The sequence below is a fragment of the Oncorhynchus mykiss genome, chromosome 28 (genome assembly GCF_057628025.1).
Source record: "Oncorhynchus mykiss isolate SJ-2025 chromosome 28, ASM5762802v1, whole genome shotgun sequence".
Classification (NCBI taxonomy): Eukaryota; Metazoa; Chordata; class Actinopteri; order Salmoniformes; family Salmonidae; genus Oncorhynchus; species Oncorhynchus mykiss.
In genome coordinates this window covers 11,434,512-11,502,315 of record NC_143049.1, presented here as the reverse complement: position 1 = coordinate 11,502,315, position 67,804 = coordinate 11,434,512, and the positions used below count along the sequence as shown (strand labels likewise).

The following is a 67,804-nucleotide window of genomic DNA, read 5'->3' as shown; positions in this document are numbered from 1 at the left end:
ATGCTATTGGTTGAAGAAATGTTCCAACCAGAAGCAAATGAATGAAACAATAACTAGGAAATAGGAAGTTCCGACGATCACGTGAACGAGGCATGAGTTGTGAATCAGTTCACTTACCATTGTCCTGTGATTCCCTTACTAATGTAGCCCAGGGATGGGCAACTTTCATGGGGGTGGGGGCCACCCAAAAATCTGAACTCATCATAAGTGGCAGCAGAGACATTAGGTCTCCCATAATCTCCAGTAGTAAATTGGCAGACGCTTCAGTGTTGGTTCAAATACAAAGTATCAGGTACCGTGACCAATTAAAAGGCACAAATACCATAACTACTCTCCGGGTAAGTCACTACCTTGGAATTGAAAATTGGCATATATCAAAGCCGTGAGTGAGGAAATCTAAACACTCTGGACACCGTGGGGAGAGCGGCACAGAAACAGAGCCATTTAAATGTCATCCGTTGTTTCTGACACTCCCGTAAAAGTAGGAATATAAGAGGGAAACTATAGCAAAGCCATAGAGGCACTAAAATAAGCGCAAGTGCATTCTATCAATTTGGCACGAATTTGAAAAAAGTATATATTTATGGATGAAGTGTCTTAACTCTTATTACTTATTTATTTAATAAGAAAGACTCTGAATACAAGAAATTGAACTGGAGCTTCACATTTACTGAAACGAGTTAGTACCAGAATAACATAGAACAACACTGCGCATAACCAAGAGTGCTCCATCCTTAAAGGGGACATCAGTAATTAACAGAACATAACAATGGATAAAATTGGGCAGCAATTCCCTGCTTACGGAAAATTCCAATCTAATAAAGAATACAGAGATGCTATTGTGACTTGGCATAATGATATAAAAGAAAAATCAAAGCTCAATACACCAGCGTTTTGATGTTAGCTTTCTATCAACAGAAAAGCGAAACCGAAAAAAACAAAATTAGTAGATGTACTCAGCATAACCGCACTAACTGTACTATTTGTGACGTGAATTGAGTATTTCGTGTGCTTATTGGTCACAGATACAAATTCATTGCTTTAAATAATGACTTTTCAAATGAGTTACGTTATATGTTATGTTGGCTGTGCCAGAGCGCAGAATAACTTGAATTTACCAACGCTTCTCATTTTTTCCCTTCTTTTTTTCCGTTGTTTGTAAGTTGTTTTGTACATAATGTTGCTGCTACCGTCTCCTATGACTGAAATTAGCTTGTAAACATCAGAACTGGGATTGCTTACCTCAAACTGGATGAAGAGTTTTTCTTCAATGAGTCAGACGCAACAGATATACTGTTGACACCTGACCAGGCCCTGATCCCCGTGATTCGCTGGTGAAGGAAACGGTGATTCCGAGGCAAAGGATCAGGGTGCCTTGTGAGGACCAGGCGACAAGTGGCTAATCTGCCCTTGCCCTCTGTTCTACTAGCTAACGTTCAATCGCTAGAAAATAAATGGGACGTACTGAAAGCATGTATATCTTATCAACGGGACATTAAAAACGGTAACATTTTATGCTTCACCGAGAGTCGTGGATGAACGATGACATTAAGAACATAGAGTTGGCGGGTTATACACTCTATAGGCAAGACCGAACAACAGCCTCTGGTAAGACACGGGGCGGGGGCCTACTGTATGCATTTATTTAAACAACAGTTGGTGCACGATATCAAAGGAAGTCTCAAAGTTTTGCTCGCCTGACGTGGAGTATCTTATGATAAGCTGCAGACCTCACTATTTACCAAGTTAGTTTTCATCCGTTGTTTTCGTAGCCATCTATATACCACCACAGAGCGAGGTTGGAACTAAAACCGCACTAAATGAGCTGTATTCCGCCATAAGCAAACACGAAAACGCTCATCCAGAGGCGGCGTTCCAAGTGACCGTTGACTTTAATGCAGAGAAACTTAAATCAGTTTTACTGAATTTCTATCAACATGTTAAATGTGCAACCAGAGGTAAAAAATTCTAGACCACCTCGACTCCACACAACAGAGACGCGTACAAAGGTTTACAAAGCCTTGCCCTCCATTTGGCAAATCTGACCATAACTCTATCCTCCTGATTTCTGCTTACAAGCAAAAATTAAAGCAGGAAGCACCAGTGACTCGGTCTATAAAAAAGTGGTCAGAAGAAGCAGATGCTAAACTACAGGACTGTTTTGCTAGCACAGACTGGTATATATTCCGGGATTCTTCCAATGGCATTGAGGAGTACACTACATCAGTCATTGGCTTTATCAATAAGTGCATTGAGGACGTCGTCCCCACAGTGACTGTACGTACATACCCCAACCAGAAGCCATGGATTACAGGCAACATTCGCACTGAGCTAAAGAGTAGAGCTGCCGCTTTCAAGGAGCGGCACTCTAACCCGGAAGTCTATAAGAAATCCCGCTATACCCTCAGACGAACCATCAAACAGACATAGCATCAATACAGGACTAAGATCGAATATTACTACACTGGCTCTGACGCTCGTCAGATGTGGCAGGACTTGTAAACTATTACAGACTACAAAGGCAAGCAGAGCCGAGAGCTGCCCAGTGACATGAGCCAACCAGATTAACTAAATCACTTCTATGCTCGCTTCGAGGCAAGTAACACTGAAACATGCATGAGAGCATCAACTGTTCCAGACGACTGTGTGATCACGCTCTCCTTAGCCGATGTGAGTAAGACATTTAAACAGGTCAACATTCACAAGGCCGCTGGGCCAGACAGATTACCAGGACGTGTACTTTGAGCGTGCGCTGACCAACTGGCAAGTGTCTTCACTGACATTTTCAACCTCTCCCTGTCTGAGTTTGTAATACCAATATGTTTCAAGCAGACCACCATAGTCCCTGTGCCCAAGAACACTAAGGTAATCTGCCTAAATGACTACCGACCTGTAGCACTCACGTCTGTAGCCATGAAATGCTTTAAAAGGCTGATCATGGCTCACATCAACACCATTATCCCAGAAACCCTAGACGCACTCCAATTTGCATACCGCACCAACAGATCCACAGAGGATGCAATCTCTATTGCACCACACTGCCCTTTCCCACCTGGACAAAAGGAACATCTATGTGAGAATGGTGTTCATTGACTACAGCTTAGCGTTGAAAACTCATTATCACTAAGCTAAGCTAACAGCTCCCTCTGCAACTGGATCCTACATTTCCTGATGGGGCGCCCCCAGGTGGTAAGGATAGGTAACAACACATCTGCCATGCTGATACTCAACACGGGGGCCCCTCCGGGGTGCGTGCTCAATCCCCTCCTATAGTCCCTGTTCACTCATGACTGCACGGCCAGGCACAACTCCAACACCATCATTAAGTTTGCTGATGACACAACAGTGTCTGATGACTGACAACGATGAGACAGCCTATAGGGAGGAGGTCAGTGACCTGACCATGTGGTTCAAGGACAACAACCTTTCCCTCAACATGATCAAGATCAAAGGAGATGATTGTGGACTACAGGAAAAAGAGGACTGAGCACGCCCCATTCTCATCGACGGGGCTGTAGTGGAGCAGGTTGAGAGCTTCAAGTTCCTTGGCGTCCACATCAACAACAAACTAACATGGTCCAAGCACACTAATACAGTCGTGAAGAGGGCACGACAAAACCTATTCCCCCTCATGAGACTGAAAAGATTTGGCATGGGTCCTCAGATCCTCTCGACAGCTGCACCATCGAAAGCATCCTGACGGGTTGCATCACTGCCTGGTATGGCAACTGTTCGGCCTCCAACCGCAAGGCACTACAGAGGGTAGTGCGTACGGCCCAGTATATCACCGGGGCCAAGCTTCCTGCCATCCAGGACCTCTATACCAGGCGGTGTCAGAGGAAGGCCCTAAAAATCGTCAAAGACTCCACCCACCCTTGTCATAGACTGTTCTCTCTGCTACCCCCTGTATATAGCCCCGCTACTGTTCTTAATTTTTATTTTTTTGGTATTTTCTTAAAATTGTGTCGTTGGTTAAGGGCTTGTAAGTAAGCATTTCACTCTAAGGGAATACCTGTTGTATTCAGCGCATGTGACACATTTTATACTGTGGCTGTAGATACTTTTGTACCTGTTTCCTCCAGCATCTTCACAATGTCCTTTGCTTTTGTTCTGGGATTTATTGGCACTTTTCGCACCAAAATACGTTCATCTCTAGGAGACAGAACGCGTCTCCTTCCTGAGCGGTATGACGACTGTGTGATCCCATGTGTTTATACTTGAGTACTATTGTTTGTACAGATGAACGTGGTTCCTTCAGGCGCTTGGAAATTGCTCCCAAGGATGAACCAGACTTGTGGAGGTCTACAAATTTTTTCTGGGGTCTTCTTTTGATTTTCCCATGATGTCAAGCAAAGAGTCACTGAGTTTGAAGGTAGGCCTTGAAATACATCCACAGGTCCACCTCCAATTGACTCAAATGATGTCAATTAGCCTATCAGAAGCTTCTAAAGCCATGACATAATTTTTTGGAATTATCCAAGCTGTTTAAAGTCACAGTCAAGTTAGTGTATGTAAACTTCTGACCCACTGGAATTGTGATACAGTGAATTATAAATGAAATAATCTGTCTGTAAACAATTCTAGGAAAAATTACTTGTGTCATGCACAAAGAAGATGTCGTAACCGACTTGCCAAAACTATAGTTTGTTAACAAGAAATTTGTGGAGTGGTTGAAAAATGAGTTTTAATGACTCCAACTGATAATTTATTCTGGTGTTGCTCCTATGCAGCTTGTTTCTGGTCACAGGTTCAGAAAGGGTTAAAAAAAATCACGTCATTCCCTTAAAATCAAGCAAAAGTCAATCAATCAAAAATATAATAATGCGCGTTGGAAAGGTTTTCATCTTTACCTCACAATCTGTGGATACTATGCAATTAGAAAAGTTCAAAATGTATGTAAAACATCACAGCACATTTGAAAAATATATGGCACATGGAAACCAAGGGTGGTCTATGGTGATAGGTGGGATGGGCTGAGAGTGACTGAGGGGTGGGATTAAATACTTTATGTTCGGTATTGTATTGTTGTTATGTGATTGCTTCATATAAAAGTACCATGTATGTGACATTTGTATTAAAAAGTTTGTATATGTAGCTGAAAAGCTGTAAAAACAAATCAAACAAAAAAATATGTGTCCTCCGAAGAGGGGGATTAGTGGATGGGGTAATAAAAAAATATTTATAAAAAGAATAGAATACACCAGGTGCAATTTCAAAATTTGATTGTGAATTTGTCTCTTGTTACATTGCCTTCAGAAAGTATTCACACTCCTTGTTTTTTTCATTGTTTTGTTGTCTTACAGCCTGCATTTAAAATGGATTAAATTGAGCGTTTTTGTCAATGGCCTACACACAATACCCCATGATGTCAAAATGGATTTATTTTTATTTTTACAAATTCATTAAAACTGAAAAGCTGAAATGTCTTGAGTCAATAAGTATTCAACCCTTTGTTATGGCAAGCTTAGATAAGTTAATGAGTAAAAGTATACTTAACAAGAACCGTAATAAGTTGCATGGACTCACTCTGTGCAATAATAGTGTTTAATTTTTTAATGACTATCTCATCTCTCCACCCCAGACATGCAATTATCTGTAAAGTCCCTCAGTCGAGTAGTGAATTTCAAACGCAGATTCAACCACAAAGACCAGGGAGATTTTCCAATGCCTCTACATATTGGTAGATAAAAAAATTAAAAAGCAGACATTGAATACCCCTTTGAGTATGGTGAAATTAATAATTACACTTGAATGTTGTATCAAAACACTCAGTCACTATAAAGATACAGACATCCTTCCTAACTCAGTTGCCGGAGAGGAAGGTAACTGTAATATTCATATGTGTAAACATATTGAATTATAATTGGATGCATTTTACCGCCGTATCATACTGTGCTAAGATTGGTTAAGACCACCCAGATGGTTAGGTCATGGCAGTTGATCATGGTTGGAGATACTGAACATACAAGTTATAGCTAGCTAATAAAGACCTACGTTAAGAAATATCCTATAGTACTGCATTTTATTATTTTCTACAAAGCGTGCAAAACAAGACATGGTGTCAGAGTAAAAGGTCTTAAAAGATGAATTTTTCTGGAGTTCCTTCACCTCGAATGGACTGGGAGTCTACAAACTTACCCGATGCATGGCGTAAGTACAAACAGCATGTGAAGCTAATGTTCATGGGTCCTCTGAAGGACAGAGGAGAAGAGGTAAAGTGCAGCTACCTGCTCCTCAGGATCGGTGAAAAAGGGAGAGATACAGTGCCTTGCGAAAGTATTCGGCCCCCTTGAACTTTGCGACCTTTTGCCACATTTCAGGCTTCAAACATAAAGATATAAAACTGTATTTTTTTGTGAAGAATCAACAACAAGTGGGACACAATCATGAAGTGGAACGACATTTATTGGATATTTCAAACTTTTTTAACAAATCAAAAACTGAAACATTGGGCCTGCAAAATTATTCAGCCCCTTTACTTTCAGTGCAGCAAACTCTCTCCAGAAGTTCAGTGAGGATCTCTGAATGATCCAATGTTGACCTAAATGACTAATGATGATAAATACAATCCACCTGTGTGTAATCAAGTCTCCGTATAAATGCACCTGCACTGTGATAGTCTCAGAGGTCCGTCAAAAGCGCAGAGAGCATCATGAAGAACAAGGAACACACCAGGCAGGTCCGAGATACTGTTGTGAAGAAGTTTAAAGCCGGATTTGGATACAAAAAGATTTCCCAAGCTTTAAACATCCCAAGGAGCACTGTGCAAGCGATAATATTGAAATGGAAGGAGTATCAGACCACTGCAAATCTACCAAGACCTGGCCGTCCCTCTAAACTTTCAGCTCATACAAGGAGAAGACTGATCAGAGATGCAGCCAAGAGGCCCATGATCACTCTGGATGAACTGCAGAGATCTACAGCTGAGGTGGGAGACTCTGTCCATAGGACAACAATCAGTCGTATATTGCACAAATCTGGCCTTTATGGAAGAGTGGCAAGAAGAAAGCCATTTCTTAAAGATATCCATAAAAAGTGTTGTTTAAAGTTTGCCACAAGCCACCTGGGAGACACACCAAACATGTGGAAGAAGGTGCTCTGGTCAGATGAAACCAAAATTGAACTTTTTGGCAACAATGCAAAACGTTATGTTTGGCGTAAAAGCAACACAGCTCATCACCCTGAACACACCATCCCCACTGTCAAACATGGTGGTGGCAGCATCATGGTTTGGGCCTGCTTTTCTTCAGCAGGGACAGGGAAGATGGTTAAAATTGATGGGAAGATGGATGGAGCCAAATACAGGACCATTCTGGAAGAAAACCTGATGGAGTCTGCAAAAGACCTGAGACTGGGACGGAGATTTGTCTTCCAACAAGACAATGATCCAAAACATAAAGCAAAATCTACAATGGAATGGTTCAAAAATAAACATATCCAGGTGTTAGAATGGCCAAGTCAAAGTCCAGACCTGAATCCAATCGAGAATCTGTGGAAAGAACTGAAAACTGCTGTTCACAAATGCTCTCCATCCAACCTCACTGAGCTCGAGCTGTTTTGCAAGGAGGAATGGGAAAAAATGTCAGTCTCTCGATGTGCAAAACTGATAGAGACATACCCCAAGCGACTTACAGCTGTAATCGCAGCAAAAGGTGGCGCTACAAAGTATTAACTTAAGGGGGGCTGAATCATTTTGCATGCCCAATTTTTCAGTTTTTGATTTGTTAAAAAAGTTTGAAATATCCAATAAATGTCGTTCCACTTCATGATTGTGTCCCACTTGTTGTTGATTCTTCACAAAAAAATACAGTTTTATATCTTTATGTTTGAAACCTGAAATGTGGCAAAAGGTCACAAAGTTCAAGGGGGCCGAATACTTTCGCAAGGCACTGTATATACAACACATGGACACTTACCGTGGTGTGAGGATTGAAAATATGCTTGGCCTACCATGAGGGTGTCTGTGTATGTTAAAAGCAACATTTTGCAACATATGGTGTGACTAGCGGAAAGGCTGTGGCTGGCCTTGGGTGTAGGCAGCTATCATGAATTGTTGGGGGCACATACAGAACGTAGGGTAGGGAACAAACGGTATTTTGTTAGATAACAGGAGCCAGGTGTGTGATAACTGTATCGAGTGCATGAGCGCATAGGTATTCTACACAACTACAACGACTGAACGCTGAAGCGCCTAAGGGGCTGGGACCAGCTCGTGTGCCAACAATCAACGATAGGCTGGGTGAGTTTAAACCACGCCCAGTCTCTACTCTGTGACAAGCCGGCTCGGAAGCAGGAACTACTTCTGTCAGAGTATATTATAATATCTTTGCCAGGAACAAGTCAGTTCTCTGTTCTATTCTGTGTGGTGTTACAGCGAACCCATATATACGAAAATTGCATTTACCACTTATTGCTTAGCTAATAAAAAATACATAGTATACAATCGGTGACTCAATGTCATATTTATCCTGATACCAGATTCGATTGACGCAACCCTTAACAGTGGCTGAATCAAAGGTACTGAAAACATACTACGATCGTTTTGAAGCATATGTTGTGCCGAAGACCAATACGATATTCGCTAGGTACAAATTCCATGAGAAAGTACAGGGAGCTAGCGAGTCTTTTGAACAGTTTGTGACAGAACTGCGTCTGCTTGTGAAAGACTGTCATTATGCAAACAAGGATGAGATGGTCAGGGACCGTATTGCATTTGGAATACACTCACCGCGAGTGAGAGAGAACCTTTTGAATGTTGGGTCTGAGCTAACGCTGGACAAAGCTATCGACGTGGTCAGATCTCACGAGCTAGCACCTGGGCATGGAAAAGTGCAAACAGAGAGCACGGGACATTTTGTTTTGACCCGGAATGTGCAAACAAATACAGGACATTGTTGGTAAATGCGCCATATGTCTTGAACGACGCCCCTCAAACACGAAAGAGCCAATGTTACCTCACTGTATCCCAGACCGACCCTGGCAGGTCATGGCAACTGATCTGTTCACCTGGAACAAAGAGGACTACATCGTAACAGTGGACTACTACAGCAGATACTTCGAACTCGACAAGCTTCACAGCACCACATCTGCAGTTGTGATGCACAAGCTGAAAGCAGCCTTTGCCAGGCATGGCATTGTAGAGACTTTAAATATCTGACAATGGGCCCTGTTACAAATCAAATGAGTTTGAATCCTTCACAAAAGCATGGGAGTTTACACATGTCACCACAAGCCCACATTACTCTCAAAGTAATGGACTTGCTGAAAAATCTGTGCAGATTGATAAATCATTCATGGACAAAGCAAAAGCAGACAAGAGACCCCTACCTGTCTCCTTGAATACCGCAACACTCCAGTTGACAACTTCAAATCACCAGCCCAGCTGTTGATGAGCCGTGGACTTCGCTCAATCCTTCCCAGCATCAACCACAAGGAAATGCATGAAAAACGTGCACAAAGACAACAACAAAAGCGATACTACGACAGGTCAGCTGCCACCACTGATCGACGGAGAGTCAGTTAGAATCCAGGAGCATGGCCTCTGGAAGCCAGCAGTCGTCATCCAGCCAGCTGACACTGAATGTTCATATCACGTCCGCACCGCAGAAGGAGCGGTGTACCGCCGCAATCGTCATCACCTACTGAACACAAAAGAACAACAGACTGATGAGATGAACTGTTCCCCTGAAAGAGAACGTGATGGACTAAACACACACACACAGCACAACATAGACCATACTTACCTGCAACACCACAAGAGCTGTTGACTGACACAGAAGCATGCTCAGCATCATATAGCACAAGGTCAGGAAGAGAGGTCAAGCCCAGAGCTGTCCTAGGCCTGTGAAATGTCAAAGGGTGTAGGCGGACCGCTGCCCTAAAAGAGTTCCAGACTGTAAACTTGTTATTGAAAGTTCCTTGAAATACTTTGGTATTGTATTTGTTTGAAATGTTAAGATGCAATTTCTACTGTGAAAGCTGAGTTGCTGAGAATGCCTTGTTTGAAAAGTAACAGTATGTTGGATCATTGTTCAGAGTCTATGTTGATTCAGTTGGTGTAGTATGCAATATAAATGGTTACCTACCTTGAGTTCAAACTGCAGAGCATGTTTTCAAAAGAAACCCTTAGAATATGTCAACATTTTATTTGTTTTAAAAGAAGGGGATGTCATTTTCATATGTGGAAACATACTGAATTATAATTGGATGCATTTTACTGCCGTATCATACTGTGCTATGATTGGTTAAGACCACCCAGATGGTTAAGTCATGGCAGTTGATCATGGTTGGAGATACGTGAACATGCAAGTTATAGCTAGCTAATAAAGACCTACGTTAAGAAATATCCTGTAGTACTTCATTTAATTATTTTGTACAAAGTGCAAAACAAGACAGTAACCACTCAGGGATTTCACCATGAGGACAATACTGACCGTAAAACAGTTACAGAGTTTAATGGCTGTGATAGGAGAAAACAGGATGGATCAACAACATATCATTAACACGGCATAAGTCATTACAAAATGTGTAGAATTACAGGAAAATGTTTCTCCACCCCATGGCAAAATGGGTGGAATAAAAAGGAAATTAGCTGTAAAACAAATTAGCTGTAAAACTGCACAGATGTACTCTACTTTCTATCTACAGCCCAAAATGTTTTTGGTGTTTCAAATACAGTGTATTGCATTGTGGCAAATGGAATGGGTGGAGTGGAAAGTGCTGCTGGGTATTTAGACCACGGCCCCCTATGAAATAACACCATAAATTGATTCTACAGACCATACGGAGTATTCCCAACCCCTCCAACTTCAGCACATAGAATAGTTTTTTCCTCTATAAGCCAATATGTAATTCATATAGTATACTGCATTGCAGTAAATTAAACCAGTTGGTCAGCACAAGAGACTATTAAGTTTTGCAGACTCTTGAGTAATTCCAATTACATATTTGTATTTTATTGAAAATGTATTTCTTTCCATTAAGCCTAGACCATAACTTACAGATACTGCTATACAATAAAAGTAAAATCATGTCAAATGATCTATTCACTTTTTTTTTAAGGTGGTTGCAATGCTGTGAAAAACAGTTGTACTGCAGTAGACCTAAAAAAAAGAGAGTTATTCCTGAAGTTGTATTTGCAGGGGACTCCTATTTTGAAAAACAGTTTAAAAATCCATGCTCGTGCTGCCAGCATAATACCCTGCTGCAAGGAGAACAGTAATCCTCAACTGTAGCTAGGGTTGCAAAATTCCAAGAAACTTTCAATAAATTCCTTGGTTTTCCTGAATTCCTGGTTGGTGGATTCTTGCAACTAGAAGGGAATAAGCAGGAAATCCAGAAAACTCCAACCAGGAATTCTGTAAAACCAAGGAATTTATTGAAAAGTTCCCAGAATTTTGCAATAACTGTAACCCCCCCCCCCCCCCCCCCCTATTCTTGTGGAACCTCAAGGCTGATGTAGTAGCCTATTGTAGGCCCCCTATGTAGAACTACTACTCAGAAGAGGAAGAAAAACCATACCAAGCCATGTACTACACCACATGCCTGGAAATAGTAGAGAAGCAACACGAGAGGATTGGAAAAGCCATGTTTATTTAGTTATCAAGGCAATAATCACATTTATTCCCCAAGTGGTCAGAGATCACCTTCACTTACAAACACACCCCGTATCATTTGACATTTCCATCAATACATAAAAAAACCTCTGGGCATGATCCTGCAAATTATTAATAGATTTAAAATAACAAAGTAGATTTTTATAGACTGCAAACAAAATAAAATACCATTTTGATATACACATTTTAATGCATATCAGGATGTGTTCAGACACTCAATTATGATATTTTCTTCACTAATTGGTCTTTTGACCAATGAGATCAGCTCTGAAAAAGTTCTGACGTGAAAAGATCTGATGTAAATATAAGAATTGGGCTGCCTGTGTGAACACAGCTGTAGTGGAAATGACAGATCAGTATACTACAGACAGAGAACAGAAAGGTACTGCACATACTACAACCGCATCCTCAACATATACACTTGCAAGCACTCACTCACCTCCCACTTACACACACTGCACGCACGCAAGCAAGCACACACATTCAAACAAAGCTTAACGCCTACTTCCATGATACAGTAAACAAAACATTATTTGACTGAACAAAAAAAATGAATATGAACATCTTTAACACTGGCATAGACCAGTGCAATCTGACCCTGATGAGTCCGGATGCATCCGGGCCAGTCAATTCCTGTTGTGTTAAACCTCACCTGTGTAAGTCCATCAGGCTCACACAGATAAAACAATCTATTCTGCTTAACTTTTTTGCCTGTCTGCCTATCGTGTGGAAAAAAAAAAAGAAAAATGCTGTTTGTTCCTGCTTGGTTGGGAGAGTAGTGGTCACTGGTCACAGGTTAAAACGCCTGGAGGTAATCAATAGGCGGCGCTAGCGGGTTCCCTCGTGGAGCTGAAGAGGACATCTGCCTTGGTGCTGATGAAGTATGTCACCAGTAGGGATGTGAACAACACAGCCACTCCCACACCTAAGGTCAGCATCTACGAGAGACAAATTAAGAGGAAGAAAGAGGTGAATACTGTAGGAGAAAAAACATGATTGTACTCGTCAATGAAGTTGACACTATTTCCCTACCTAAACATGATAATTGGTTCAAACAGAAATCACTTGAACCTAAGCAACACAACTGTAATTGATTAAACAGATGTGGATCCTGGAAGGTAAGAAGACTGCAGTTTTACCTCCAAGTCCCGGCTCGCTACTAGGAAAATTCGAGCTTTGATGAACTTCCACCGTGATTCTGTCCACGTGGAATAGTCTTTGGAAGCATACTCTCCCAGCTCGAAGGCAGGGGACACTGCTTTGGTCAGGCGTACCGATGCACGTACGCAGAAAGAATCCCTCTCGGTGCTGTTGGGTGGGACAATGCCCTGAACCCAGAGATAGGAGTACATCTGCGAGAGAAACAGTGAATGAGAATGTGGTGGGATTCCAGCACCATAGTGTACAAATAAACACTATTTTTTTTAATCTCCGATGTAAACAGTGATACGCTGTACATCTATCCATCTGCACACAGACAGACAGATCCAGCGGCACACCTACCTGTCTGCTCTCGTTTGGCAGCTCATCTGGCTTCTGGCACTGACTCTGGGTGAGGTTGGTGGCTGCTCCAGTTAAATTGGCCAGGAGGTACTGGACCAGACGAGTTGGAGTGGAAGACATGGCAACACCAACATAGTACTCTGGTGGGCTGGGCTCTAGGAGACAGAAAAATACAAAGCAATGAAGGCCCAAGTACCCCAATACCTTCTTTATGGATGCAAGTGTGTCTGACTAGTAAACATGTACACACGCTCCATATCTGCCTGTGTGTTTATGACATTGGTAGAAGCAGACTGCCTTTGTAGGGTCAAAGGGTGTTTCCTAGTGTGACTCACTGAGAATGTTCTTTAGTTCTGGGGCCATCACTGCCTGAAACCAACTGTTGTTGGAACTAACCAGAAACCCATAGAGCATCTGTGTAACCTGAGAGAGAGATTGAGTGTTAGGTCAAATAATTCTGCTTACTGTTCCAAAAAAATTGCAGAGAATGAACAAGTGACTTATGTTAACAGAAATATTGACAGTCATAGAAAATAACAGACTATAACAGTATGACTGATCAGTTTGACATGTACAACAGCTGAACAGGTAATCATTCGTCGGGTCTCACTATTTTGGGGTCTGCTTTGATGTTGTTGACTAGGGACTCGTTTCCCCCGGCCTGCTTGTAGAGAGCACGTGCAACCACCGTAGCCACATCAGTAAGGGACTGAAAGAGGGAGGGAGTGAGAATACATTATTGTAACAATGGATCACAATGTAAAGGCAACTGTACCTACTGCAATGGATGGATCAATGGGATTGCTCTGGTAAGAATACCTTTGCAGTATCAGTCACAAACTCCAGCTGTTCCTCTGGACTCAAGTCAGATGGATAAGTCAGGTTCAGGTTAGCAGCGTTGTCGTAAAAACTCTCATAGTACCTGTGCATGGGCAAACAGGACAGAACACGCCTCACTACTAATGAAGAAATCAGGCAAGCTTAATATTGCCGTAATAAAAATGAACAGCAACGACAGACCACAGTCAAACGCTGACTCACCTGTTGTTGAAAGCGGATTCGTGGTCTGCAAGCACAATCCCTGGGATTGGCTGAGCTCGCAGGAAACGCTGGAGGGAGGAGGGCGGGAGTGGCTGAGAGACATTAGGCTCAACCAAAAGGAAGCTGAGCCCAGCCGTGGAGGACTGTAAATTGTTCACAAGATTCTTAACCTGAAACAGAGTAAGAGGTTGGGAAAAGTGGGTTGAGAGAAAGGATAATAAAGAGTATAGGGGAAAAAAACAGCCGGCCCAGGTAAGAGGCACAAAGAAAGAAGAAAATAATTCCTCCCTCACCTCGTCATTGACAGTGTTGTTCCTCCTGGACACGGGGTCTGAGTGGAGAAAGAGGTTGGTGCCACTATGCACGGCCACCTTACAAATTACATAAAAGATCCATCGCTCAGTATCGGTTGATTGTATACCCATGTGTTTTGCAAAAAGATGCCTGCGTGTGTTTGAGTATTCAATGAGACTGTATACGCATGTCCTTACCTGACCAATCTCTAGTACTGAGTGAATATTGTCCAAGTCTATCACAAACTTGCCGTTCTCCATGTCGTAAACCATCCGAGAGCTGCCAATGTAGTCAAAGGTTTCCTGAAAGAGAGGAATAAGCGATCAACATCCTCACTCATATAGTACAACACTAAACAATACTGCTATATGATAGTGACCACATGGGACTCATGTAACTAATCGAAACATACTAGACCAACTTGCTTAGGGAGACAGAAGGAACTCACCCCTTGGAAGAAGGCAAAGAGGATATTCCGTGTGGGAGGGGCCTCGTGAGTGACTTCACGCAGTGCCTGGGCAGCAGCAAGCAGAGTGACAAACCCTGAGACACTTCCCTCTGCTCCAGTTGAAACCTCCCAGAAAAATGCCCTGCTGTCCAGCTACAAAAACGGAGAGTGCAAGGTGTCCAGTCAATTGCTCATGAACTCCAAACAAGAAAAAAAACAATGTAAGGATTGCATAGGAAGGAAAATGGTACTGAGCAGATTACCAAAGCAGTTAACCTCCTTAAATCACAATGTGTATACCACACACAAGAATGTGGCTCATCTTTCATACCGTTTTGCATAAATTCCAAACGGCTTATGCTGCGTTCATAACCAAGTGGGAAGGTGGTATTTATCACATACGACTGGGAAGAATCCACTTGAACACCCCTACAACTCGTAATTACTAGTGGGAAACTCGTCTGTCATCTCTGAGCTCCGACTTCTTCCACATGCTGACCTCTGACTTCACCTACTAAGGAAAGGGCCACGATAACAGAATTTTCAGCAGTTAAATGTAACAAAACAATATTTCTAAAAAGCAATCTATTAACATGGGGTTTGAACACCATTTTTTTTTACAAGCATGATAGCTGTACTTTTAGTTTATTGTTGATGTAGCTTGTTGGCCATTAGCCAAATTGGGTTTCTCAATGAGCTCAAAGCATCCAACTGGTATTTACAACTGGTAATTACCACCTTTCCACTTGGTTATGAACACAGCATTAAAACATCTGTGAACATGTGACAAGATGTGTAAGAGTGAGGCAGGCCTTTGTGTCACTCACCCTGGCTGCTGCTATAACAACGCTCTCGTTCTCCTTGTGGCCGAAGACGGTGTCGTTATAGGGCCGGATGGAACCCCAAACATTATAGTCACCCAGAGGGTCACACACCATCTCTGTGAGAGGTAGATATGTGGGTGAGATATACACTGAGTGTACAACACATTAGGAACACCTTCCTAATATTAAGATATACCCGTTTTTCCCTCAGAAGAGACTCAATTCGTCGGGGCATGAACTCTAAAAGGTGTCGAAAGCGTTCCACAGGGATGCTGGCCCATGTTGACTCCAATGCTTCCCACAGTTGTGTCAAGTTGATTGGATGTCCTTTGGGTGATGGACCATTCTTGATACACACGGGAAACTGTGAAAAACCCAGCAGCGTTGCAGTTCTTGACACACCCCGTTCAAAGGCACTTAAATCTTTTGTCTTGCCCATTCACCCTCATACACAATCCATGTCTCAATGCTTAAAAATCCTTCTTTAACATGTCTCCTCCCCTTCATCTACACTGATTGGAGTGGATTTAACTGGTGACATCAATAAGGGATCATAGCTTTCACCTGGTGAATCATAGTTTTTCACTCAGTGTGCATGACGGAATGTGTATACTAACTATTCACATATACACAATCATTTTATACTTGCCTTTTACCATTATTTCCAGCATTATCTACTAGGTTTGCAGCAGGCTTTGTGTAATTAAGATCTACAGATATATACGCCTTCCACATTTACACACATTAATTGAATTGAGACAAGCCGTCTCCAATCAACTGTAGCTCTGCGAATCTTAAATCGCACAAATCCAATTATTTGGCAATGAATACTATTTGTAGTGATTCTTCACCTCACAATTCAACTTCCATGGCTTAAGACGTCTGCATGCTTCCCAGCCGATACAGTTCAGAAGAGGTATATGTTGTGACGACTTTGTAAGCTTTGAACTTTGGTAAGGCTTTTTTTCAGCAGTTTGGGCACACATTTCTTTGTTGTTGAGGCAATCAGAAATTGGTATCCAAAGCCCCTTTGTCTGATCACTGAAGAATCCCCACTCTTGATCAAAGTCTGTTGTCATTCAACGAGAGACGACTCGTTTCCAAGCAAATTGTTTTAATTGAAAATTCTGCACCAAACAATGCTGACCACACCGCTCACACACAATAGATTTACACACATGCTATTCAATCATTGTATCCAAACAGCTCCCGTGCGTTAACGAGAGTCTGCGTAGCCAGGTGCTAAAATAGAACTTGGTTCTATTTTTGATGTGGTGCAAGTCCCGCCTCTCCCATCTCGTTAGGAGCATATATGACAAACGGAGGTACACACTCCAGTCCAGTTTGTGGTGGTAATGCACCTTAAAGTTGCCAACCGCCATATAAAGTCCAAAGAAGAAGACTGAAGGAGGAGAGATTACTAGAAACTAACTAGATTCTTATTTTACAATGGCGGCCTACCCCGGCCAAACCCTCCCCTAACCCGGACGACGCTGGGCTAATTATGCGCCGCCCACCAATCCGATCCCCTCTCCCATTAGGCAAGATTAGGCCGCATCTTGGCGCATCTTGACAATTGGCTGCCGGACTCCGGTGCCCCCGATCGGCTACCACACTGCCCGCGACACCCCAGCCACCAGCTCATAGTGTTGCTGCAGTTCCCGCCCCCACTCCATTTCCGCTTCTCTTGGAGTTCGCTCCCACTATCCCTGGTAGCTAATTGGGATGTGTGTGTTTATATGGGATTATCCAATTGTGAAACATCAATAAAAATAGACAAAATAAATCTGCCAATTAAACAACTCTCTTTTATGTTTGTATGTGATGAAGACGATTAGTGATTAAGGCAGTAGCCTAACCTAGCCTGTCCACTACTAGCGGATATAATTTTAGCTATAGAGATTTAAACAATTTACTACCAAGTCTAAGAGACAAAAACTATCAGGAAGCGAATATTTTTTTTAAACTATGAGAAAATAGGCACAAAATAAATTTGCTGGTGAAATGTATCAGTGTGCAGCAATGTCCATCAGCCGGAGTGGAGAATGCAAGCCTACGAGGACAGGCCACTCATTCCCCGAGAACGACGAGCCCCCGTTCGCTGATTCTAGCAGCGAATAGGACAACCCGGGGGAGTCTGAGCCATGCACTTCCACCGATGATGAAAGCTCGCTGGCTGAACAAGAACAGGTGGTCGCACCAGGCCTAGCCACACCTCCAAACATCGCCAGCGAAGACCCTACTATCTTGGACCCAGACTTAGATTAGTCGCTCCCCATCCCTGATGACAGTGGTGGTGCTGCTGCTAAATATGACTCCCAGACAAAAAAACATAAAAGATCCTGGTGAGTGACCAAAATATATGAATGGATCTTTACGGGATATGTTAGAGCAGGCTGGGCCACATCAGGATAAGGAGGGGAATTTAACAAGAAATGAGGGGCAACGAAGGTTTTCGGTGGCCCACTAAAATAGGAGAATGGCAAACAGGGAGAGAGTGGAGAGACCAAGGCTTGTCTATTCCAAGCAAAACGATGGAGCCTTCGGTTTTTGCTAGAAACTTTTCACACGTGTGCAAATCTGCGCTGGTAAGGGATGGAACCAGGGACTGGAAGAATCTGTGCCCCCTCAGCTGACATCAGAAGTCGCATGACCACCTAGATAGTTTCCAGAGGTGGAAGGAGCTGGAGATCAGGCTGGTGTCTAAGCAAACTCAGATGATTTGATTTCAGGACCATGGACAGCTACCGAGAGAAAACATCGCTGACTGCAATGCAGCACCACTGCAGAGGAAAGAGGCCACTCTAGGTGGAGACTAAATAAATAAATGATTGAAACTGGACAATCAAATTCCATTCGTAAATAAACAAAATTCGTTAAGGCTGGGCCATAAGCATAAAGCTTATTTTACACTGCTCCAGTGAAACGAGGCCCGCCATGCATTTATGAAAGCACTCCTTTCCAAAGCTCAAATTATCTTACTCTGTTTTACAGTTCTACAGAAATATTAAAATGTTAAAGATAAGTGTTATTTTTATTGTAACAATTATGGGGTCGTGCCATGTGTGATAACAGTTGGGATATTATTCATAAGAAACTTGTTTTCCTACTATAGGTAGTAGGTTACACAGTGATAGCAACATTATAACTCTCTGACGCAAGGGGTTAAATATAACTGGAGCTTATTTCTTCATCTTCCAAAAAATATGTGGTAAGCCTACCTGTTTGACAGACAATTATCCTATCCGTAGATGTCGGTACAGCCAAGTAGGTATTTAATCAGTGCATGGCTCAGTGTCTGGAAAGGGCTTGGTGTTTGACTAAAACCAGGGCTTGAATTGAGTGAGGGTATCACATATCCTTTTTGCCATTTCCTTTAAAAAAGGGTATCTGTTGTTTCCTTTATATTTTGAAATGAATACATAAAACGAATCCAGATTATATCAAGCATTCTAAACTCAGCAAAAAAAGAAACGCCCCTTTTTCAGGACCCTGTCTTTCAAAGATCACCCACAAAAATCCAAATAACTTCACAGATCTTCACTGTAAAGGGTTTAAACACGGTTTCCCATGCTTGTTCAATGAACCATAAACATTTTTATGAACATGCACCTTTGGAACAGTCATTAAGACACTAACAGCTTACAGACGGTAGGCAATTAAGGCCACAGTTAGGACATTAGAGGGGCCTTTCTACTGACTCTGAAAAACACCAAAAGAAAGATGCCCAGGGTCCCTGCTCATCTGCGTGAACGTGCCATTGGCATGCTGCAAGGAGGCATGAGGACTGCAGATATTACCAGGGCAATAAATTGCAATGTCTGTACTGTGAGACGCCTAAGACAGCGCTTCAGGGAGACAGGACGAACAGCTGATCGTCCTCGCAGTAGCAGACCACGTGTAACACCTGCACAGGATCACACCTGCGGAACAGGTACAGGATGGTAACAACAACTGCCTGAGTTACACCAGGAATGCAGAATCCCACCATCAGTGCTCAGACTGTCCTAAATAGGCTGAGAGAGGTTGGACTGAGGGCTTGCAGGCATGTTGTAAGGCAGGTCCTTACCAGTCATCACCGGGAACAACGTCGAGATGGTGGGCACAAACCCACCGTCGTGGACCAGACAGGACTGGCAAAAAGTGCTCTTCACTGACGAGTCGCGGTTTTGTCTCACCAGGGGAGATGGTCGGATTTGCATTTATTGTCGAAGGAATGAGCGTTACACCGAGGCCTGTACTCTGAAGCGGGATCGATTTGGAGGTGGAGGGTCCGTTATGATCTGGGGCGGTGTGTCACAGCATCATGGGACTGAGCTTGTTGTCATTGCAGGCAATCTCAACGCTGTGCGTTACAGGGAAGACATCCTCCTCCCTCATGTGGAACCCTTCCTGCAGGCTCATCCTGACATGACCCTCCAGCATGACAATGCCACCAGCCATACTGCTCGTTCTGTGCGTGATTTCCTGCAAGACAGGAATGTCAGTGTTCTGCCATGGCCAGCAAAGAGCCCGGATCTCAATCCTATTGAGCACGTCTGGGATCTGTTGGATCGGAGGGTGAGGGCTAGGGCCATTCCTCCCAGAAATGTCCGGGACCTTGCAGGTGCCTTGGTGGAAGAGTGCGGTAACATCTCACAGCAAGAACTGGCAAATATGGTGCAGCCCACGAGGAAGAGATGCACTGCAGTACTTAATGCAACTGGTGGCCACACCAGATACTGACTGTTACCTCCCCTTTGTTCAGGGACAAATTATTCAATTTCTGTTAGTCACTTCTCTGGAACTTGTTCAGTTTATGTCTCAGTTGTTGAATCTTGTTATGTTCATACAAATATCTACACATGTTAAGTCTGCTGAAAATAAACAGTTGACAGTGAGAGGACGTTTCTTTTTTTGCTGAGTTTATAACAATGCTTAACTCGGTGATGCCTTATGGTAGAAACACGCTCTAAAAATGCCTGCAAAAGAAATGACTCTGATGCATATGGGGATATATTGATTCCTCTCGATGACAATCTGAAGCTAAACTGCGCCTATAATATTCGAGGAGATCAAAAAAAATTGGACTTTGCTATTCTGTCCCTATTGAGCTTTTCTCTTCTGAAAAGAGATGTTTGTTTAAACCCAGGCAGCTTTTAGGGAAGCACTTCTGTTGTTGGGTTATACAACGAACGAGTAGCCAGCAGTTAAGGGTTACAGTTTTCTGCATCAGTAGAGCCTCTGTCTGGGTGCAAAGGTCACTTTTGAAAGTGCCATGCTTCATAAGGTTGTCTAATTATTTTTGTCTCGCCTAGGGTGGCAGAAGGTCCAGGGCATTGGTGATTTTATAAATGTAATCAGATTGAAAATATTAGGCTGTTATTGACATTGAACAGATTATATAGCCTACTAACCAGATGTGTTAAAAATTGTGTTTAATTTGTAGCATAGGCCTATGAGGGGGGAGCGTCAGATTTTGTCTCGGCTAGGGCGGCAGAAAGTCCAGGACCGGCCCTGCCCCCACCAAACACAGAAGCACAACCAGAGATTCCTTGATTGATTGGAGACAATTAAAGAACGTTTCCTGGGATTTTCTACCTGCAGCAAACCTAGCGGATAAAACTGGAAATACTGGTAAAAGCAAAGTGCCTAAAAAGCATGGCTCTAACAATAATGTATCTCTGCTAACGACAGTGGCTTTTTGTGTACCTGGGTTGATGCTAAAGTTTATGTCGTTGCGTCTCATGCAGGTTGGAGTATTGGTGACTGCGTGCATGTGGGAGAAGAGCTGCATGGCACACAGAGGGTACTGCGGGGCACTGCCGTTCACTGCACGATTATGGTCCAAGTAGCACTGCAAGTAGAGTGGATACATTTATCAGAATGAAGGGTACAGTTTCAACACACAGAACTACTGTAGAAAGTTCTTCAGATAAAGACAGTTAATGGTCATTAAGTGACATGATATTAATCCTGACTGGGTTGTGACAGCTTGAAGTGATCCCTCACCTGTTTGATGAACTCTGTTTCGTTGTCTTCTTTCAAGGAGAAGACAGGGAAGTCAAATTCCTCATAGGATAGACCGTTCCCCCGAGGGTTCCATACAGTAGTGTTACAGTGTGCCAAATTAGGACCATAGTTGTCCGAGTATACACCTGAGGAAAAAGTAAACCAAGTAAAACAAATTACGTTTAAAAAGCACCCCAGTTAGAAAAGATCACATACAGTACCAGTCAAAAGTTGACACATCACTCATTCAACAGTTTGTCTTTATTTTGACTCTTTTCTACATTGTACACTAATAGTGAAGACATCAAAACTATGAAATAACACACATGAAATCATGTAGCAACCAAAAAGTGTTAAATCCAAATATATTTTAGATTCTTCAAAGTAGCCACCCGTTGCCTTGATGACAGCTTTGCACTCTTGGCATTCTCTCAACCAGCTTCACCTGGAATGCTTTTCCAACAGTCTTGAAGGAGTTCCCACATATGCTGAGCACTTGTTGGATGCTTTTCCTTCACTCTGCGGTCCAACTCATCCCATACCATCTCAAATTGGGTTGAAGTCGGCTGATTGTGGAGGCCAGGTCATCTAATTTGCATCTAATGCAAATTTGGACTCATCAGACCAAAGGACAGATTTCCACCAGTCTAAAGTCCATTGCTCAGGTTTTTTGGTCCAAGCAAGTCTCTTCTTCTTATTGGTGTCCTTTAGTAGTGGTTTCTTTGCAGAAATTCGACCATGAAGGCCTGATTCACGCAGTCTCCTCTGAATCGTTGATGTTGAGATGCGTCTGTTACTTAAACTCCGTGAAGCATTTATTTGGGCTGCAATTTCTGAGGCTGGTAACTCTAATGAACGTATCATTTGCAGCAGTCCTCATGAGAGCCAGTTTCATCATAGCGCTTGATGGTTTTTGTGACTGCACTTGAAGAAATGTTCAAAGTTCTTCAAATTTTTCAGATTGACTGACCTTCACGTCTTAAAGTAATGGACTGTTGTTTCTCTTTGCATATTTGAGCTGTTCTTGCCATGATATGGACTTGGTATTTTACCAAATAGGGTTATCTTCTGTATACCACCCCTACCTTGTCACAACACAACTGATTGGCTCAAACTCATTAAGGAAAGAAATTCCACAAATTTAATTTTAACAAGGCACACCTGTTAAATTAAATTCATTCCAGGTGACTACATCATTAAGCTGGTTGAGAGAATGCCAAGAGTGTGCAAAGCTGTCATCAAGGCAAAGAGTGGCTACTTTGAGGAAACATAAATATAACACTTTTTTGGTTACTACATGATTCCATGTGTTATTTCATAGTTAATGGCTTCACTATTATTCTACAATGTCGAAAATAGTAATAATATATATATATTTTTAAACCCTTGAATGAGTAGGTGTGTCTAAACTTTTGACTGGTACTGTAGTCATTTTGACAGACTGGAGTCCTAACGTCTGATCCACCTACCTGTGTTCTCATTGGGACATGTCGTGTGTGGCGAGAACTCTGGTGGGCTAGTATTTGGGACCACCACTGCAACCCCAGCTACCCTGTTGGATTCATTCTTCATCTTCATCATGATGGACCTGTCGAGAGAAGACAATCCTTGAGCGTGACGCGGCCACTAGGACATGGATCATATCATTGTGCGGCTGTGATGAACGATACTCACTCACTGACTGTGTTAAATGTTTTTGGCTGTGTGTATAGCCTACCTGGTGAAGAGGGATGATTCCAACAGAACCATATAAGGAGGATTGGGTCCTTTGCTCAAAGGCCATTCCAGATCTGCCTCAGACTCCAAGACATGGATCACACCTGTATCACCTGATATCGAGGCTGACACGCAGGATAGAAAAAACGCTTGTCTTAGTATGCAAATCTTTAATCTGTATTCCAGCATTACAAAAAGTACAGCTTGGATAGAAATCACAGTCAGTGTTTCCCCTGTATTTATTTAGCAGTGGCACACCGCTGCTGCTAAATTGTTGTCGCCATTTTTTAAAATACATTTTCAGGAGGGAAAAATGCGTTCAGTGCAAACTTAAGACTAAAACCTGTCAGAAAGCTTGTAGAAAAGATAATTGACCTTTATATATTTTTAATAATCTATACTTTTAAGAGCTAGAAATCACCAAAATAAAAGCTAAAACAATGAAACCAATAAAATAGACTATGAATTTAGGAGTACTATTGGCATGGACTGATAACCAACCGGGCAAGCAGGCCACAGGCCCAAATTGGGGTCCTTGTTTGATTTTGTTGTTTGAACATAAAAACACAAAATTAGTCATGGCAAAATGTGTAGAATTGCAGAAAAAAAAAAGTTATTGAAAAACTGCAACATTTTCTCTCAGCTGTCTTCAACCAGGATCTCAGCGATCACTGCCTCATTGCCTGCGTCCGTAATGGGTCTGCGGTCAAACGACCACCCCTCATTACAGTCAAAAGCGCCCTAAAACACTTCAGCGAACAGGCCTTTCTAATCGACCTGGCCTGGGTATCCTGGAAAGATATTGACCTCATTCCGTCAGTAGAGGATGCCTGGTTATTCTTTAAAAGTGCTTTCCTCACCATCTTAAATAAGCATGCCCCATTCAAAAATTGTTTGAACCAGGAACAGATATAGCCCTTGATTCACTCCAGACCTGACTGCCCTTGACCAGCACAAAAACATTCTGTGGCGTACTGCATTAGCATCGAATAGCCCCCGCGATATGCAACCTTTCAGGGAAGTTAGGAATCAATACTCCTTCCAGCTGCCCACTGCACTGAGGCTAGGAAACACTGTCACCACCGATAAATCTATGATAATCGAGAATTTCAGTAAGCATTTTACAACAGCTGGCCATGCTTTCCACCTGGCTACCCCTAACCCGGTCAACAGCTCTGCACCCCACACAGTAACTTGTCCAAGCCTCCCCATTTCTCCTTCACCCAAATCCAGATAGCTGATGTTCTGAAAGAGCTGCAAAATCTGGACCCCTACAAATCAGCTGGGCAAGACAATCTGGACCCTCTCTTTCTAAAATGATCCACCGCAATTGTTGCAACCCCTATTACAAGCCTGTTCAACCTCTCTCTTTCTAAGGTCTTCGAAAGCCAAGTTAACAAACAGATCACGGACCATTTCGACTCCCACCGTACCTTCGCCGCTATGCAATCTGGTTTCCGAGCTGGTCATGGGTGCACCTCAGCCACACTCAATGTCCTATCGACAAAAGACAATACTGTGCAGCCGTATTCATCGACCTGGCCAAGGCTTTCGACTCTGTCAATCACCACATTCTTATCGGCACACTCAATAGCCTCGGTTTCTCAAATGACTGCCTGGTTCACCAAATACTTCTCAGACAGAGTTCAGTGTGTCAAATCGGAGGGCCTGTTGTCCGGGAACTCTGGCAGTCTCTATACGGGTGCCACAGGGTTCAAGTCCTGGGCCGACTCTTTTCTCTGTACACATCAATGATGTCGCTCTTGCGGCTGGTGATTCTCTGATCCACCTCTACACAGACGACACCATTCTGTATACTTCTGGCCCTTCTTGGGACACTGTTAATTAACCTCCAGACGAGTTTCAATGCCATACAACTCTCCTTCCACGGCCTCCAACTTCAATTAAATGCAAGTAAAACTAAATGCATGATCTTCAACCGATCGCTGCCCGCACCTGCCCGCCTGCCTAGCATCACTACTCTGGATGGCTCTGACTTAGAATATGTGGACAAGTACAAATACCTAGGTGTCTGGTTAGACTGTAAACTCTCCTTCCAGGCTCCTATTAAGCATCTCCAATCCAAAATTAAATCTAGAATCAGCTTCCTATTTCGCAAGAAAGCCTCCTTCACTCATGCTGCCAAACATACCCTCGTAAAACTGACTAACCTACTGATCCTTGACTTCGGCGGTAATTTACAAAATAGCCTCCAACACTCTGCTCAGCAAATTGGATGCAGTCTATCACAGTGCCATCCGTTTCGTCACCAAAGCCCAATACAGTGGGGCAAAAAAGTATTTAGTCAGCCACCAATTGTGCAAGTTCTCCCACTTAAAAAGATGAGGCCTGTAATTTTCATCATAGGTACACTTCAACTATGACAGACAAAATGAGAGAAAAAAATCCAGAAAATCACATTGTAGGATTTTTAAGGAATTTATTTGCAAATTAAGGTTGGAAAATAAGTATTTGGTCACCTACAAACAAGCAAGATTTCTGGCTCTCAGACACCTGTCCACAACCTCAAACAGTCACACTCCAAACTCCACTATGGCCAAGACCAAAGAGCTGTCAAAGGACACCAGAAACAAAATTGTAGACCTGCACCAGGCTGGGAAGACTGAATCTGCAATAGGTAAGCAGCTTGGTTTGAAGAAATCAACTGTGGGAGCAATTATTAGGAAATGGAAGACATACAAGACCACTGATAATCTCCCTCAATCTGGGGCTCCACGCTAGATCTCACGCCGTGGGGTCAAAATGATCACAAGAACGGTGAGCAAAAATCGCAGGACCTAGTGAATGACCTGCAGAGAGCTGGGACCAAAGTAACAAAGCCTACCATCAGTAACACACTACGCCGCCAGGGACTCAAATCCTACAGTGCCAGACGTGTCCCCCTGCTTAAGCCAGTACATGTCCAGGCCCATCTGAAGTTTGCTAGAGAGCATTTGGATGATCCAGAAGAAGATTGGGAGAATGTCATATGGTCAGATGCAACCAAAATATAACTTTTTGGTAAAAACTCAACTCGTCGTGTTTGGAGGACAAAGAATGCTGAGTTGCATCCAAAGAACACCATACCTACTGTGAAGCATGGGGGTGGGAACATCATGCTTTGGGGCTGTTTTTCTGCAAAGGGACCAGGACGACTGATCCGTGTAAAGGAAAGAATGAATGGGGCCATGTATCGTGAGATTTTGAGGGAAAATCTCCTTCCATCAGCAAGGGCATTGAAGATGAAATGTGGCTGGGTCTTTCAGCATGACAATGATCCCAAACACACCGCCCGGGCAACGAAAGAGTGGCTTCGTAAGAAGCATTTCAAGGTCCTGGAGTGGCCTAGCCAGTCTCCAGATCTCAACCCCATAGAAAATCTTTGGAGGGAGTTGAAAGTCCGTGTTGCCCAGCAACAGCCCCAAAACATCACTGCTCTAGAGGAGATCTGCATGGAGGAATGGGCCAAAATTCCAGCAACAGTGTGTGAAAACCTTGTGAAGACTTACAGAAAACGTTTGACCTCTGTCATTGCCAACAAAGGGTATATAACAAAGCATTGAGATAAACTTTTGTTATTGACCAAATACTTATTTTCCACCATAACTTGCAAATAAATAAATTAAAAATCCTACAATGTGATTTTCTGGATTTTTTTTCTCATTTTGTCTGTCATAGTTGAAGTGTACCTATGATGAAAATTACAGGCCTCTCATCTTTTTAAGTGGGAGAACTTGCACAATACTTTTTTGCCCCACTGTATACTACCCACCACTGCGACCTGTATGATCTTGTTGGCTGGACCTCGCTTCATATTTGTCGCCAAACCCACTGGCTCCAGGTAATCTATAAGTCTTTGCTAGGTAAAGCCCCGCCTTATCTCAGCTCACTGGTCACCATAGCAGCACCCACCTGTAGCATGCGCTCCAGCAGGTATATTTCACTGGTCACCCCCCAAAGCCAATTCCTCCTTTGACCGCCTTTCCTTACAGTTCTTTGCTGCCAATGACTGGAACGAATAGCAAAAATCACTGAAGCTGGAGACTCATATCTCCCTCACTAACTTTAAGCATCAGCTATCAGAGCAGCTTACAGATCAATGCACCTGTACATAGCCCATCTTTAAATTGCCAATCCAACTACCTCATCCCCATATTGTTAAATATATATATATTTGTTGCTCCTTTGCACCACAGTATCTCTACTTGCACATTCATCTTCTGCACATCTATCACTCGTGTTAATTTGCTAAATTGTAATTTTTTCGCCACTACGGCCTATTTATTGCCTTAGCTCGCTAATTTGACTTAATTTTCACACACTGTATATAGATGTTTCTATTGTGTTATTGACTGTACGTTTGTTTATTCCATGTGTAACTCTGTTGTTGTATGTGTTGAACTGCTTTGCTTTATCTTGGCCAGGTCACAGTTGTAAATGAGAACTTGTTCTCAACTGGCTTACCTGGTTAAATAAAATGTGAAATAAAAAATAAATAAAAACGAGAGAAAAACATGGAATTACAGGAAAGTAGCCCTTTTTGGATACAGAAAAGGCCTTGCTTATGTCTACAGGGGGCAAATCTGTCATCAAGGCAAAGGGTGGCTACTTTGAAGAATCTCACATATATTTTGATTTGTTTAACACTTTTCTGGTTACTACATGATTCCATGTGTGTTATTTCATAGTGTTGATGTCTACACTATTATTCTACAACATAGAATAGTTTTAAAATTTTAAAAAAAACCTGGAATGAGTAGGTGTGTACAAACTTGACTTGACTGTATATAAACTTATCAGAATTGGTCAGGAGCCCGTAAAACAGCTGCTATGCACTGCAGCGCCATCTTACACGCACACACAGTCTCACAGGTTGAGCTCTCTAGCATCTTGAAAGTGTCCCACGGTAAGAGTATTAGGCATATTTAATGTTATTTTTTTTTTAAAATGCTATCGTAAAAGAGTCAACCATAAAAAAATGTTTTTACCAATATGTAACTGGGTTCATTTCTGGGGGGGGATGGTTTGGGCATCCATTAGATTTTTAATTAATTTTGGATTAGAATGTCCATTTAAAAAGTCACTGGAAATGACACCCACATTCCTTCTACAAAGAAATCCAGTGTGTGTCATGCTATGTCACTCACACTGGCAGCCAATCTGATGTGTAGCATTGAGCAGTCGAACGCATGGTACAGTGTTATTCAGCTCCACATAAATCTTCTGCTCAACAGAGTTACAGCTCACATCTGAAAGACAAAAGAAAAATACAATTGAAGTGGCCAGTTTCTGTAGGGATGTATTCCTATCCCCAAGACACCTAACCATATTACTACACATCCAATGAGATTTCATCCAGATTCATCCTGAAGCCTGTAATGCCTGTATAGCCGCCCACTCACTGCTTGACTTAAGATCACGAGCTATCAGTAGATATCAGTTTCACAATCGTGTTAACTAGCCAGTTGGCTAAGCTAGCTAAGTGCACCTCATACGGGACTTCCAACAAACTAGCTACATAATTGTGTTTGCCGAAGAGTGCAATGGGGTAAAAATATGACCTCACTGTCAGCAACATCGTTGTAACTGGATAGAATCTAGATATAGCCTTGGTCTATAAGCTAACTACTATACCGTTTACAGTAACGTTAGCTGTGAGTTACAATGGAAATAGTCAATGCAATACCCTAACAGAGGATAACTTGCTAAGCCAAACTAAAACGGTAATTATAATCGTTGTAACTGGCTAGAATCTAGATGTAGCCTTGGGCTATAAGCTAACTACTATACCGTTTACAGTAACGTTAGCTGCGAGTTACAATGGAAATAGCCAATGCAATACCCCAACAAAGAGGATAACTTGCTAAGCCAAACTAAAACGGTAATTATAGGTAACTGAACGCATGTAGCTAGTATTATAAACAAAGGGTAAACTTACTTTTGTAAAGCCAACAAACTAAGAATATTATAGCCCATTTCGACGATTCCAAACCCATCTTCCTGATTTCAGAAACAACGCTGTGAAGCCATAGATATTAAAACCAAGAGATGGGATACATGGATGACGTCAGCGCTATGGGGAAACTCCCAATGGCGCATGAATCCGGAAGTATTTTAATTCGAAGCGCTCCGTATAGTCTACCACCTTGTGGCATGAATGAGAATTGCAGGGTGAGCAGAGAGTTTCTGTCTTTGCGTGTCGTCCTAAAACCCAGAAATCTGTGACTTGGTTCGCTCAGCCATATGGGAAAAATGAATGGCGAAAGAATATGTTTTTTTAGAATAAACTCCGAAAATAAGGTCTGAGGTTAACACAAGATTATCTCATAGAAGAAAACGAATAACATATCCTAGAATTGTGTTAACTACACACCTTATTTTCGGCATTTATCCAAAAACGTAATTAACTAACTCCACCATGTCGGTTGGAGTTAGTGCCTATGTAACCGATGTGAAATGGCTAGCTAGTTAGCGGTGGTGCGCTCTAATAGCGTTTCAATCGGTGACGTCACTTGCTCTGAGACCTTGAAGTAGTGATTCCCCTTGCTCTGCAAGGGCAGCGAATTTTGTAGGGCAATTTAGCTGACAATTGGAAACGTTTCAAGCAGAGATTCAATATCTACCTAGCAGCCAGTGGTGAAGGGGGAGATGATGACAAATTGAAAGCTTCCCTTTTTCTGCATGTTATTGGAGAGGATGCATTGGACATTTACAATAGCTTTCAGCAAGACGAGGCAAACTTAACATTGACTGTGCTAATGGCAAAATTTGAGTAGTACTTTGTACCAAGCCAGAACGTCAAGTTTGAGAGATACAAGTTTTTCTCTCATAATCAGAAACAAGGAGTCAGTTTTGACCGGTATTTGACTGAGCTGAACACACTGAGCAAAACGTGTGAATTTGAAAATCTGAAAGACTCACCAGTGAAAGACAGGATAGTCTGTGGCATACTTGATAATGGACTCGAGGAGAGATTGCTGCGTGAGCAAGATTTAACTTTGGATAAAGCAGTGAATATGTGTCGAGCAGCTGAAACCACCAGAGCACAAGCTAAAGAGCTGTATAGAGATGAGACGTCAGTGTATGCAATAAAAAGAGAGGAGCACCACACACAACGCCTTACAAAACAAAAACAAGCAAAAGAGAGAAATCAAAACATGTGGATTTGTCCACAAGCCAAAAAAAATGCCCTGCATATGGCAAATCATGTAACAACTGTAGGGAAAATAATCATTTATCAAAATGCTACAAAGAAAAAGGTTCACACAGTCGAGGAGATGGAAGAATTCTTTGTTGATTCTGTGGAAATATGCAATGCAGTAAATGCTGAATGGAGTGTGCCATTGACTGTGAATGAAACTGTAATACCATTCAAGCTTGATACTGGAGCACAGGTAAACCTGTTGTCGCTGGATGACTACAAAACACTGAAGGTGAAGAGCAAAATACACCCTGTGAAAATGAAGGTTACTGGTTATACTGGGGAGAACGTACCAGTCAAAGGGAGCTGCATAGTAACTTTACAGCATAAAGGAAAACAGTTCAGAGCACAGCTGTTGATTGTGGAAAAGAGTGTACAGCCTATTCTAGGAATCATTGCATGTGAAAAGCTCAATTTGTTGAAAAGAGTGTATGTAGTGACATCACAGACTGAAAATCACCAAGAATCAATGCTGGCTGAGTATGAGGATGTGTTTGAGGGTCTTGGATGTTTACCAGGAGAACACAAAATATGTACTGATGACAAAATTACTCCAGTTGTGCATGTATGCAGAAAAGTTCCATTTGCACTAAGGAAAAAGCTCAAAGAGGAACTCGGACACATGGAAAAGATGGATGTCATCACAAAAATGGATGAACCTACAGAATGGGTAAGCTCACTGGTTATTGTGGTGAAAAAGAACGGTGATCTCAGGATATGTCTAGACCCGAGAGATCTCAACAAAGCAATCAAGAGAGAGCATTTCAAGTTGCCAATCAGAGAAGAGATAATGTCGCAGTTTGCTGGAGCAAAGTGGTTCAGTAAGCTTGATGCCTCATCAGGATTCTGGCAAATGAAGCTAGACGATCCAAGCTCAAGGCTATGCACATTCAACACACCTGAGGGCAGGTACAGATTTCTTCGTCTACCATATGAGATTCTCTCAGCGCCAGATGTCTACCACAAGACAATCCACATGATCTTCGAGCACATTCCAGGAGTGGAGACTATGATGGATGACATCATTGTATGGGGGTCCACAAAAGAAGAACACGATGAGAGAGTGAGACAAGTGCTTAACCTGACACATAAAGTCAACCTAAAACAAAACAAGGACAAATTAGAGTTTGGTGTGAAAACACCAACCTTCGTGGGAGATGTACTTTCAGAGGACGGAGTCAAACCAGACCCGAGGAAAACATCAGCCATCAACAACATGAAGCGCCCAAAGAACAAGGACGATGTGAGACGCTTCATGGGCATGATCACCTACCTTGCAAAGTTCATACCTCAACTGTCAGCACAGTCCGCTCCACTCAGATGTCTTCTGGAACAGAAAAATAAATGGGAATGGTCCCATGATCAGGAAAACTGTTTCAAAAACCTAAAGAAGACAATCATAGAAGAGCCAGTGCTCAGGTTCTATGATCCAGAGAAAAGCACAAGGATTTCTGCAGACGCGTCACAGTTTGGCCTGGGAGCAGTTCTTCTGCAACAGCATGACGACACATGGCAACCCGTCGCTTATGCGTCCAGAGCCTTGACAGGCGCAGAGACAAGGTATGCACAAATAGAGAAAGAACTACTGGCAAGCACATATGCTTGCGAAAGGTTTCACCAATACGTCTACGGACGAGACTTCGAAGTAGAAACCGACCACAAACCATTGGTGTCAATCATGTCTAAGCCACTGAATGATTATCCAATGAGAATCCAGAGAATGTTGATCAGACTGCAAAAGTATGATGTGAAGATGATCTATACCCCGGGAAAGTTCATGGAAATATGCAGGTTGAGTAAACAAATGTAAACAAATGTGATGTGACATGTGTAGTTACGTAGAAAAGTAGTTTTCTTTTAAAGGAAAGAAGATGTGTTGTTATGTGTTAATAACATTTAGACTACGTTACCCAGCAGGCTATGCGGGCGCGGGAATTGGTTAAAGAATGCCTTGCATGGCTAAACATGGAGTTTTCTAGCTGAAGTATATGCTCATTAAAAGTAGTTAAACCTACGCCCCGGTTTGTCATTATATAAGGAACAAACATAACAGTGCTGTGACCCGGATCACTGGTTGCTGCGGAAAAACGGGGAGGTCAAAAGGGGGGTGAGTGTAACCGATGTGAAATGGCTAGCTAGTTAGCGGTGGTGCGCGCTAATAGTCTACAAAAAAACGCCATTGCTATTTATTTCTATAGAGCTCTCCAGCTCGTAGTCCTAAAAATAAGAAATTATTAAGTCTGGTTTGTTCAGCCATTCCTATGGGAAAGAATGTATGGGGAAAGAATAGAGTTTTGGAATAAACACCGAAAATAAGGTCTGGGGTTAACACAGACATATGAGATCTTATAAGTTTTGTTCTATGAGATAATGTCGTTCAGTTAACATGACCTTTATGAATTATGAAGCCTTTTTGTGCTTTCTAAATAACATAAATGGTAAAAAACAAAAATCACAGATTAACTGATTAAGATGATCTGATAGGTCAAAACATATAAGATCTCCTAAGCCTGTGTTTACCACATACCTTATTTTCAGCGTTTATCAAAAAAAAAAACTACAAAAACTCCATGAATTTTCACATAGGCTTTGTTCATGGCGGAGTTAGTGCCTTCAAAATGATGCCATTACTATTGCTCTCTATGACACATTTTTTTTTCGAAGGATCATGGTGAAATAGTTGGAACTAGCAAAGGATGTCGTAATTCTCCTCCTGCCTGAGAGAGTTAACCTTAATGTCTATGGGCGCGTTTGAGTGGTCAGCCGAAAGTAGCCGACGGAAGTAGACAAGTAAAGTCAGAGGAGGTACATATGCACCAACAACTATTTCTGCTTTTTCTAGGAAACGCGACAGTTGCAGGCATGGCATTCATCTTTTTTATTACCCATGAAGTGGATGCTATTAAAATTTCACCTCTACACAAATCAGAACATGATCAACATGGTCCAAGGAATTCATATCTTGATGATAATAAAATTAAATACCAGCCAAGCTCTTTTTAACATTCACAAAACTTGTTTTTCATTTTTGTGATGGTTTTCTCAAAATATAACCAGGTAGTGAGTGCATTGGCTACTAGAATGACAGAGGTGTTTTTGCAGCATATGGGATATGCTCGGTTGTTTGCCATTGAGAAATAACTCTCTAGGAGAAATAAATGTGGAGATGTATGTTTCCTGATTAACTGCTCATGTTGTGATTGTGGTAATGTACAGAAACTGAAGTCCCTTTGTTCTCCCGATCTGGAATACCTCATCCTCAAATGCCGTCCCGATTACCACCCGAGAGAATTATTTTCGGTCATAGCCACTGCCATGGATGTTCACCCCCAAGCCGACACCGCAATGGCTCTCAAAGAACTACACTGGACTTTGTGCAAACTGGAAACCGCATATCCCGAGGCCGCATTTATTGTACTTGGGGTCATTAATAAAGGAAATCTGAGGAAAACGCTACCGAAGTTTTATCAACACATCTCCTGTGCTACTTGTTCATAGGGCACTTTTGACCATTGCTACTCCCCCTTCCCGGGACGGCTATAAAGCCCTCCCCTTCCCTCCCTTCAGAAAATCAGATCACGCCTCCATTCTGCTCCTCCCCGCCTATAAGCAGAAACTTATATAGGAAGTAATCGTGTTAAGGACTGTTCAACGTTGGTTTGGCCAATCAGAATCTATACCTAAAGTTTGTTTTGATCAGGCAGACTGGGATACGTTCCCGGTTGCCTCTGAGAGTAGTATTGACGTATACACTGACTCTGTGACTGAGGTCATCAGGAAATGGATAGAAGATGTTGTTCCCACTGTGACGATTAGAACTTATCCAAACCAAAAAACATGGATAGATGTTTTTACACATTTTGTTACGTTACAGCCGTATTCTAAAATTGATTAAATAAATTGTTTTCCTCATCAATCTACACACAATGCCCCATATTAACAAAGCGACAACAGGTTTATAGATTTAAAAAAAAATGTATTTAAAAAAAAATAAAAACAGAAATACCTTATTTACATATTTATTCAGACCCTTTGCTATGAGACTCGAAATTGAGCTCAGGTGCATCCTTTTTCCATTGATCATCGTTGAGATGTTTCTACAACTTGATTGGAGTCCATCTGTTGTAAATTTAATTGATTGGACATGATTTGGAAAGGCACACACCTGTCTATACAGTGAGGGAGAAAAGTATTTGATCCCCTGCTAATTTTGTACGTTTGCCCACTGACAAAGAAATGATCAGTCTATAATTTTAATGGTAGGTTTATTTGAACAGTGAGAGACAGAATAACAACAACAACAAAAAATCCAGAAAAATGCATGTCAAAAATGTTATAAATTGATTTGCATTTTAAGGAGGGAAATAAGTATTTGACCCCCTCTCAATCAGAAAGATTTCTGGCTCCCAGGTGTCTTTTATACAGGTAATGAGCTGAGATTAGGAGCACACTCTTAAAGGGAGTGCTCCTAATCTCAGTTTGTTACCTGTTTACAAGACACCTGTTCACAGAAGCAATCAATCAATCAGATTCCAAACTCTCCACCATGGCCAAGACCAAAGAGCTCTCCAAGGATGTCAGGGACAATATTGTAGATGTACACAAGGCTGGAATGGGCTACAAGACCTTCGCCAAGCAGCTTGGTGAGAAGGTGACAACAGTTGGTGCGATTATTCGAAAATGGAATAAACACAAAAGAACTGTCAATCTCCCTCGGCCTGGGGCTCCATGCAAGATCTCACCTCGTGGAGTTGCAATGATCATGAGAACGGTGAGGAATCAGCCCAGAACTACACCGGGAGGATCTTGTCAATGATCTCAAGGCAGCTGGACCATAGTCACCAAGAAAACAATTGGTAAAACACTATGCTGTGAAGGACTGAAATCCTGTACTGTTGGAGCTAGAAACAGAAGCATTTCGCTGAACTTGCGATAACATCTGTAAAATACGTGTACTCGACCAATAAAATGTTATTTGATGCCATGCCCTTGTACCTTCCTAATTATTAGTTGTGATTGTGCAACATGGAATTGTTACAGATGGGATTGCATGTCAGCATTACTACAGCCTGCAGTTTATTTATTTCATTCTCAATATTTAAATGGCTTTTGTCAGTAAGCATGTAAAGAACAGAATTTGATTCAATCACATGAAGGACAAAACACTCAGTACAGAAAAGGATTTGACAATACACGGACATCAGTTCACATAAGGTAAACAATATGCAGTCAAATGCATTTGGTATTGACCTCACGACTGGTGTCTTCGGTACTTGCTCATTAAGGGACAGTTTCCCAGACACAGATTAAGCCTCTAAAATTTCCAGTGTAGAAACCCGCCACAATAACCCTTGTGTAGCCTACAACATGTATTCACACTTAATAGACAATCAACACATTTGAATTTGTTTTGTAACAACAATATTACTGGCAAGACAAACTTTAGGTTATAACATGGGACACAACATTGAAGTAACATCTAGATAAATACATTAGCTATATTGTCACAAGTAGGATATTTATTTATGTTAGACATTTGGATCACATGTAGGCCTATGTAAATACATTTTAAGGATAAAGATGTATATAAGCTCTCAATAGTCATCCACCCAAAACAGTAAACATGCATTGATATTAACCAATGATAGACATTTCCAGTCACAACAGTCAAACGTTTATGATCACATGGTTGTTGTAAAGGTCATGCCACAGAATTTCTAAACATAGAGGTGCAACATCGCGAGACTTCCGGGTACGCTTCTGAAACAGACCAAGCCGACCACACCGGAATTTGGGGGTTTCAGAAGTAAAGGAGAGAAGTAAAAAAACGATTCCTTAGTTGTTAATTTTCTCGAAATCTAATGCCACGACCTAGATTCGAGCCAATGTCTTAGGTAGTTAAACATGTTATTACTCCAATCTCGAGAAAATGACAAACTGACATGTTTTCATTTCCGTCAAAAACAGCTTTATATTGTAGGAGTGCCTTTTATTTGACGACTTGACATGCGCAGTTTGGCGGGAGAGACCGTTTCTACGTCTGTGCTTTGTTAGCCAACGTCGCCAAGACATCGCCTAGAAGTGTGATTGGGGATGTCTGTTGGGGAAGCAGTTTCTGAAATGTATTTTATATAGACAGAATGGATCACTATTCAATTAATTTTTAACGAACTTTAAAATAATTCACTGTTGTGATCGAACTTGATCATAAAACTAATTTTAGATCCCAAACGGCCGTCAAATTGTTTGGGGGGGGGACCGTTTTTGCAATTGTAAATAACCTAAGCTTTTTACTGCACACCAGGGCTTTTGTCACTGCCAGGTTGCTTCGCAGTAGCCGACAAGTATAGCTCGTGACTTCAAGCTCCAAGACGATGGGGGCCTGTGTGAAACAGGCAAGAATAACTAAGTTCCCTCTGGTCACTGATTTTTGGAACGCTTCGGAATACGAGTTCTGCCCTGTACACTTTGTAAATGAATAATTAGAGCGAAAATGAGCACACATATCTATATATTTTATACAAGTAATCATACAAATAATTTTAAAAAGATGTTCAAATATATATGTGATATATACGCACTGGACCTGAAGCCATGCACTGGACTTGTATGATAACCCGGCTACGCATGCCTTTCCTTAACGATTGCTGTTCTGGTTTGTAACCATTGTTTTATTTCACTGTAGAGCCTCTAGCACTACTCAACACGCCTCGGCAAAAAATGTAGTTCCACCTCCCACACACGCAGTGACATCACCTGGTTTAAATGCTATTTCTAGAGACAATATCTCTTTCATTATCACTATGTGCACAGGTTTACCCCCACTGTATTCACATCCTACTATACCTTTGTCTGTACATTATGCCTTGAATATATTCTACCGTGCCCAGAAATCTGCTCCTTTTACTCTCTGTTCTGAATGTACTAGGCGTCCAGTTCTGTTAGCCTTTAGCCGTACCCTTATCCTACTCCTCTGTTCCTCTGGTGATTTGGAGGTTAATCCAGGCCCTGCAGTGTCTACCTCCACTCCCATCCCCCAGGCTCTCTCATTTGTTGACTTCTGCAACCGTAAAAGCCTTGGTTTCATGCATGTTAACATTAGAAGCCTCCTCCTGAAGTTTGTTTTATTCACTGCTTTAGCACACTCCACCAATCCGGATGTCCTAGCCGTGTCTGAATCCTGGCTTAGGAAGACCACCAAAAACCTTGACATTTCCATTGCTAACTAAAACATTTTCCGACAAGATAGAACTGCCAAAGGGGGCGGAGTTGCAATTTACTGCAAAGATAACCTGCAGAGTTCTGTCTTACTATCCAGGTCTGTACCCAAACAATTTGAGCTTCTACTTTCAAAAATCCACCTTTCCAGAAACAAGTCAGTCACCGTTGCCACTTGCTATATATAGACCACCTTCTGCCCCCAGCTGTGCCCTGGACACCATATGTGAATTGATTGCCCCCATCTATCTTCAGAGCTCGTACTGTTAGGTGACCTAAACTGGGACATGCTTAACACCACAGCCATCCTACAATCGAAGCTTGATGGCCTCAATCTCACACAAATGATCAGTTAACCCACCAGGTACAACCCCAAATCTGGAAACACAGAAACCCTCATAGGCATCATCCTAACCAACCTGCCCTCCAAATACACCTCTGCTGTCTTCAACCAGGATCTCAGCGGTCACTGCCTCATTGCTTGCGTAGAAGATGCCTGGTTAATCTTTAAAAGTGCCTTCCTCACCATCTTAAATAAGCATGCCCCATTCAAAAAATTTAGAACCAGGAACAGATATAGCCCTTGGTTCACTCCAGACCTGACTGCCCTTGACCAGCACAAAAACATCCTGTGGCGTTGTAGTGACGTTGGCCTGGGGGTAGGTTTATGACAGTCATAAATACCTCTTCCCCCCTTTTTCTTCTCACTACCCTACTGATGCTACATTTGCAAACCCCTTTGGTTAACATAGAGATTCTGGGAACATCAGAAGGTGGGGGGTAATGAACTATATTCTGGTAATCCGACCAATTGAACATATGCGGTGGTACTTAATGAATATGATGTCGGTTCGGTCGTCATCTGAGACATTCTCATCAATGATAAGATGACAAACTCTACTGTGGAAAGTCTACACATCAGAGTTATCGGATTCACATGGAATTGTTGTTCAATTTAAATGTTTGAATATGAAATTATTTGTGATAGGATGAAATCGGATTTTAGCTTCTAAAATGTGAGATTTGGATTTTCATAAGGTTAGGGCTATGCTCAATCAGTGGCCCGCGCCTGTGAAGGGACATGGGCTATAACACTTTTCAAACACGCCCTCCTCTCCCTTCCTATATAAAGCTTTGACGACAATGTAACCTCCTGTTCCGAGGATGTGAGGACGACTGTCCGATGTCAGAATGGTTCAGATAACTACAGAACGAAGCAAACATCAGCGTGAGCCTTGGTTGCGAATGGTATGAACTTTGAACTCTTACTCACTACAGAAGTGATACCTCCTAGCCGTTGAGTTAGCAACAGCAGCTGCAAACGAGGGGTAGGAAGGAACAGAGTATTCCGTCTATCACACAACGACGTTACTACAACGTATCCAATTGACCACCAGAGACAACACGGCCTTCCATCTACTACCAACCTACTGAAGCGCAGCTCAGAGTAGATATTTATTGCATTTTCCTTTTCCAAATAAGCGATCATTTAGAATGCATAAGATACTGTATTTACGATAGCACAGCTTCTTCCTTTGGTCCTCATTCTTCCCGCTCTTTCACTCAAACCCAGCCCCTTTTCTTTTGTGTAACAAGCTGTCATATCTGTTCCGCCCGCTAGGGACGTTTTCCTTTATGATGTAATTTGTAATCAAGTTATGATTAATTATGTGTATGTGTAATTCTGTGATTAGTTAGGTATTTAGTAAATAAATAATTAAACCCAATTTTGCATTGCTGATTCAACTTGTTAGCCAGGGTTCGTGAAGATAACCAAGAATTTACAACTTTCAGATGAGACTGAATTAAAGTGACGATTAAATATTGACTGCTACTGATGTAAAAGATGACTAGGTCTTTAAGAGTTTATTCGGAAGATAACAGCTCTTTAAACATTCTTTCGTGGTGCCCCGACTTTCTAGTTAATTACATTTACCTGATTAGCTTAATCAGGTAATATTAATTACAGAGAAATTATTTTATAGAATAGCATGTCATATCACTTAATCCGGCATAGCCAAAGACACGGCAATGGCATTCCATTCGCTCTGTTCCAGCCATTATTATGAGCCGTCCTTCATTGTTTAAAAGGCATATCCAATCTCTGGTATGCATTCTCCTATTACCAGAAATACACATTGAAAACTCCCAAGAGGGTTCCTCAAAATGATACAATGGCAATGATTTCTACATATGAATGATTCAACCTGTTCCTCTGGGGAAAAGTAAGAAATTATATTTAAATGTTGGGCCATTTGGTCTTAAAGACAACTTTTATTTGCACCACTTTGTCCCGTTCATGTTGTACTTGCAACATTAGCAGATCCAGAGCTGTCAAAGCATTGTTTGGGGGTGTCCATGTTTGAAAACCAGGACTTGACACGAGCTAGAATGACACTTGAAATTACAGAATTGTGTATTAGTAAATTATGTAGTAGAATTATGTAGTAGAATTGTGTATTAGTAAATTAGTAGTAGAGCTTTTATTTTATTTAACAAGTTACACAAAGCATTGATGCTCATTTTGTATTATTCATTTTATGGGGCTTACAGGTCAGAAAGAGACGGACAGGTTTGTCTAGTAGGGTTCTAATTGGAGCAGAGATGATACAACACTCACAAGTACAGCATCACAGGAAAGGTAAAGCAGGCAGTCACAGTCAGAAACATAAAAAGGCTTAACATCAAAATAACATTTGCTCACCAATAAATTGTATGTCACCCTACCAACCCTTTTCTCTCATTAATCATGTTTTCTTATATCTAATCCAAGAAAGAAACGGTGTGTGTATATAGAATAAAGTATGGATGTGTTTCCACTGAATGGATCAATGTCGTTCTTCCCCATTCCTGGTCCTTTTCACGTCCTCTAACGAAACTGCAGAGGGCTGACACGCAGACCAATCACATCCTTTCCGATCTCAGTCACCTTGGAAACAAGAAGGTTAACGGTCAGCGATACCACTGACGGGAGAGGACATCTAAAATATGTTTTAACACTCAGTTACAAAGCAATTAATACAACTTCATATCAAAGCGGGACACTTCTAAATAGAGGGGAATTCTGTACATGACAACACAGTAGGGCAGTTCTCTTGACTGACCTGTGTGACCCTGCAGACCTGGCCCTTGTAGGGGGGGCAATAGCAGGCCCCAGAGAGGGGGCACTTCTCCACTGGGCGTCCACGGTACAGGGGCGTGTACGAGGCAGCGCACAGGTCAAATGGATTGTGGGGGTCGTAGTTCAGCTGGTGGGCATCGGTTAGCGTCTTCTCGCATGCTGCCAAGATCTTGCGTGTCTTTAATACAGAGATGGAGAAGGTAAGAGACAGTGAATATATAGAAATAATTTAATGTGTATAAAGGGACATAGCACACACACACACACTTTGTTACCTGCTGTGCCACCTCTGGTTTGGGTCCTAGTTCAAGCAGACGACGGGCAAAACTGGCAGCTGTTTTGAAGTTCTTCAGTTTAAAGAATAGATTTAGTGCTGTACGTAAGACAAGGACCATGTGGACTGGCTGGAGACTGCAGTGGGTGAAGTAAGCTGCCATCTGGGAAAAACAACACATACAATCTTTTAAAAAGGATCAATGGGTAGTGGGTAGTGAGCTCCTCAATGAATAGGGAGATTGCGGACTAATGGTTCAGTTGGGAAGTAGATAAGAAACACAATGACAATACCTCACACAGCCTCTTCTGCTGGTCCAATGTGTCTTTAGGCAACTTTTTCCTTTCCGTTTCCATGGTGAGGCCAACAATGTATTCTCTGCAGATTGTGATCAGCTGCTGAGCCTAAGAGAGACAGTGACCTCAATCAGGTTATCACCACTACCATCAGGCCCACAGTTGATTAACCTTAGTCTAAACAAGTCTACGTACCTCTGCGATCTCCTGCTTGTTGTCGACCACCAGCAGTGGCACAGACAGCAGGATGGTGCGGAAGCGTTCAACGGCCTCCTCGAAGCGGCCGGCAGTGGTGAGCTGGTAGCACTGCTGCAGGCGGGCAATGAGATCTGAGAGACGAAGACCCACAGCGGGCAGCCCCTGCTTGGCCCCACAGTCTTTCCAGTTCCTCTGCGGGTTACCACGCAGGCAGGGCAGAGACGGCAGGCCCAGGTAGCATGTCCTCCCGCGGGATAGAGTCTGCATGAACAGCTGCTTATAGGGCCCGAACTGCACCACTCCAACCTGGTCATGGAGCAACTGAAAAGAGAAAGAGAGACTAGTATAAAGTATACACCTGTATAAAAGGCCAGTGTGTGTGTGTGAGAGAGAGAGAGAGAGCTCACCCTCATGGCGGTCTCAAAGGAACCAGCCAGGACGTGGTCCACAGGGAGCTGGGAGTTGTTGCACCACAGCTGGGTGGGGCTCATGCCCTTGGTAGGAGGGACAAAGAAACCATCTTCAGCACCTCCTCCGGCACCAGCTGGCAACTCCTAGTGGGAGAGAGAAGAGGCAACATTCTCAGACTGACTAGTCATCAGTCATGCTATGAGTCCTGCTAAACCAAAGAGTGGAGATTTCATGTTAAGGAAGAGAATCATCTCACCAGCTCTGGAGGCAGGTCCAGATCCTCCTCTACCTCCCAGCCTCCTCCCTCCTCCTTCGTGGCACCTCCTTCCTCCCCTAATCCATCCTGGGCATCCATGAAACCATCTGATGGAAAGAAAGAGATGTCAAATAGAAATCCAATATGGATGGTGTTAATAGATGGGAGGGGTTGAATGGAGCTTAATAGTGAAGACATCAAAACTATGAAATAACACATATGGAATCATGTAGTAACCAAAAAAGTGTCAAGGCAAGGGTATCTTCTTTGAATAATCTAAAATATAACTAAAATATTTTGTTAAACACTTTATTATTCTACAATGTAGAACATAGTCAAAATTAAGAAAAACCCTTGAATGAGTAGGTGTGTCCAAACTTTTGACTGGTACTGTATATTTGCAAAAAAAATATGTGGGCGATTGGAAGTGATGCAGAAAATTACATTGATGGAAACTACAATCTATCTGAAATTATAAAGCTGATCTATCCCCTAAACAAAATATACAAATAAATAGAGAGAGAGGAGATAAATGAGAGAAACATAGAAAGAGATGGGGTAAAATAGTGGCAATCTAAAGTCTTGTCACCTCATTTAAGGATTTTTTGAGAGGGACTCACCCTCATCCAGCTGAAGCTCTGCGTCCTCTCCCCAGCCCTCTCCTCCTGGGGCATCAACATCCATGTCTGCAGCCATCTGACCAGCCTTCCCTGCAACACCCACAATAAAAAACAAATGTAACAACTCTGCACAACAAATATGCTGACACGACACAATACACTACCCCAGGCTAGTCCCAAATGGCTAACACAAAATGTGCTGTCCGTGCAGGGGACTCACCCTTGGCTGCAATGGCTCCCTCGAAGAAGCCCTTGGACACAGTGAGCAGGGGCCAGTTGGTATCCAGGGGGTTGATGGGAGGTGGCGGCTGCAGCAGCTGGGCATTGGGGTCCACCTCAGGGACAGTGTCCTTTTCTGGGTCAAAGGTCTCTTTCAGGGCTTCCGCTTCTTCGTCCATCCCGTGGGTGGCAGCAGTCAGATATGCCAGTGACTCTACAAATGGAAGACAGCCACAGAGTTAACAAGCAGTTTAGACCAAAAGCACCACAAACAAGAGTCCCATGTCAGAAACATTGAGGAAGTTGGAAAGATAGAGTAAGAGGTGTGTGTTCATTTAAGAAGACTCACTCTGGCCACAGTTCTTCAGGATACGGACTCTCTCGCTGACGTCCCCCAGATACAGAGCACCCTGGTAGTGTCCACTCATGTCCTTTCTGATCTCAGCTGCAACACAGTGATCAAACACTTGTCAGTCAAATAACTCTGACAAACACAAGCACTATTGGTCTGAAACAAAACACACTCCTCTATCTGTCTAACCTATCTTCATCATCTTGCGTAGCTTGGCCAGGTTGCCGGTGATGAGGTAGAGGAAGGTGAGCTTGTCGAAGTTCTTGGTCCTTTGGTAGCACATCTCCACGACCTGGTGGTGACCCTGCAGCAGCGCCGCCTCGCCCAGCCGCTCCCAGCAGCCCCTCTCATCCAGAGCCTTGGCGGCCTCCAACGCCACCTACAGGATTGGAGGGCAAATTACACCACACAGTGTTTCACACAGACGGTCTCTCAGAGATGTTGAATGAAACCTGGGGTCTCAAACTCACCTCAATGTTTCCACACTCCAAAGCCAGACTGAAGCGGGTCTTTTCATCCTTGACGAAGTGCAGGGCCACCTCCGGATAGCCCTTCTTCTGCAGGTAGGCGATGATGGACTGGCCAACCAGCTTGGCGTTACGCACCATGTGCAGCACCTGTAGGAGGTCAGGGGTCAAACAAAGTCAGTCAAAAAATAACTCCAGAAAGGGAAAAGAGAGAAGGAGCATCAAATGACCTCCTCCTCACCTCCTCATATTTGCGGTTGACCAGGGCCAGTTTGAAGCGGTACTCCGTGGGGTCAATGTTCAGCACGCGGGGCCTGCACTCACGGTCAAGACAATAGACACTGTTGCCTCTGACCCGGGTCACGTAGATGGGCAGATCCAGAGTCCGGATGATACCATGATCACTACAGAAAGAGGAGTGGAGTGTGATTAGAGAGCAGTTGGATACTGCTCTCCTCTCTCAAACTCGTCACTAGAGCGGTGTCTTGTGCAGTAGTGGTGTGTCTTTACCCTGAGGTGAGGGCGTATTTGATGTGGTTGGAGGTGGTGTAGATGAAGACTCCACTCTCGTCCCAGGCTCCACTCTTCACACGGATGTTCTCATGGATGCTGCAAAGACTCTCCAGCTTCCTGTTGCAGATCATAATGGCTGCCGGGGCAAGCAGACAATCCGGTTTATTAACAGGTAAAGGAAGGCTAACATCTGGGGGTACTAGAAAGCGAGTGAACAGCTAGATAGGGTGTACATTTAGGATAGGTTGTTGACAACAGGTAGAGAGAGAGAGATAATCTGTGAAAGGTTGGAAAAACAACTAGTAGGGAGAAAATCTTGGCAGCAAAACCGAGATGAAAAGACTGATAAGATGTGTGTTTAGGTTGTGATCAGTACATACCGTGTTTAGCCAGCAGGGCCACGTGGCTGGTGTCGGCGCTCCAGACCACATACTTGACCTTGCCGATTTTCACGGTGGCCAGCGAGCGTTTCTGCTGCACGTCAAAGAGGGTGACTCCGTCTGCGTCGCGCAGCAGCAGTGAGCCCGTCCCGGCATAGAAGATCTCCTCGCAGCTAGGTACCTGTACCTTCTTCACAATCTCATTCTTCAGGTTCTTGATCAGCAGCTGGAGGGAGAGTAGGGTTCACCATCATTACTAGTCATCCTCTGACCTCTTAACTGTACTGTAACCATATTTAGAATAACTACAGCCATTGGTCCAGACAATACATGCTATTTAATCATGTGCACACACACTTACCGAGTGCATGCGGTCCAAAACAGCGAACCGGTTCCTGGCGACCCAGACTGCGGTCAGACCAGAGGACCTTTTCCCCTCAGGAGCTGCAGGAGGGGGAGAAAGAATTAACATGGGTTTAGTGGGGTTATTAAATCATCTAAAAAGCAAGATATGAAATTGGAAATGCATTCACATTTCACAGATCGTCATCTCGTTAAAAGAGAGAATAAGAGTGTCGTTTTTACCATCTGGATTCTGAGAGTCGCTCTCTTTGGGGATGGAGTACAAGTCATAGGTGCTGTTCTCCAGGTTAGTTGCCCTCTGCAATAGAAGAGACACGTCAATACATTTTCAACAACTAAAGAAAGTGTCTAAATTATGAGTATGTACAGTACCTTCAGAAAGTATTCACATCCCTTGACTTTTTCCACATTTTGTTGTGTTACAAAGTGGGATTATATGGATTTAATTGTCATTTTTTTGGTCAACAATTTACACAAAATAATGGCAAAATGGAAGAAATATTTTTTACAAATGTTATCATTTATGAAAAACAAATATTGTGATTAAGTATTCAACCCCTTGAGTCAATACATCACCTTTGGCAGCGATGACAGCTGTGAGTCTTTCTGGGTAAGTCTCTAAGAGCATTCCACACCTGGATTGTGCAACATTCGCCATTTATTCTTTACAAAATTCTTCAAGCTCTGTCAAATTGGTTGTTGATCATCGCTAGACAACCATTTTCAGGTCTTCCCATAGATATTTAAGCAGATTTAAGTCAAAACTGTAACCCGGCAACTCAAGAACATTCAGTGTTCTTGGTAAGCATTTCCAGTGTAGAGTTGGCCTTGTGTTTTAGGTTATTGTCCTGCTGAAAGGTGAATTCATCTCTCAGTGTCTGGTGGAACGCAGCTTTTCATTTGTATTTTTTAAATAAAATACTAATAATTTAATTGATATTATGGGGCATTGTGTGTAGGCCAGTGACTAAACTACATTTAATCCACTTTAAATTCAGGCTGTAACACAAATTGTGTAAAAGGTCAAGGGGTGTGAATACTTGAAGTAAGTGTGTAAGTACAGTCAGGTCCAAAATTATTGGCAACCTTGATAACGATGAGCAAAAAAGACTATCAAATAAATAATACAATAGCATGTGCGTGGCCAAAGGGCTCATCTGACCATAGCACCGGTTTCAAGCCAAGTGGCGTTTACATTTGTTGAATGTAGGGTTGGGTGAGGTCAACCTTTGTCCTATCATGATTATGTACCCATAAAACATTGTGCTATATGATAGTAAAGCCTAGGACTGTGGCAGTCATGACATTTTGTCAGCCAGTGATTGTCAAGCAAATATAAACTGCCAGTCTCACGGAAATTGACCATTTAACTAACAAAGACATGAAGCATCTCCTGGCTTCCACGTAATAGCCGACAAGCCATTGATGCAGACCGTTAGAAGATCTAGTATAGTTGATTTGAATCAAAAACACTGTTTTTTTATAACAGACATACTGCTCTCCATTTTCACAACAACTTTGCCAATATGACTTGACCATGACGAGCGCCCCACCTGTTTTGAGCCCCACCTGTTTAGTTAAAATAATACAAAATAAATATTTTTTTGGTGTACCAGCTTGCATGTTATTTTGGCATTAATACAGGTCACATCAGTAAGGCAGCTCCAAAATGCAGGTGTTTCAGCCTAGCTCTGTGCTTTCTGTGGTGGGGCAGCCAGCAGAAAATACAGAGCGTAGGGGTTGGTAATGTTCTCTAGTTGCGCCGTGATTGGCTCAGTGTTCTGTCACCCATGGGGACACTACGTCACTGCAAAATCTAAGAGTAGAGCTCGAAAACTCAAGGCCCTTGTGTGCTGCCATAGTTACATTAGAAGTGCCCATCCAAGAAGGCTCAAGGTCATTGGCCACAGACAAAATGACATGAAATCATATCTACAGTAGCTTTGATTGATGTTGATAGGATGTTGATATGATCAGTCCATACTTTCAAAATCTTAACTAGCAGTCATCATCATGAATAAAGTCGACAATCTACTGGTAAATCTTTTTCAATCCTTGTCATATTAAGAGAAATAATGAAGATAAAATGCCTTTGGTGCACATCGGCCATAGGACATAAACATTACACAACAAGTTAGAAATCGCAAAAATCAACCATGGGTGGTTTGGAAGGAATCAGTGGCTAACAAAGCATTGTAAAGCAATCACTAGCCTGCTATTCAGTGGAGCTGGTGTGTGGTGCCAAGTCTGGGTTTAAATGCCTCTTTTCTCAAGCTTAAAAGGATAAACATTCAACATTGGCCATGCCGTCAATCCAGCATGACTTCTGCCGTACTCAAAACAACTGGTAACTCGTAACGGAGAAATCTGACTACAGTGCGTTCATGACCACCACAGACTGGGAAAATAAGTTTTGAACGGTCCTCCAACTCGGAATTGCAAGTCGGAGCTTTCTAGAGATCACTGAAGTCATCGTGAACCAACATTGTTTTTTTCAGAGTTCCCAGTTGTCTTGAAAGCACCATAAATCCAGAGAATGCCAGACTTTGATGACAAAATTTGCCCACACAAGGACCGCCACGCCACCTTCCTGTTAAAGTGAATACAGCACAACAAGGGGAGTGCAAAAATGTCTTGTATGCTGCTGCATAAATTATGTAATATGCCAGGGAGATATGTATACGGTAGCTAAGAAAGTAATACTAAATGTATCTTGTGTAGTAAACTTAACTGTTGGTGGTGCACATGTAGCCTATAGCCTGTTTTAGAGAAATGTCATCATTGAATATTGTAAGAGATTTCATTGTCTGCTTGATATGCCCTCTTTATTTATCCTGTGGTTCTGACTTGGTGTACAGGGAGAATAATGTAAGAAGGGCCCATGTTCTGAATTCTGTCGCTGTACATTTCAAAAGTGCTGAACAAAGTTGTTGACTACGTCCATCCTAGCTCGCTCAAATTGCGGATTGCCTCTTATCTGCTCGTTGTCCCCTTATGCCAAAGTTTGTACATCTCAATTGTCAGTAGAACCCACATTTGTTTAAGCAAGCCAGCCATATCAGCATTTTTTATTTTTAAAGGCTGCCAGACAAGGCTCCGCTGACAGCCAGGTATAGCAGTGTAAAGGTGTTGGGACTCTGCTGTTGAGAGAGCTTTAAGTAGGCCCCAACAGTTTGTGGGCACCGTTTGTTACCGTTATAGTGCAATTAATGTATTATTTACTGTTGTGTTGTAGCATGCATATAGATTTTTTTATCCGACCAAGATTTACATGCTAAAAAATGGCACTGTTTGATTCCCAGAGTAGCCCTCTACATGTTCATACCAAGACATCTCTCTGACCACCTTCCCGTGATCAAGCCATGAACTGTCCCTCTCCATCCTTGGAGGATGCATACAGTCAAAGACTTGGCCTCTCTATTGGTTCACCTAACTATAGTTAGGCTACTCATGATGTATTGCTTGTTTGTTTGCTTTTGAAGCACCTTGATAGTTAAGAAAATCGCTATAGACATTTAATAAATTCTTTCTTCTAAGGCTACATATATTAATGTGGGCTCTTCTTAGTCATTTCCTGGGTAGCTTATCGGAGATACAGTAGACATAATAAGGATAAAATTAATAATAAGTACATTGAAAACATTGTTTAGCTAATAGTCGGTTAATCAGGAGCTTGTGAGTGTCAGTTGGAGTATGTGTGTTTATGTGATGTTGGGCTGAAGCTACTGACCCGGAAGCTTGGAAATCTATAGACAGGTTGGTTGTTTAGCAACAAAACGGTCTTGTGGGCAACTATGGGGCAAAACAGACGGGTTGGCTTAGATTGTTGATAACATGTAGACTATATTTAGTCTCCAATGTTTATTGAAAACAAAGTTGCACAACGAGCACTTCTCTCAAATGCATCATTACAGTTGTTGGTTAGCTAGCTAGCAAATTTTAGCCATATTATCATAGACGTGACAGTCAAAACACCAAAACAACTCATGGTATCCAGAACAAGATCAAATGAGCCATTTTACGATTCTCCACATGGCAGTTTTCAATAGTTGCTAGCTATCTGGTCTCCAGAACCATAACACACGGCCTTATGCCCCTTTGAAGCGCGCCCATCGTTTTCGTGACATTGTCAGCTAACCGGTCTATCACAGTAAGGTACTTAATTGTTACACAGAAATTATTTGATATAAAAACGGATGCATTGGGCCCTAAAATAGTATTTCTGAAGCAAGGTGTGAGCTAGTTAGTGATCGACCTTGCGGCTAAGAGTCTAGCTAGTTAGCTCCGCTAGCTGGAGAAAAGTGTGTGCTTCCCATGTCTCTCGACTGTTGAGCGGTGAAGCTAGGGTGGTCAGTCCGGTCAACACGGCATGGGTGAACGTGGGTTGAGCTAAATGCAAGAGGCGCGCTAGCAATTCTACCCTTGCAGGTGGAAAAGCTAGTTTGGTGTAGCTAGCCTTGTAGTGAGTTACCCGGGATAGCTAAATCTTAAGGCAAGAGCTATCCCTTTTGTAGTGTCGTTAGCTAGCTATTACGTTGTTGCAGTGCTGGTATGGTAAGCTTGCCTTACAGCAAGTAAGCCAGGTTAGCTTTAAGCCTAGTGGTGAAAGCTAGTCCTTTGTTAGCTAGCCAGGTTAGCCAAAGCAAGGGCTAACCAAGTCTAGATAGCTAGCTGTGTGATGCTAGCTACAATGGAGACTGACAAGTAGAAAATGAATTCTACTCGAAGCAAAACTTTCCTGTCGGTCAGTACTCAACACTATCGTCAGGAGCTGAGGTCCTATGTTTGGCAGCATTAACTTCTTACGGCTGCAGGGGCAGTATTGAGTAGCTTGGATGAAAGGTGCCCAGAAGTGTCCAGAGTGAACTGCCTCCTACTCCTCCCAGATGCTAATATATGCATATTATTAATAGTATTGGATAGAAAACACTGAAGTTTCTAAAACTGTTTGAATTATGTCTGTGTGTATAACATAACTCATATGGCAGGCAAAAACCTGAGAAGAAATCCAAACAGGAAGTTGGAAATCTGAGGTTGGTCGATTTTCAACCCTGCCCCTATTGAATACACAGTGGGATATGGATAAAGTTGCACTTCCTAGGGCTTCCACTAGATGTCAGCCGTCTTTAGAAACTTGAATTAGGCTTCTACTGTGTGGTGGAGCTGGATGGGAGCTGTTTGAGTCAGTGGTCTGGCAGAGGTCCTGGTCATGCGCATTTCACATGATAGCGACCTGCGTTTCATGGCTTCTCTACAGACATAGGAATTCTCTGGTTGGAACTTTATTGAAGATTTATGATAACAACATCCTAAAGATTGATTCTATACTTAGTTTGACAAGTTTCTTCAACCTGTAATATAACTTTTTGAAGTTTTTGTCTGATGTTCGGCTGGACCTGCACGATTGTTTGGATTTGTCTACTAAACGCGCTAACAAAAGTAGCTACTTGGACATAAATAATGGACATTATCGAACAAATCAAGCATTTATTGTGGAACTAGGATTCCTGGGAGTACATTCTGATGAAGATCTTCAAAGGTAAGGGAATATTTATAATATGATTTCTGATGACGCCAACATGGCGGATCATTTTATTTATTTTCTGAGCGCCGTTTCAGATTGCATGGTTTGAAATCTGATAGCTGTTACATTAAGGAAAGGTATATCTATATTTCCATGTCTAACAATTGACTTTAACAACATTTATAATGAGTATTTCTGTAAAGTGACATGGCTTTCTGCAATATCACCGGATGTTTTTGGAACTAGTGAACGTAACAAAACATACATGTATTGTGTAACATGAAATCCTATGAGTGTCATCTGATGAAGCTCATCAAAAGGTTAGTGATTCATTTTATCTCTATTTGTGCTTTTTGTGAATCCTCTCTTTGGCTGGAAAAATGGCCGAATTTTTCTGTGAGTTGGTGGTGACCTAACAATTGTTTGTGGTGCTTTCGCTGTAAAGCATATTTGAAATCGGACACTGTGGTGGGATTAACAACAAGATTACCTTTAAAACGGTATAAGATACATGTATGTTTGAGGAATTTTAATTACGAGATTTCTGTTGTTTTGAATTTGGCACCCTGCACTTTCACTGGCTGTTGTCACATCGATCCCGTTAACGGGATTGCAGGCCTAAGAATTAACATATTGGTTCGTATAAACCAGTTCAGTAAGAAGACAGGAATCTAGTGCTGAGGAGAGGTTCTTGTGAATGCAGTCACTTCCGCAAGGAAGAGGCGAGAAAGACCAGCTGGCGGGAAGTGGCTCCCGTGGAGAGGGGCTCACCTGAATAGCTACTCGACCTGTCTGTCTCAACAGACGCAGTGTGATTGGATACTTTGAGCTCATCAAAACGAGTATTAGAAATAGAATCCCAAGAACACATCAAAATAAAGAAATTGTTAAATTGACCACAAAATCTAAATTCTGTAGTGGACATCTCAGTCTCCAGACTTTAACCCCATTGAAAACGTGTGGTTTGAACTGAAGAGACCAGTCCATATGCCAGTGTTGTGATTGAGACCACCTAAAGCGAGATCGATTCAAGACCAAGACCGGAGCAAATCAAGTCCGAGTCAAGAACGAATCAAAATGTCCAGTATTTCTGAGTTCATATTTAAGAAAGGGATTCTTTAGACATTCAGAAGTGAAAAAAATGCATGCAGAGAGAAAATAGAGCCAGTAAAAATGATTACTAACCCAAACACAGTGGGGAACAATTGGCCTTCTACGCCTTCAGAGAAGAGTTTAGGATTTATAAAATAATCATTAGAATATATTAATAATGCTAATTATATTATTTTAAATTATGTTCTGATTTAATCGCTTCAGTTAGTGTTGGAAAGGTTAACACTGAAGAGAGAAAAAGATCAAATCAGGATTTTTCTTTGCCGTCTCTGGGGAGATAAATCTAGCTAGCTAAGTCAGCCATTGGCTAGGCCATCAGGAGCTAGATAAAGGCATCTGCCATTCAACTGTATTAGGGCAACATTTGAGTGACAGTGAACTCAACCAATAACATTTTGACTTAAATGAGTGGGACAGTTATTTTTGTTGTTGTATTTTACCCCTTTTTCCCTCCCCAATTTCGATCTGGTCTCATCGCTGTAACTCCCCAACGGGCTGGGGAGGTGAAGGTCGAGTCATGCTTCCCCCGAAACAAGACCCGCCAAACAGCGCTTCTTAACACCAGCCCTCTTAATCTGGAAGCCAACCGCACCAACGTGTCGGAGGAAACACCGTTCAACTGACGACAGAGGTCTGCCTGCAGGCACTCAGCCCGCCACAAGGAGTCGCTAGAGCGCGATGAGCCAAGTAAAGCCCCCCCCCCTGCCAAACCCTCCCCTAACCCGGACGACGCTGGGCCAATTATGCTCCGCCTATGGGAATCCCAATCATGGCCGGTTGTGATACAGCCCGGGATCGAACCCGGGTCTATAGTTTTATTTATTTTATTTAACCAGGTAGGCTAGTTGAGAACAAGTTCTCATTTGCAACTGCGACCTGGCCAAGATAAAGCAAAGCAGTTCCTACACATACAACAACAGAGTTACACATGGAATAAACAAACATACAATCAATAATACAGTAGAAATCTATAAACAGCATGTGCAAATGAGGTACACTAGTGACACCTCTAGCGCTGCGATGCAGTACCTTAGACCGCTGCGCCACTCAGGAGGCCCTGAGTGGGACCATTTTTATAAAAACATTTCAAATTGAAGGCCAACAGGTCACTGCACAATAGTGAGTAGTTTTCCCATGGTCTAGCTAGTTAGCTTTTGTTTTCTGCTAGTTTGTAGCGGCTGCAGCAGGTGATCAAAGAGGATGTTGTTGCTAATTTGGTAGCTTCTCCCTTTTCAAGAATAACTTTAAACAAGAAGTTAAGTTTCAAATTATCATCATCTGGTGAGTGGAACTGGGTTTATTGCAGCGCACTTTGATGTTAGTCATCTCTTTGAAAATAGCTTGTGTGTGAAACATTGTTACATTTAAAGTGGAACTGACATCATTTTAGCCACATCTGTTCATATACACCCCCAGGAAGAATTAAACTTGGATATGGTCATTTTCAAGTTATCAACTCTTACAATGTTTGGGAATTACGTATACTAATGCAGAGTAGGAAAGCGGCCGTGCGTTTTGACAATTAATAGACATGTAGTGGTGTATTACATTAATCATGCATTGAACTGCATCCATCTATTCTGCCAACAATGCCTTAGCGTACGTCATGGAACACGGAGTCAAATATAACCTATTTTTTTAAACATCTTATAAAGTTGGTTTTGTAGCAGAAACAGAGAATTTGATATTTGTATATTCAAATATTGACTGATATTATGATTGCAGATATGAAACAGACAACGTAGTTCAAATGCCGTCAGTTCCACTGTAAACTTAAGGTCACCGGTTACTTTGCGTGAATTTTTTTTTCCAATGGGAAGTAGTAGTTGTACATTTTGATTGGGAAATCCTTAATGGTTTTGTTTTTGTATTCTTATGACTGGGACCTACTGGCTTATTATGTCCGAGTTTATGGACTGCTTATCCTTTAATATCATGTGTGTGACTGCTGTCTTTCCATCGGCTCTATGCAGTGGCGTCTGTAGAAGTGGGTATACTCTAATTTTGCCAAAAAGTTCCCATACGGAAAGGCCCCCGGTGTGAAAATTCCTTTTTAATTTTTTTATAGATTGATCAGATTTCCACTCCCTAAAATAACACTTTTTCTAGAAATAAAAAGGTGATGTCTAAGTCCACAACAATGCTTAAACCACCACATCAAGGCCCATCCATGTCTCCGCCCGTGATGCAAACAGGCATAATGATAATTGTGCATCACAAATAGCCTACTAACCAACACTCAGCTTTTCCAATACCTGGTTTGCATACCAATTGCTGGCTTAGTTAGCGTCTTTTCAACTCTACCGGCTACCGATGTCATTCTTCTGTGAGCTGCTCCATGCCAAAACCAGCTGAGAGCTGCACACTCTTGCTGCCTGCAGATGATATTCCGCTGAAACTAGGTTTTGTGAGGCGCGCATGTGAATATATTTCATGTGCTTGGCGATTGTGTAGGCTACTTTGTGCATGATTTCTCTATTGTACTACATAATTGATAAGTCGTGGTCTCGAGACCGGTCTCAGGCACTACATACAACACTGCCGTAAGCACAGACGAAGGATATCAAGGATCTGGAAAGGTTCTGTATGGAGGAATGGTCTAAGATCCCTCCCAATGTTGTCTCCAATCCCATAAAACATTTTCGAAAATGGCTCAGTGCCGTTATCCTCGCAAAGGTGAGGTAATGAAAACTGGGTTACAAATAATAAAAATAATAAAGACAAAATCTCTCAATGGTCTTAGTATAAAATTGATGTAATTTAAAATTTTTATAAGTACACAATATAGCTCAGTATTTGTATTATTTATTGTATAGTCTTTTCTGCTCAGGGTGCCAATCATTTTGGACATGACTGTATAACCTATTATGTGCACGCAAGTTTGTTTTAAGAGCGAGACTCACAGTGCAGAGCAGGACAGCATTCTCTGCGGGGTTGTAAGACATGCTGAACACTGGGAACTTTGACCCACTAGTAGAAAAACAGAACAGTGGTTAGAAATCACATCATGAGAAAACCAGCTGACCTCTCACATTCTTTTAGAAAATCGCAAGCAGTCAGTCTCATCCTTCAGAATTCAGTTAAAGGACAATACAGACTTTGCAGTGTTATATGAGCATGCACACACACACACACACACCTGCGGAGCTGCATGACGGCAGTGTCCTTGCTGCTGCTGAAGTCGAGCTGTCGCAGGAAGCGGTCCTTGACGTAGTAGAGCATGTTTCCGTACACAGCGTAGGCCGGACGCTCACGCTCCAGCTTAAAAACCAGCATACCACTGTCATGACCTGGAGGACAAACAGCCTGGTTACGCACTCCACCTCTAATTAACAAATGTCTTCAACAACACACTGTCACTGACAAACAGTGAAATTAAGTGCAACAATATTCAGTATGTGTGCCCATCTGCATAGGAGGTGAGTCAAGAATACCACCATCTTCCTTACAATATAATCTACTTTGAGCACAATAAAAAGCTCCATATCAATTTGATTCATTGTTATCATTATACGTTAGTCACTTACCGGCAGCAAATAGGTTGAGGTTGGGGTGAGCGCCCAGCACCCAGAAGCGGTCGTGGTCCCTGCGGAAGGTCTGGACGCCAGTCCTCTTGGACATGTCCCACACACGGATGCTCTTGTCCTCGGAGTTGGAAAGGATGAGCTCCTGGCGGGGGTGGAAGACAGCACAGGACACGTTGTTGTAGTGGCCCCTGCAGGTGTCCAGCTCCCATGCCTTGGACTCTGGAAAGGTAGGAGAAAGTAAGACAATCAAGTTATAAATAATTGTATGTGTGGGGTACACAGATGAGGTAAGCATTCAAAAATCATGTTAAATACTATTATTGCACACAGAGTGGGGTAATGTGTGTAGGCCAGCGACACAAAAACTAAATTTAATACATTTTAAATTCAGGCTGTAACAACAAAATGTGAAAAAAGTCAAGGGGTGTGAATACTTTCTGAAAGCACTGTACATAGTAAGACAATACATCATCCAGTTAAACACACTCACCGTTCATCCTCCAGATCTTGACCTGCCGGTCGTCAGCCCCTGAGACGATGAGAGGCATGCTGGGATGGAAGGCGGCCCAGTTGACCCCACGGTCGTGACCCTTTAGAGAGAGGAAAACTCACATGGCTCATAGCTGGCCCTCAGACAGCTCAGAGCTAATCTTGGGCAGTACAAACTCCAGGGCCTACCAATTAAATATGTATTAATTTCAGTGATCTGCTCAGCTCACACCGCTCTGCTTCTCCAAAGACGGGCATATAGGATACTATATAGAAAATTCGGATATATATACAAATATATAGGGCATAGACCTGGGATGCCATATATACACTGCTCAAAAAAATAAAGGGAACACTTAAACAACACAATGTAACTCCAAGTCAATCAAACTTCTGTGAAATCAAACTGTCCACTTAGGAAGCAACACTGATTGACAATAAATTTCACATGCTGTTGTGCAAATGGAATAGACAACAGGTGGAAATTATAGGCAATTAGCAAGACACCCCCAATAAAGGAGTGGTTCTGCAGGTGGTGACCACAGACCACTTCTCAGTTCCTATGCTTCCTGGCTGATGTTTTGGTCACTTTTGAATGCTGGCGGTGCTTTCACTCTAGTGGTAGCATGAGACGGAGTCTACAACCCACACAAGTGGTTCAGGTAGTGCCGCTCATCCAGGATGGCACATCAATCAGAGCTGTGGCAAGAAGGTTTGCTGTGTCTGTCAGCGTAGCGTCCAGAGCATGGAGGCGCTACCAGGAGACAGGCCAGTACATCAGGAGACGTGAAGGAGGCCAACAACCCCGCAGCAGGACCGCTACCTTCGCCTTTGTGCAAGGAGGAGCAGGAGGAGCACTGCCAGAGACCTGCAAAACGACCTCCAGCAGGCCACAAATGTGCATGTGTCTGCTCAAACGGTCAGAAACAGACTCCATGAGGGTGGTATGAGGGCCCGACGTCCACAGGTGGGGGTTGTGCCTACAGCCCAACCCCGTGCAGGACGTTTGGCATTTGCCAGAGAACACCAAGATTGGCAAATTCGCCACTGGCCCCCTGTGCTCTTCACAGATGAAAGCAGGTTCACACGGAGCACATGTGACAGACGTGACAGAGTCTGGAGACGCCGTGGAGAACGTTCTGCTGCCTGCAACATCCTCCAGCATGACCGGTTTGGCGGTGGGTCAGTCATGGTGTGGGGTGGCATTTCTTTGGGGGGTCGCATAGCCCTCCATGTGCTCGCCAGAGGTAGCCTGACTGCCATTAGGTACCGAGATGAGATCCTCAGACCCCTTGTGAGACCATATGCTGGAGCGGTTGGCCCTGGGTTCCTCCTAATGCAAGACAATGCTAGACCTCATGTGGCTGGAGTGTGTTAGCAGTTCCTGCAAGAGGAAGGCATTGATGCTATGGACTGGCCCGCCCGTTCCCCAGACCTAAATCCAATTCAGCACATCTGGGACATCATGTCTCGCTCCATCCACCAACGCCACGTTGCACCACAGACTGTCCAGGAGTTGGCGGATGCTTTAGTCCAGGTCTGGGAGGAGATCCCTCAGGAGACCATCCGCCACCTCATCAGGAGCATGCCCAGGCGTTGCAGGGAGGTCATACAGGCACATGGAGGCCACACACACTACTGAGCCTCATTTTGACTTGTTTTAAGGACATTACATCAAAGTTGGATCAGCCTGTAGTGTGGTTTTCCACTTTAATTTTGAGTATGACTCCAAATCCAGACCTCCATGGGTTGATAAATTTGATTTCCATTGATAATGTGTGTGATTTTGTTGTCAGCACATTCAACTATGTAAAGAAAAAAGTATTTAATAAGAATATTTCATTCAGATCTAAGATGTTTTATTTTAGTGTTCCCTTTATTTTTTTGAGCAGTATATATATATATATGAGAGAGAGATCTAGATAGATAGACACACTGAACAAAAATAAAACGCTACATGCAACAATTTCAATGATTTACAGTTCATATTTATTTTATTTAACTAGGCAAGGTGGTAATTGGTGGTAATTCATGTCCTGTCTGACTAGTGCAGTACTGCTTGTCCATGTGCTAGCTAACAGCAACAAGCTGAGACGAGCTAGGTGCTGACACTTGGTGTCAGCATTCAGCAGTGATCAGCTGGTGGTTACATAGTAACGGCATCACCAGCCCGAATTCTAATCGAGCTGGCAGCAATTGTTGGGCTGCGCTGGCCCAGCTTGAATTTGATCATTACATTTGAGCCAACGGAAAGAGGGCTAGTGAGTCCAAGCAACGTATTACGTGACTTGTTTCACTCCTGAATAGGGGGGGTTGAAATCTTATTGACTCAAGACAACTTAGCTTTTCAAAAATCTTCAAACATTATTCTACTTTGACATTAGGTGGTATTGTGTGTAGGCCAGTGACAAAAAAAATAAAAATGGAATCCATTTTAAATTCAGGCTGAACATGTGGAAAAAGTAAAGGGGTGTGAACCACAGCCCCCACTCTAACTTTGCAACCACTGTTGAAAAATATCCTAGGGGAAACACTGACTTTACTTTCAACATACATCAATGACTCACCTCGAGCACGTGTTTGACGACGGCATCGGAAGCGCCGAACAAATCGACGCCAGAGATGCCTCGCACCTCAGTCTCCACGGCACTGGGAGAGAGGTTCTTCTTCCTCAGACCTGGAACCAACAAACATAGCACCACGCACAAGGGGAATCCATATACACGTTACACAGGGGAACCCACATACAGGGGAGGGAGAAAGAGACGGATTGACACACGTTAATACACTCAGAGATACCATCAGTGAGAGGAAAGGCAGTGCATGATTTGAGAGCTCTAACACAAAAACGTAGCTGCTGGAACACACACACACAGGCACTGAAAAGCAACAACACAACCTGTTTTCTCAGGGTGGTCCTAACTCGAGTCCAGGAACTACCATATTTTTTTAACGGCACATCAAAACAGCCATGATGGAGTTAATTAATCACCAACACACAAAGAGCATCCCAGTTCCCCGTCATTGGATCACAATTAATCAATCACAAAAAGATGATGTCCAGGACTCGAGTCAGAACACACACTTAAATATGGAGAGAACAGTTTGTGTCAGTGTCGCTAGCCCAGGGAAATCATGTGGTGAACAAATAAGCCAACAGGATCAGGAAGAGGATTCATGAAGGAGAACTGCACTAGGAACCCATGTGCAGGTGTTGATGTTTCCAGGGAGAGCATGGGGACAGGTGACACAGGTGGAAATGGGAAGGGATGGACTTGGCTGATGGGCTGGTGGTTGGGGTTGTAAAGAGGTGCTCTGATTGGGCGTTGAATGTCAGGAGGGGTGAGTAGTATTTTGGAGAGTCCATGCTTGGGTTAGACACTACTACAAACTAAACATCTTTCTGCTGCTTTGAGGTTTGAGTCATGCCAAGAGTTCATGCTTACTGACCAACAAACCTATCAATTACAAGTTAATGTAATCTACAGCATTGATCAGGAAATGCAAAGATGATATTGAGAAAGTCTGAAAGAGGATGTTATGGCTACTTACAGTATTACTGACTGTGCCGTGGAGACATTGCGCACTGCACAGGTAGAGCATTATATCATGCATATATATGACTTATTAGTAAAGGGTAATAACAATTGGTAAGTTTGCGAGGTGATGCGTTATCATCAATGGGAGCAGTTAATAGTGAGTAGTAGCACGGCACTGATGCCTAACATATTTCACTTAGGGTATTTGAGAGGTGAAATGGTAACGGCCAACTGAGCCTGGAGACAGTGGCTGGCTATCATGTAATCTGGGACATTCATGCGCACAGAATAGTGAGAATAAATAAGGGAAATCCACACCTCCCAGCTGCACAGGATTGTGAGCTACAGTACATATCTACCTCAATAACCTCGCACATTTACTCGGTACTGGTACCCTGTGTATATAGCCAAGTTTTTGTTACTCATTGTGTATTTATTCCTTGTGTTATTATTTATTCTATATTTTTATTTATTGTTGGGAGGCACCCGTAATTAAGCATTTCACTGTTAGTCTACACTTTTTGTTCACAAAGCATGTGACAAATACAATTATATTTGGTTATGAGAAGTCACTGAAGCCATGCATGCCAACACTGATCTACCAAAGGAGGAACAGAATTATGTGGTGTGTGTGTGTGAGTTGAGAATTAGGTAGGAAACTTAGATACCTAAAATGGGTTAGTATATGAGAAGAGTAAAAGAATGATGGAAGGACAGTCAAACACGATCAGACGACAAATAGATATTAAAACATGCAGAAGCACAGAAACACCTCTCCCATATTCTCTCTCACCATCTAACAAAGTGTTACCTTAGCTCATTTAACTACCGTGCTCTACAATTCTTCACTGAAAGGTATTTAGTTCCGTTCATAGCTATGCTCTCGTCATCCGCTTCCCCTATTCTAAAACGATAACCTTTTCAATCTCTCTATTCACCTGTCCATCTCAACTAAGGAGAGAGGTGTTTCTGCAAACAGCCCATAGAGATTCATTCTCTACAAAGAGGAGAGGAAGGGGTTCAGGACATGTCCTGTCCCTGGCTTCCTTTCCATACCACCCAGCCCCCTCCCCAAACCTCACCCCCACCCGCTACCCTGAGTCCCATCCCCACGACCTCACCAGAGATATCCCACACGCGCACAGTCTGGTCCAGGCTAGCCGACACCACCAGGTCCTCAGATGGGTGGAACTGAGCACACATCACATAGTGATTATGCCCTGTCAGGACACTGCAGGAGAGAAACACAAAAAAATATAATTTACAAATAGAAAAACAGACACATGCAAGCGTTTGAGTGAGGTGCCAACTCTTAGCTCAGGCACAGACTTACCACACGCATGTCCTGGACTGCCAGTTCCAGATGCGGATGGTCTGGTCATCTGAGGCACTCAGAATCCAGGGATAGTCCTGGAGAAAGGAAAGGAATGGGTTTCAGAACGCATTAGGGCTATATGTCATTCTATACCAGAACATGAAACTAAGGGATAAACATGACATTCAAAAGGTTGGGCCGTAACGTAAGTGACTCACATGATGGAAGAAGGTGGTGCGGATGTAGTCCAGGTGTCCAAGAAGAGTGAAGAGGCAACGGCGCAGCTTGTAGTTCCACACCTGATAAAGGGAGATAAACAGTTAATAGAGCAGTGACATCACAGTTTCCCAGTATGTTTTAGGATGTATTCTCTGCTAAAACAATTATATGAGGGAGAAGGTGAGGGTGTATGAATTAGGGGTGTAAATGTTTAAACGTTCAAATGAAATTGGGATCCTTAACGTTAAGAAAAATCCCTAATGGAAAACAATGTTTTTTCCCTCTCACAAAATGTAAATCACAGTGCAGCTGGCTCGCTTGCTCTTTCTCTTCGCTAATGATGAGTGTGTGTTCCGTCTTCAGTCTGTTGTGTGTAGAATATCCTAGCATGTTCATTGATGACAGGCCCTACTTTACTGAAGTTACGAGATATTGGAGGCCAAGAAATTGCTAAATACAGTATTTTATTGCGAGATACAACTTTTGGTTGCCGATAGATAGGCCTAGTTTATGGTTCTGACTCCGTCTGCCTGGTGGCCGATCTGCCTAGATCGTGCCCCCACCCCCTCGCTCTCGGTCGCTTGCTAGCTCGCTAGGAAAGATGCAAGTGTTTGTGTTCTCGAAATTACGGAAGCTAATCAGTCTCCTCCGTTTCAAAAACACTGAATCTTAGGAGTCGATTCCTAGCGGAAGGGGTGTTCTCTTTCTACTAAACGTCTTGGTAAGTCACAGTATTTAAGTAACTTTAAAGCATTTTGTTACACTCGCATTAACATCTGCTAACCGTGTGTATGCGACCAATAACATTGAATTTGATTTAGGAAAGAGTGGTCTGCCCGTAAGAAGTAGACAGGCTGTATGCAGGCAGATTGAGATTATTTGTTTGACAGTTCTGGTCGCCTAGTGATGGACGTTAGTCCTGCTTCAGAAGCGGCATTCCTTTACAGACAAGTAAAATGCCCATTCAGTGGCGCTTTGATACTATCTACAGAGAAGGTTTTATGTCTGTATTTAAAAATAGAACAGCCTAGATGGTGTCAAAAAAAATAATGAAATTATATATATTTTTTAAATGGACCCAAAAAATTACATCCTTCCCCGACTTTTCCTTAATGTTTGTATTTTATTTATTTACTTATTCAAGGACAATGTGATATAGGACGTCGGTACCCAGCCAGGCCTAACAATGACAAGGAGGGTCAAGAGGTTGATTTAATTTAGAACAATAGTGTAACGATGAGTTTACGTTATGCCTATTTAAATCAACATTGGCACTCATGTTTATGGCAAATAATTTGACGAAGTGCCTGGCAGGTCGATATCATCCTATTTTACATTTGACTTTGTTAAAATAAGCTTTACGGGACTGTTTTATTTACCATAATTCTATTATTACGAATTAAATTTACTGTAAGGGAAACAAAAATATCCTGTTGCAGTAGGCCTTTGGAATAATGCAAAACCTATCTTTGACAGTTGATGAGCGAGGGGAAGCAAACGGAGCCAGTCTACCTGCATCACTTTATCAAATCCTCCTTCAGTCACATGCATGTGAAACTTTTTGATTTCTATATAGTATCAAAAAAAACATATTCTGCACTTTCTGTGACACTAACTTCTGTCAAATAACTCAATTCAAAGAGGTGCAGCTCTTTATCCAAATATCACTTTCTCCAAGAATATCCTCACAACTTTGCGGGTTGATATGCATCTGATGCGTAATGCTAAAGGGGACGCCTGGCAACGTTAGCAATGTTCTCTAGCGGGTACTAATAGGCTGAAAGGTCAGGCGGTTCTAATGTTAAAAAGCCATTGTATGCTCTTACAGACAAACAAACATGTCGTACGTAGCGCTTTCAAGGGTATATACACATATGTAACAGGACCATTATTCTGCATTGTGAATTGACATTATCCGTTATAATTTTAACGGAAAAAATATTTTTTTTCTAATGGCAGTTTAAGAGTTAAGCAAAATTGTAATTTTTTCACATCCCTAATATAAATGTCTAACCTTGATTTTGTAGTCATCACCTCCAGACACAAAAAGAGGCTGCTGCTTGTGGAAATCAATTCCTCTGACAGGGCCTTTACAATAAAAACACAAACATCATAATCAATAACCAATCAAACTGGATCAAATTCTTACATTTTTTTGTTGTTGAAATTTGTTACAAAACTCATTTTACCATCATGTTCATCGAACTTGTCAATCAGTGTGCACATTCGATAGTCCCACAGCTGGATGACTCCATTGTGAAGACTAGCAAGGATCCAGGGCCGCTTAGGGTGGAAACTCAGCCCTATGGAAAATAAATGGTTTTAGAAAGTTGACTTACTAGTCTTGTAAACCCGCCCCTTGGCAAAGCTTGACACATTGTAGGCGGTAACAAGTTTGCCTAGGGAGACTAGCTAGTTATACAACCTGTGTCTACTAGCTATGACACCAATGAATGGCAACATGGTCATCAAGTACACAATCAATGATTATTGGTGCTTTCAAGAAACTGGGAACTCGATGAACGATGTCAGTGATCTTCAGGTCGGAATTCTAGAAAGATACCCTAGTTTCAGATTTTAAATTCTGAGTTGGATGACCGCTCAAAAAATATTAGCCCCAATCGGAGCTAGTTTTTTCCCCCAAGTTATCAGTTGTCTTGAACGCACTGAAGTCAGATTTCTGAGATCGGATGCCATGTTCAAAGCACACACACACACACACATACATACATAAAAGCTGGCGACTCACTAGCACGTGGGCTTGTGCTTGAGAGATTGTATATGAGACAGGTGTTCATTTTCTATAATGCCCGAGTCACTAAAACTGTATGTGCATTATGGATTGTTCTAGTTACATTTGTAAAAGGGGATTTTTATAGACAGAACTAAAAGCCAGATCAGTGATTGCAAAAAGAAATTATAAAATCAAAATTATTAGTGGGTCTTATGGTTTGGAAGGCATATATTCAGCCTAGGTATAATTACACAAGCTCTGAATTTATTAGATTATTGCTGTCTGTTTTAAATGCAGTGTATTTGACCTTTAAAAATTGTATAACAAAGCATATTTAGAGAACTGGTCCAGACATCACCAGCAACAACGTCGCCTATGGGCACAAACCCACCATTGCTGCTGGAGATGTCTGGTGAGGACCTGCCTTACAACAGGCTTACAAGCCCTCAGTCCTGCCTCTCTCAACCTATTGCAGACAGTCTGAGCACTGATGGAGGGATTGTGCGTTCCTGGTGTAACTTGGGCAGTTGTTGTTGCCAGCCTGTACCTGTCCCACAGGTGTACCGATCCTGTACAGGTGTTGTTAAACGTGGTCTGCCACCGAGAGGATGATCAGCTGTCCGTCTTGTCTCCCTGTAGCACTGTCTTAGGCGTCTCACAGTACGGACATTGTAATTTATTGCCCTGGCCACATCTGCAGTCTTCATGCCTCCTTGCAGCATGCCTAAGGCACGTTCACGCAGATGAGCAGGGACCCTGGGCATCTTTCTTTTGGTGTTTTTCAGAGTCAGTAGAAAGGCCTCTTTAGTGTCCTAAGTTTTCATAACTGTGACCTTAATTGCCTACCGTCTGTAAACTGTTAGTGTCTTAATTAATGACCGTTCCACAGGTGCATGTTCATTAATTGTTGGGAAACAGTGTTTAAACCCTTTACAATGAAGATCTTTTAAGATATTTGGATTTTTACGAATTATCTTTGAAAGACAGGGTCCCATTTCTATTTTATATTTGAAATTCTTCAAAGTAACCACCCTTTGCTTTGATGACAGCTTTGCACTCTTGGCATTCTCTCAACCAGTTCATAATGCATTTCAATTAATAGGTGTTGTGGAATTTATTTCCTTCTTCATGCATTTAAGCCAATCAATCAGTTGTGTTGTGAAAAGGTTGAGGTGGCATATAGAAGATAGCCCTATTTGGTAAAAGAACAAGTACATATTATGGCAAGAACAGCTCTAATAAGCAAAGAGAAATTACAGTCCATCATTACTTTAAGAAATGAAGGGAAGTCAATCCTGAAAATTTGAATAACTGAAAGTTTCTTCAAGTGCAGTTGCAAAAACCATCAAGCCCTATGATAAAACTGGCTCTCATGAGGACCACCACAGGAATGGAAGACCCAGAGTATCCTCTGCTGCAAAGGATAAGTTAATTAGAGTTAACTGCACCTCAGATTGCAGCCCAAATAAATGCGTTACAGACATCAAAATTAACTGTTCAGGGGAGACTGCGTGAATCAGTCCTTCATGGTCAAATTGCTGCAAATAAACCACTACTAAAAAACTCCAATAAGAACAAGAGACTTGCTTGGGCCAAGAAACACGAGCAATGGACATTAGACTGGTGGAAATCTGTCCTTTGGTCTGATGGAACCAAAAATCTCAAATTTGGACACAACTGCCATGTCTTTGTGAGCTGCAGAGTAGGTGAACGGTTGATCTCCGCATGTGTGGTTCCCACCGTGAAGCATGGAGGAGTTGGTGTGATGGTGCATTGCTGGTGACACTGAGCGATTTATTTAGAATTCTAGGCACGCTTAACCAGCATGGTTACCACAGCATTCTGCAGCAATATGCCATCCCATCTGGTTTGCACTTAGTGGGACTATCATTTGTTTTCAACAGGACAATGACCCAACACACCTCCAGGCGGTTTATGGGCTATTTGACCAAGAAAGAGAGTGATGAGTGCTGCATCAGATCACCTGACCTCATCCCAGTTGAGATGGGAGTTGGACCGCAGAGTAAAGGAAAAGCATAGGTGAGAACTCCTTCAAGACTGTTGGAAAAGCATTCCAGGTGAAGCTGGTTGAAAGAATGCCAAGAGTGTGCAAAGCTGTCATCAGGGGAAAGGGTGGCTACTTTGAAGAATCTCATAAAATATATTTTGATTTTACACTTGTTTTGGTCACTACATGATTACATATGTTGTTTCATTGTTGAATAATAGTGAAGACATCAACTATGTAGAAACTAGGAAACAAATAAGAAAAACCCTTGAATGAGTAGGTGTCCAAATATTTGACGGGTACTGTTTTATCGTGAATCGCCCATAAGTTTGAACAAATCGAGATGTGTTTTGGTCATGTAGTGTCGTTAGCATTAGCGAAGATAGCATACGTTTCCTTGCAATCGGAGGGAAGAAGCTAGCTAGCGAAGTCATGAACAATCTAGAGATCGTGACAATGGCATTGCTAATATAATCAATAAATATGTCTTGTAAATTTACAACGACTAAAGATAGCAACGTTTTACATTAACATGGGCAACGTCGTTAGCTAGCTAACACAGGTTGCTAACTTAACGGCATTAACTTACCTTTCACACGGGCCGACTTCGTCTCGAATTTGGTCAACATCGTAAGAAAGCGGTGACAACCAACGTTAGCTAGCTATATTTATTTCACGCTGAAAATGTATTTTTTAAAGTCTTTAAAACTGTTGTTTTTCGCAGACTGTTACCCAACCCTTCTTTAGCCCATTTACTTGCGCCGACTATTTCCTGACACGTCGACCTGTTGGTGCAATGTTTTTTTGCTTGGGAACAATAAAGTTCATACACATAGGTCTTTGCAGCTGACGCAAAAAGCTCCACGCCACGGCGCAGTGATGGAGTCACTACTACGGTCTACGGGTGGGGCTTGCATCCCAATGAGTTGTACTGTATTAATTCTGTAGCAATAAACCTTTCCTCACAATTATCGTTTATATAGCTCACATAAAACCTCAATCATGTGAATTAATCAATTTGAGCCATTGAACATGTGGCATTACAAGGATTTACCGTGAAATTCTTACTTACAAGCCCTTAACCAACAGTGCAGTTCAAGAAGATGAAAATATTTACCAGGTAGGCTAAAATAAAAAGTCATAATAAAAAGTAACAATAAGAACAACATAAGGAGGCTATATACAGAGGGCACTGGTACCAAGTAAGTGTGCAGGAGGGTAATATGTACATGTAGATGGGGGTGAAGTGAGTAGGAGCAATGTACAAAAGGGAGGGGGAGGTCAATGTAAATTGTCCAGTGGCGATTTTTATTAATTGTTCAGCAGTCTAATGGCTTGGGGTTAGAAGCTGTTGAGGAGCCTTTTGGTCCTAGACTTGGCGCTCCGGTACCGCTTGCTGTGCAGTAGCAGAGAAAGCAGTCTATAACTTGGGTGACTGGAGTCTCTGACAATATTATGTGCTTTCCTCTGACACCGCCTACTATATAGGTCCTGGGTGGCAGGAAGCTTGGCCCCAGTGAGGTACTGGGCCGTTTGCACTACCCCCTGTAGCGCCTTACGGTCAGATGCCGAGCAATTGCCATAACCAGGCGATGATGCAATCTGCCAGGATACACTCTGGTGCAGCTGTAGAACCTTTTGAGGACCTTCTGCCAAATCTTTTCAGTCTCCTGAGGGGGAAAAGGTTTTGTTATGTCCTCTTCACAACTGTCTTGGTATGTTTGGACCATGATAGTTCGTTGGTGATGTGGACACCAAAGAACTTTAAAACACTCGACCCGCTCCACTACAGCACCGTCGATGGTAATGGGGGCCTGTTTGGCCCGCCTTTTCCTGTAGTCCACAATCAGCTCCTTTGTCTTGCTCACATTGAGGGAGAGGTTGTTGTCCTGGCACCACACTGCCAGTTCTCCGAACTCCTGCCTATAGGCCGTCTCATCCCTATAGGAGGAGGTCCTGGGCTTCCTGACAGGCCGCCCCCAGGAGGTAAGAGTAAGCAACAACACGTTTGCCAC

At 42.5% G+C, this 67,804-nt stretch overlaps 2 protein-coding genes across 2 annotated transcripts; both read right to left on the bottom strand.

Annotated features, from left to right (window-relative positions):
* Positions 1-11,573: 11,573 nt before the first annotated feature.
* ncstn (nicastrin) lies at positions 11,574-29,889 on the bottom strand. Its single transcript, XM_021589063.3, has 17 exons — positions 29,371-29,889; positions 28,580-28,681; positions 23,434-23,557; positions 23,186-23,304; positions 21,717-21,862; positions 21,417-21,561; positions 15,729-15,841; positions 14,902-15,054; positions 14,651-14,755; positions 14,453-14,530; positions 14,160-14,329; positions 13,938-14,040; positions 13,729-13,827; positions 13,454-13,541; positions 13,119-13,273; positions 12,755-12,967; positions 11,574-12,553 (listed from the first exon to the last, which is right to left on the bottom strand). The coding sequence occupies exons 1-17, from the start codon at positions 29,426-29,428 to the stop codon at positions 12,431-12,433; spliced, it is 2,094 nt and encodes a 697-aa protein (XP_021444738.2). The 5' UTR covers positions 29,429-29,889; the 3' UTR covers positions 11,574-12,430.
* A 9,802-nt stretch (positions 29,890-39,691) lies between these two features.
* On the bottom strand, positions 39,692-66,742 carry LOC110508503 (coatomer subunit alpha). The gene is made up of 28 exons (XM_021589062.3): positions 66,379-66,742; positions 63,237-63,350; positions 63,062-63,135; positions 61,047-61,127; positions 60,847-60,923; positions 60,635-60,744; positions 58,542-58,651; positions 55,976-56,075; positions 55,486-55,704; positions 55,098-55,248; positions 54,862-54,928; positions 45,544-45,619; positions 45,320-45,402; positions 44,959-45,184; positions 44,576-44,714; positions 44,307-44,469; positions 44,069-44,215; positions 43,788-43,977; positions 43,596-43,691; positions 43,248-43,460; positions 43,028-43,117; positions 42,408-42,514; positions 42,148-42,294; positions 41,738-42,061; positions 41,540-41,650; positions 41,248-41,409; positions 40,956-41,150; positions 39,692-40,780 (listed from the first exon to the last, which is right to left on the bottom strand). Exons 1-28 carry the CDS (start codon positions 66,416-66,418, stop codon positions 40,721-40,723), a joined length of 3,672 nt encoding a protein of 1,223 aa, XP_021444737.2. The 5' UTR covers positions 66,419-66,742; the 3' UTR covers positions 39,692-40,720.
* Positions 66,743-67,804: the final 1,062 nt, after the last annotated feature.

What these genes read in the sequence shown, in the direction of transcription:
- ncstn (XM_021589063.3), bottom strand. Translation starts at nt 29,428, where the DNA reads ATGGGTTTGGAATCGTCGAAATGGGCTATAATATTCTTAGTTTGTTGG. An exon ending in AAACTTTAGCATCAACCCAG is followed by an intron (nt 15,842 to 21,416) that starts GTACACAAAAAG and finishes TACCTCTCACAG; the next exon opens with AGATGGTGTGTGACCCTCTG. An exon ending in ACAACACTGTCAATGACGAG is followed by an intron (nt 14,330 to 14,452) that starts GTGAGGGAGGAA and finishes ACTCTGTTTCAG; the next exon opens with GTTAAGAATCTTGTGAACAA.
- LOC110508503 (XM_021589062.3), bottom strand. Translation starts at nt 66,418, where the DNA reads ATGTTGACCAAATTCGAGACGAAGTCGGCCCGTGTGAAAG. An exon ending in TCAACCGCAAATATGAGGAG is followed by an intron (nt 44,216 to 44,306) that starts GTGAGGAGGAGG and finishes GACCTCCTACAG; the next exon opens with GTGCTGCACATGGTGCGTAA. An exon ending in CCTGAAGAACTGTGGCCAGA is followed by an intron (nt 43,461 to 43,595) that starts GTGAGTCTTCTT and finishes TTCCATTTGTAG; the next exon opens with AGTCACTGGCATATCTGACT.